Source organism: Lotus japonicus, chromosome 3 (assembly GCF_012489685.1).
Source record: "Lotus japonicus ecotype B-129 chromosome 3, LjGifu_v1.2".
Taxonomy (NCBI): Eukaryota; Viridiplantae; Streptophyta; class Magnoliopsida; order Fabales; family Fabaceae; genus Lotus; species Lotus japonicus.
This window is the reverse complement of record NC_080043.1, coordinates 88253193-88314140: the sequence shown is the minus strand read 5'-3', so window position 1 is coordinate 88314140 and position 60948 is coordinate 88253193. Positions and strand designations below refer to the sequence as shown.

The 60948-nt window shown below is 35.7% G+C and overlaps 7 protein-coding genes across 7 annotated transcripts; 6 read left to right on the top strand and 1 right to left on the bottom strand.

Annotated features, from left to right (window-relative positions):
- Positions 1-3094: 3094 nt before the first annotated feature.
- On the bottom strand, positions 3095-12967 carry LOC130747040 (L-ascorbate oxidase homolog). The gene is made up of 9 exons (XM_057599858.1): positions 12751-12967; positions 12336-12667; positions 12116-12225; positions 11308-11578; positions 11080-11182; positions 4941-5286; positions 4129-4494; positions 3892-3970; positions 3095-3538 (listed from the first exon to the last, which is right to left on the bottom strand). Exons 2-9 carry the CDS (start codon positions 12474-12476, stop codon positions 3341-3343), a joined length of 1614 nt encoding a protein of 537 aa, XP_057455841.1. The 5' UTR covers positions 12477-12667; positions 12751-12967; the 3' UTR covers positions 3095-3340.
- A 3614-nt stretch (positions 12968-16581) lies between these two features.
- LOC130744958 (multiple organellar RNA editing factor 8, chloroplastic/mitochondrial-like) lies at positions 16582-18116 on the top strand. The gene is made up of 4 exons (XM_057597115.1): positions 16582-16889; positions 17250-17347; positions 17521-17586; positions 17824-18116. The coding sequence occupies exons 1-4, from the start codon at positions 16582-16584 to the stop codon at positions 18114-18116; spliced, it is 765 nt and encodes a 254-aa protein (XP_057453098.1).
- Positions 18117-19850: 1734 nt separating this feature from the next.
- Positions 19851-21175, top strand: LOC130747039 (aquaporin SIP1-1-like). The gene is made up of 2 exons (XM_057599857.1): positions 19851-20324; positions 20433-21175. The coding sequence occupies exons 1-2, from the start codon at positions 20038-20040 to the stop codon at positions 20863-20865; spliced, it is 720 nt and encodes a 239-aa protein (XP_057455840.1). The 5' UTR covers positions 19851-20037; the 3' UTR covers positions 20866-21175.
- A 10970-nt stretch (positions 21176-32145) lies between these two features.
- Positions 32146-32580, top strand: LOC130744957 (secreted RxLR effector protein 161-like). Its single transcript, XM_057597114.1, has one exon. It carries the CDS (start codon positions 32146-32148, stop codon positions 32578-32580), a length of 435 nt encoding a protein of 144 aa, XP_057453097.1.
- A 9893-nt stretch (positions 32581-42473) lies between these two features.
- On the top strand, positions 42474-44305 carry LOC130747038 (membrane metalloprotease ARASP, chloroplastic). Its single transcript, XM_057599856.1, has one exon. It carries the CDS (start codon positions 42662-42664, stop codon positions 44021-44023), a length of 1362 nt encoding a protein of 453 aa, XP_057455839.1. The 5' UTR covers positions 42474-42661; the 3' UTR covers positions 44024-44305.
- A 2197-nt stretch (positions 44306-46502) lies between these two features.
- LOC130747037 (transcription factor MYB101) lies at positions 46503-49800 on the top strand. The gene is made up of 3 exons (XM_057599855.1): positions 46503-47243; positions 48147-48897; positions 49143-49800. Exons 1-3 carry the CDS (start codon positions 46914-46916, stop codon positions 49376-49378), a joined length of 1317 nt encoding a protein of 438 aa, XP_057455838.1. The 5' UTR covers positions 46503-46913; the 3' UTR covers positions 49379-49800.
- Positions 49801-52226: 2426 nt separating this feature from the next.
- Positions 52227-53290, top strand: LOC130744956 (F-box/kelch-repeat protein At3g06240-like). The gene has a single exon (XM_057597113.1). The coding sequence runs from the start codon at positions 52379-52381 to the stop codon at positions 53288-53290; it is 912 nt and encodes a 303-aa protein (XP_057453096.1). The 5' UTR covers positions 52227-52378.
- Positions 53291-60948: the final 7658 nt, after the last annotated feature.

Genomic DNA, 60948 nt, shown 5'->3' with positions numbered 1-60948 from the left:
GCGTGGTTTCCCTTTGACTTGTTCAACTCCACCGCACAGTGACTCAGTGACAATATCTTGATCAGCGTAGACAAGTTGAGCTAACAGGTTGACTTGTTTAATTTCGAACTCTGGCATGTTATAGTTAAGGATTGAGAAAATTACACTATCCTTTCCTAAACACTAGTTTAAATTTCTTTCTTGTCTTTATTTAAAGAATTATACCCATTCCTCTTTAGAATATGTTATGTTAAATTAGTTACTTGAAGGCAAGATAAAAGCATTTTTACAATTTGTGATTGTACTTCCTTCAAGTAGTCTGGATCTTGTGTCAAGTCAAAAGGTATTTGTTGGTTTTGTTACCTGATTATAAATTCAGTAGTAGTTGATGTATTTTCAATAGGAAATTCAACACAACTAGTGTTTTTTACCCGTGCGTTGCACGGTGATTAAATTTATTATAAAGATGAATCAGTAGAAATATGTTTTGACTTAGTTTAGGCTCTTTTAAGTAAGTAGAACAAATATGGAACCGAACATATGTTACAAACATATAGATGAATGGACCACAGCAAATCTATTAATTTAATGAGGTTGTATAGACCTCACAATGTCAACATTTGAATAGTAATAAGAACCAAGTTTTTAAGGAATGCATTACATTGAAATTGAAATGAGATAAACATAACAATGACAACAACATGAACCCTTATTAGAAGTTGTAGTCCATGATTAATGATAAAAACTTCATAACCGATCTTGTTGTCAATCAAGCATATTTGAGCTATAGAACCTACAAAGGAAAAAATTTATATAAGAGTAATAATCAGTAACCAATACAAATATAAATTGTGTATAATTTGAAAATGTTAAACAAACCTTATAGAAACTACAAAGTAACAAATAGGTCAGAGGAAAAGAAATTTAGACCGTATGTAGGGGGAAGAATGATAAATAAATAAATAAGGTAATGTGAATATATCAATATTAGGTTTCCTAATCTACGAAATTTATGTTGTTCCAACTTATTTTGATTATAGAATAAAACTCTTCACAATTATTATTTAGATTTTATTGGAATATTAATCATATTTTTACCATTAAAACGTGGATTTCCTCAAAAAAATAGGATTGGAAAAAAATGAAATTTCATAAGTTGTTGTAAAGAAAATGAAATGTAACATTGAATACTGGTTGATCAATAGTAGAGCATATCTTGCATAATTTATCTTTGAATAATTAAAAAAAGTAAATTTATGTATGGTTGATTGATTTAATTCTATAATAGATGCAACCACTTGATTACTTAAAATTAGATTTTTTTAAAAAAAAAATGATTGAATAATCCTTCTCTGATATTCATTTAAAAAATTCTTTTTTTCATAAATACGAATCAGGTTTTAAAATTTTAGTCAAACCTTAATTAATTGTTTAGATTTTATTCAAATATATTTTTCCTCATATACCAAAAAAACGTGGGTTCCTTCACAAAAATAGGATTATAAAAACTTGACTTTTTCTAATTTGTTGTAAAGAAAATTAAAGGTAACATTGTATACAGGTTGATCCCAATTAGAGCAAATCTTGCATAATTTATCTTTAAATAAAGAAAAAAAAAATGGAAGATTAATTATGGTTGATTAATTTAATCTATTTGAAAATTTGAATATTTATTTTTTTTAACAAAGCAAATTTGAATATTTATTTCAGATATATAACTTCTATAATTGGAGCGAAAAACAGTTTGAACAACATAAAAAAAAATCCGTATAACATGTTTTTTTAAATAAGAATACTAATGAATTAATGCAATATACGTATAAGAAAAGAGAATATTAAAAATCGTATAACGAAAGCCAAAATCCGTTTTTAGCATTAATGAATAGTTTTAAAAAAATATACGAAAAAGAATAATATTTTGAATGATTATTCCATAAGTGATTCGTGATGAGTGGAGATTTTTGATTCAGCATTAATGAACGGTTTAAAAAATCATTAAACAACAATTAATAAGTTATTTCAAGATTATTTGAATGCTTGACAATGATTGGACATAAAATCAAGGAGAAATTAATCTGACCATAAATTAGTTAAAATGAATTAGAGCTTGACACTTGTCAGCTAAAGGGGAGGGTGGGTGAGAGTGAACTTGGGAGTGCCAATTCATCTAAGTGGGTCTCACAAAGTTCTTCTTTTCTATAATATATAGATAGATAACAACGACAACTCAAACAGGCTAATAAGTAACGGATAATAATTTCTCGAGATGAGACATCTCACTTACCTTAACTGACCCTTCTCTACTTACTTAAGTGAGATAAGTAGAGTCTTTCTTCACATAAGAAAGAGGCCAAAACCCTAACAATTTTATCTGATTTTCAATATTGAGGTAGTCAGGTGTATTTTGGTTATCTGAGTCTAAGTTTTAGTAGTTGTATTTTCGTCACATTGCTTTGGAAAACATGAAAACTCAATTGCCTTGATTTTAAATCTTGATAGTTGCATTTTTTACATTACTTTCGGAAATGTAAAAATCAGGAATACATTACGAACTTTTTTCCAGCTCTTACATAGTGAGTTCACCTATTTTTATTTTTAAGTAAAGTAAGTCATCATACGTTTGATTAAATTGTTTTTATTGACTTTTTAAATTAGATTCGTAATAGTATGATGACTTACTTTACCCAATATGTAAAATATAAATTAAGCGTATTTTTTTCATGTAAAAGTTTTAAGGTTTTGTTATGTTCTCATTGGTTTCATCATTTTCCAACGAACCAAAATGTTCCGTCCAATAAGCATTTTGTCATGTTTAGTTCCATCTTAAAATGTAAGAAACACAATACATAACACAAATGCCCATTCCGCCACATTCATACGTGTTTACCAAACGGTACATATATGTCGCTTATGGTGATACTTGCAAATGCCCAGCAACACAGCCCCAAACCTCAATAACGAGAGTGGAACACATAACTTTTTTAAGGAAAGTGATTTGTTCTTACCAACTCAACCCACATGTGTTGGCACATCCCTATATATCAACATCTAAACTTGTTTCCAATACTCAAATCATTAAGATGATAAACACAGCAGCAACAGCAAAGCACCAATATTAATAAAAACAGCAACATGTTTATTGACGGCACATTAAAATTAGGTCCTCTGACCATATCAGAAAAAATTAATTTTAATATGAATGTCACAATCCTCCCATAAACGATCCTAATAGCTGAATGTGGATTTAACAGGAATGGGAGCAGGAGCAATCTATATATAGTTCCTATAATCCATAGCTCCATAACAATAATTTTGTATAAATGAATGACACTCTGTAAAAAAAATCCTATTAGGACAGAGTTTAGTGGCCTATTGCCTTACCACACCGCACAGCATTACTTGGAATTGGGTACTCATCTCTCCATGACTTTGCAGGAGAATACACTCTCAGATAAAATTGCTGGCCCAGGTACTGACGAACCCAATTCTCAGACCTCACATTCCACATCCCCACATTGTCCAATGGCATGTACAATGCAGTCCATGACTTGGGATATACCTGTGTAGTGTGCATCCAAAAACAGAATCAACATTATGACAAAGGAAAGCAAAAAATAATAAGGTCACGAAATTGTATCTGACAGGTTTACCCTATAACTAGAAAGCACAAATACCACAAAGCATAAACTTTTATATGTTCACGACTTCACGTTGAAATTTTGTGTCTCTCTATATATAAATATTTGTGAAGAGAGTTAGACACAACATTTCACTCGACATTATCATGTGACATCAAAAGATTCTAATCTAATGACATGACAAAACCTGATATTACTATGATTTTGAAGTTTCTATGCTTAGCAAACATGGGATTATATATCACAAATTCACAAGGAACAACAATTTAAATACCTGAACTGTGCTCCGAGAAATTGTATCTCTTAAATTGTAATTTAATCTGCTTGCAGCTGACCATTGTCCTCCATCCATTCTGCAAATTCAAATGAATAGACATTATTATTGCAATGAAAGATAAAAAAAAAAAAACTATATTTTGAAGTTCAAAGGCAAAAGGAACTTTGCAATTCAGTATAAATTTTGCAGCAGAAGCATAATTAATAGTTGAAAAGACTAAGGAATTCAACTTACCCTACAACAAAGAAGCTATGTCCATCAATGTGCCATGACTGCACGGTGTCTTCAGGATTTTCAAACACAACCTCCACATAGTCTCGGAAATCAGCAGCCATGACAGAAGTCTGGAGGTTACCGCCGCCACCGGTCGGGTTGTCTGAGATGCTTCCAAGGGAGAACACCCCTTGGATATTGAAGTGATCAGCCAGTTTAAGTGGTGTATCAGCAGGGATAAAGGACACACTGTTGACAGCATATCTCTGTTTGCCATTGATCATTGGAGCAGAATTTTGAAGCCTAATTGTCCTTGTTGTATTTATCATACCATAATGGTAAGATCCTTGTGGATTAGGCCTTGGCCCACTTGCTGTCAGATTCCTCCTGATTTAATAAATAAATCTTGCAGTCAGCATGGAAATTTGTTATAGATAGCATATATGGATCAGTTTCTCTTTCATCAGAATCAATTCAGGAACCCAGAAGCTACTCCTGAGAATTGGTTCTGACTTCAGATTTAATTATAGAAGGGTTTCAAAACATGGCAGCATAAAAGTTAGAAGTTAGTTCTTCATTGTGGAATAAGTGGATCACATCTTGAATACTAGATTCATAAAATTATGTGGTGGAGCTAATTAATGGTATGAATGAGTTCATATAATTCTGAAGGATCAGTCGAAGATTTAGAGAGCTGAATCCTAGAAGGAAAGTTGCATACAAAATAGTCCCTAAAAAGGACATAACTAGCTATTACTTAATACAGAACAAGATGAAAATGTGCATATAAATATTTACTAAACTAGCAGCAAACTTATCATTTAAATAAGTACCTAAGAGAGCGAGCCTGTTCTATGGACCAATCAATTTCAGTTGTTGGTCCTGCAGGGAAAAGGCCAGACATACTTCCGGCTGAGTTACTGTAATGAAGAATGGATGTAGCATTCAACACCTGAGAGGTGAACCTTGTTGTAGCAACAATGGAGTAGTCTTGGGGTGGTTGATCAGCCGTGACTAATACAGAGTAACTTTGCCCCAGATGAATGTCAAGTGATTCATAAGTGTTTTGGAGAGTGTGAGTTCCTTCCACCTCAACAAGCATCATCTTATGCCCTTGGATTCTGAAATTGATGGAACTGGTGAGTCCCACATTTGATATCCTGAATCTGTAAGTCTTACCTGCACAAAATTCAAGTACCTTATAATTAGTATCAGAGAGAATGATCAACTTGGTCCCTGAAAGATTGACGAAGAAAATATGTTCGAAAGTCCCTGAATGTTTAAAATGTCAGTCAAGTTAGTCCCTACGATCAGAGTTGGTCAACTAAAATGTCTGTCACACTAGTTAATGTAGGGTCTATGATAGAATTCGGCCTAGACCTCCTGTCACTAAGGTCTATAGGAGGCGTCGTGATAGAGGAGCAAGCGCTGCCTTAGCTAGCGCTGAAACAGAGGCTGTGTGCTAGCCAAACGGGCTGCAAGCCTCAGCCAAACAGGGCACAGTTCTCAGCCAAACAACCTTGGGTTTTCTATCTTTATTTATCTAGTCAGCATTATGTTTTTATTATTCAGTCAGCATTAGTTTAATATTTTATTATTATGTTTTATTAGGGTTTTTGGGTTAAGTATAAATAGAGGTGGCTGTACCTCTATTGGGCAGCTTTTGGGAAAATTAGGATTTGGTGGCTGGCTATTGGTGTCCAGTTGTAATTCTTCTCAAGAGTGTTTTCTGATAATAAACGTTTCCAGTTTTCTTTCCCTCTTGACTCACGACTGTTTTCCTAAGAGAGGGTGCGAACCAGTTTGACTACTTTGGTGTCTCTGTTCTGTTTGGTACCAGTTCTAACACTGGTATCAGAGCACCGATCCGGTGCCCTGAAGAACCACGAAAATTCTGAGGCTGCGCATGGTACAAACAAGAAGTATGACTCAAAACTCTGAAGAGTGGATTAAGAGGACAGAGGAGATGCTAACTCGAATGGAATTGAACGAGGCCAGGACCAAGAAAAACGAAGAGCTTCTTGCTGCGATCGCTGCCAAACTAGACGTGAGGCAGGGTGAAATTCCCAAGGAAGAGGCAGGTGAAGGCCCAGGGGATCATGGACGTGAACGTTGGCGTAAACTGGAAATCCCAATATTCTCCGGTGACGATGCGTTTGGTTGGACCCATAAACTGGAGCGTTATTTCAGTTTAAAGGGGGTCACAGATGAGGAACGGATGCAAGCATCCATGGTTGCTATGGAGGGAAAAGCCTTGAGTTGGTTCCAATGGTGGGAAAGGTGCAATCCCGCACCTACGTGGGAGGCTTTCAAACTTGCAGTTGTTAGGCGCTTCCAACCGTCCATGGTTCAAAATCCGTTTGAGCTTCTATTATCTCTCAAGCAAACCGGGACAGTGGAGGAATTTGTAGATGAGTTTGAGAAGTATGTGGGGGCCTTGAAGGAGATTGATCAAGATTTTGTGAAGGGGATATTCTTGAATGGGCTGAAGGAAGAAATTCAGGTGGAAGTGCGACTATATGAACTCAGTACTCTTGCTGAAGTTATTCGGAAAGCCCTAATGATAGAACAGAAAAATGTGGTGATGAATAAGAAGACGCCCAATACTTACACTAGAACTAACGGGTTCTACCGCAACAACCCTTCAAGTAAGGTTGTCACGGTTGATTCTAAAGCATTATCTGAAAAGAAACTTGAGAATTCTTTAGTAGGAACTGGCGCTGACAGCAACATAAGCAGGACAACAGGTGCTGTATCCCGCAACAGAGGCGGTGAGTTCAAGTACTTGACAGGAGCCGAGATGAGGGAGAAAAGGGAAAATAATTTATGTTTCCGCTGCGATGAACCTTTCAACCGGGAGCATCGCTGCAAAAACAAACAGTTTAGTATGATCATGCTTGTGGGGGAGGAGGACGAGGAGGAGGAGGAAGAAGAAGCTATTACGATGCCAGAAAGTTTCAAGTCCCTACAACTATCACTTTTCTCCATTGCGGGGTTCACTTCAGCTAAATCATGGAAGGTAGAGGGGGTGTTACAAACACAATCAATCATTGTTCTAATTGATTGTGGAGCATCACACAGTTTTATTTCCAAGGAGTTGGTGGAGAGGTTGCAGTTACCAGTAGCCGATACTCCTTCTTATGTGGTGGAAGTGGGGGATGGGCGCATGGTGAGTTGCCGAGGTAAATGTAAGGGGTTGCTGATACAGATGCAGAGTTTGGACATTCTGCAAGACTTCTATTTGTTCTGTTTGAGTGGGGTAGATGTGGTATTGGGGCTGGATTGGTTGGATAGCCTTGGGGAGATAAAGGCTAACTTTGGAAGGCTGGAACTCACCTTGAAGAGAGGGGATACGATGTATAAGATTATCGGGGATCCTGCTCTAACCAGAGAAGAGTTGAGTTTTAGTGCGTTTATGCAGGTCTTGAAGAAGGAACAAGAAGGGTTGCTAATTCAATGTGGAGAGGAACCAGAAGTTCATGCAACCGGAGATAAAATTCCAGTTGATGTTTCTCTGCTGTTAGGAGAATTTGAGGAGTTATTTCAAGACCCTACTGATCTTCCGCCTATTAGAAGACACGATCATGCGATCCATCTCAAGGAAGGAGCAGAAATTCCCAATCTTAGGCCTTACAAATACCCTCATTATCAAAAATCTGAAATAGAAATACTGGTGTCAGAAATGTTAGAAGCGGGGTTAATACGGCCAAGCATCAGCCCTTATTCCAGTCCCATCATTCTAGTTAAGAAGAAAGATGGAGGATGGAGGTTCTGTGTGGACTATCATGCATTGAACAAGATCACCATACCAAACAAATTTCCCATTCCGATCATCGAAGAGTTGCTGGATGAACTTGGAGGAGCTACTATCTTTACCAAACTCGATCTCAAATCCGGATACCATCAAATCAGAATGAGGGGTGAAGACATTGAGAAGACAGCGTTTAGAACTCACGAAGGACACTATGAATTCCTAGTAATGCCCTTTGGGCTCACAAATGCCCCTTCGACGTTTCAGGCTCTTATGAATGAGGTGTTGAAACCTTTTCTCAGAAGATTTGCTTTGGTGTTTTTTGATGATATTTTGGTGTACAGTGTAGATCTGGCACAACATCTGTCTCACTTACGCCAGGTTCTTGCTGTCTTGCATGCAAACTCTTTGAAAGTTAACAAGAAGAAGTGTACTTTTGGGCAAACCAGATTGGAGTACTTGGGGCACATAATATCTGATGGAGGAGTAGCAGCTGACCAACGAAAGGTGGAGGCGATGTGTACTTGGCCGAAGCCGAGGAATATAAAAAGTCTTAGGGGATTCCTTGGGTTGACCGGGTATTATAGAAGGTTTGTCAAAGATTATGGGAAGTTGGCAAAACCATTAACTAACCTTTTAAAAAGGATAATTTCAGCTGGGGTGAAGAGGCCGAAGCCGCTTTCCAAACCCTCAAAAAGGCTATGGCAGATTTACCTTCCTTGGTGGTATTAGATTTTACAAAGGAATTCGTCGTGGAAACTGATGCCTCAAGTAAAGGCTTAGGAGCGGTATTGATGCAAGATGGCAAACCAATCGCTTTTTGGAGCCAAGGGTTGTCCGAAAGAGCTCAATTGAAATCTGTGTATGAAAGGGAGTTAATGACTCTAGTGCACGCTGTTCAGAAATGGCGCCATTATTTGCTGGGTAGACATTTTGTCATCAGAACTGATCAGAAAAGCCTGAAATTCCTAACCGATCAAAGGTTGTTTACTGAAGAACAGTTTAAATGGGCTGTTAAGTTGATTGGGATGGACTTTGAAATTCAATACAAACCAGGAAAAGAGAACTCTGTAGCTGATGCGTTATCTAGAAAAGGGATGTTCTCGGTTTTATCCGTCCTCACATCTCCCGAGGTGGCACGGTGGGATAATGAGGTTCAGCAGGACCCTAAACTCCAGCTCATCATTCAGGATCTGTTGACCGATTCGTTGGCGCATACAGATTACTCTCTTATCAGGGGCAGATTATACTATAAGGGTAAGTTGGTGATACCAAAATCTTCTTCCCGAATTCCGACTATCATTGCCGAGTGTCATGATACTCCTACGGGAGGTCATTCGGGGTTTTTCCGTACGTACAAGCGTGTTGCCAGCTTCTTATTTTGGGAAGGTATGAGAGGGGACATTAAGAAGTATGTACAAGAGTGTGATATTTGTCAGCGAAACAAATATGAAACTCTTTCTCCTGGGGGATTGTTGCAACCCCTACCTATTCCTGCCCACGTTTGGAGTGACATCTCTATGGATTTCATTGGAGGGCTGCCTCGGGCTAAAGGAAAAGATACTATCTTTGTTGTGGTTGATCGCTTGACTAAGTATGCTCATTTTTGTCCATTGGGACACCCTTTTTCTGCACCGGAAGTTGCTGCTGTTTTTGTCAAGGAGATAGTTCGTTTACATGGTTTTCCTTCTTCCATTGTGTTAGATAGGGACCAAATTTTCTTGAGTCAATTCTGGAAGGAACTTTTTCGTTTAGCAGGCACACAACTGAAGCTTAGTACTGCTTACCATCCCCAGACAGATGGCCAAACAGAGGTTGTCAACCGTTGTGTTGAGACGTATCTTCGCTGTTTTTCGGGCACTAAACCGAAACACTGGCCAGATTGGCTACCTTGGGCTGAATTTTGGTTCAACACCAACTATAATATTTCAGCCAAGATGACTCCTTTTCGAGCACTGTATGGCCGAGATCCTCCTTTGTTGATTATGGCTGGAACCATTCCTACTAAAGTGGAGGCCGTGACCCAGCTCCATGAGCAGCGTGATAACATCTTACAAGATTTGAAGCAGAATTTGCTGAAAGCTCAGGATCAAATGCGAACATATGCAAATAAGCATCGCAGGTTAGTCGAATTTGTGGATGGTGATTGGGTTTACCTGAAGTTGCAGCCTTATCGCCTCCGCTCTTTAGCCAAGAGACCCAATGAAAAATTAGCTTCGCGTTTCTATGGCCCTTTCCTGGTACTCGAGAAGGTGGGTGCAGTTGCTTATAAGTTAGATTTGCCAGCACATTCCAGAATTCACCCCGTTTTCCATGTTTCTTTGCTGAAGAAAGCGCTCAAGCCGCACCAGTTACCACAAACTTTGCCACCTATGTTGAATGAAAATCAGGAGTTAGAGGTGCAACCTGAGGATATTGTGGATTGGCGTGAATCTCATGCTGGGCAGGTGGAAGTGTTGGTGCAGTGGCAGCACCTTCCCTCTTGTGACAATACGTGGGAGTTAGCTGCAGATATCCAAGATGTTTTTCCTCACTTTCCCCTTGAGGACAAGGGGGTTCTTTTAGGGGGGGGGTATTGATAGAATTCGGCCTAGACCTCCTGTCACTAAGGTCTATAGGAGGCGTCGTGATAGAGGAGCAAGCGCTGAAACAGAGGTTGTGTGCTAGCCAAACGGGCTGCAAGCCTCAGCCAAACAGGGCACAGTTCTCAGCCAAACAACCTTGGGTTTTCTATCTTTATTTATCTAGTCAGCATTATGTTTTTATTATTCAGTCAGCATTAGTTTAATATTTTATTATTATGTTTTATTAGGGTTTTTGGGTTAAGTATAAATAGAGGTGGCTGTACCTCTATTGGGCAGCTTTTGGGAAAATTAGGATTTGGTGGTTGGCTATTGGTGTCCAGTTGTAATTCTTCTCAAGAGTGTTTTCTGATAATAAACGTTTCCAGTTTTCTTTCCCTCTTGACTCACGACTGTTTTCCTAAGAGAGGGTGCGAACCAGTTTGACTACTTGGTGTCTCTGTTCTGTTTGGTACCAGTTCTAACAGTCTAACTTGACTGATTAGGTGTTCAGGGGCTTTCGAATGTATTTCTTTCTTCTAAGGACTAACTTGCCGCAAAATCTTTCAGCGACCAAGTTTATCATTTACTCTTTATATAAGCTACATCTTCTATGGCATCAACTTTCAAGTAAACCAATTGGTTAAGGTTCTTTAATACCTTGATCAACTGTGAACTTAAAGGCATTGGAACCATGACCATTGATGATAAGCCCATCGGGGAAAGGAAGGTCACTTCCCCTATCTAAAATGGCCCTCAAATCCTACAAGCACAAACACAACGTTGCTGATTATTTAGGTATGATTTGTTAAATACTGAAGACTGTTTCTTAGTTACAGCAGATGAAATGAAAGGACTAATAACATTTATCTAGAGAAAGTATCTTACAGTGTGATTTCTCTTATACCAGTCTCCAGCCAATATGGTGAAATCTCCTGCCGGAGGATCAAAAGGCACAGGAATCACGGAGCGGCTAGCAATTTGGAAACCACCATAACCTCCTGCTGCTTTGTGGAATGCAAGGGAAGGGAAATAGAAGTAGCTGCCAATCTGATCCTTCACTTGAAGAACATAAGTGAAGTTCTGCCCTGGTGGGATTGGACAATTGGTACCATAAACTCCATCCTGCCATGAGTTTCTCCTCTGTAGCACTCCATTCCTGAAAACTCACAAAGTCTAACACTGAATCTAAGGCACAAGAATAAATTAATATGCACATTGCAGTCTTAGACTTAATAGCATATCTAGATTAGCTTCTCCTCTTTTAGAATCAATTCTAACACTCAAAAGCTACTCTAAGTTTCTCCCCAAAATTGATTTTGACTTTGGAATCAATTACGGAAAAATTTCCAAACACGCACTAAGTTGTGTCCTGATATGTTCAATCAAGAAGCAATTTGGCTTGAATTAGAGCATCCTCGGATTTATTTAACCAGGTCAGCATCTAACATGGGTATGGCACAAAATCTTGGAAAGTTCCAGAATAACTGTTTCTTAAATTATCTAGATCTACCACATAATATACTCCACTATATCAAACCAATCTGTACTATCCTTGTCTAACATCATTTTTGCTATTGAACTTGGAAATGTCTCTCAAGATATCAACTACTATTATTAAAATAATAATTCCTTTTTCTAAATGCAATTGCTTCAGAAAATAAACAAGATGATTATCAAAGAGAGAGAGACTAACCAAGAGATGAGGAAAGGTTCATCCAAGCTGTTGAAAACATTGACAATCAAATTATCATTAGTCACAGACTCGATCTGTGGCCCTGGGAATTGCCCATTTATCAATATCCCCTGCCAATTCAAACAGCAAATGTTCATTTCAGTCACAATCACAACAAAAACTCTACCTATGAAAAAACAATGAAAAAAATCCAAACAACAAATAAAAAAAAAAAGAGCACCTGTTGTTTAACTCCAAGTGGATAAATGTCTCCATACGTGACATTCCAAGTGTAGAACCTGTAAGGGTCCTCTCCACTTACACATGCCAATAGCAACACAACCAACAATAAGAAAAATTGGAACCTTGTGGAGTTGATCATTTCTTGGTTTCCTCTTCCCTCTCTATCCCAAATAAGGATATAGAAAAATGACAATCAGCCAAAACTTCTTGGCGAAGAAATCAAGCCAATCAAACAAAGTTCAATTTTTTCTAATACAAACTCTCTTTTCCTTTCTGCAAAAGCAGTCACTGCCAACACTTTTCTTTTGCTTTTCCTCCTTTTGCTTTATCCTACACAGATTATATAAAAATTAGATAGATAATGTCGGTAGAGGACAGTGAATCAAACCAGAAGCAATAGATCAGGGAACTACCTCTTGTTTATGGAGTGTGAGATAGATGCATAAATGATCTGTACCATATGCAGTATCTTTAAAGAGAGTGTCAGCAACCTCAGCTTCTAAACGCGTTCTTTAGAATTAAGCGCACACACACACATCTAAGAAAAAAACATTGATGTTGAAGTATGCCAGAAAAGATACAAGAAAATTGTGTAGCTAAAATGACATGTGCTTTTGTCTGTAAAAGGAAAAAAAACATCAATCATAGAAGATCAGTTTAAACACTAATAATTTACTCAATAGTAGCTTATACCAAATCAAATGTTTACTTTTATAATGGCAATTGCTGTTTTAATATGATAGCGTGAAGAATGCCTTAACCTGATTAAACTTGTCTAATATGAAGAGGATTATCAATTATTATAGGTATGAACATGTATTTTTCTTTTTAAGTGTGAAGGGAAGAACAGTGAATTAGGTACTACATACACTACTAGTTGTGTGCATATGTTTGGAATCCAAAGACAAAGTCTTGTGCATTTATAGCGGGAAACAGATCTTGCTGACACTAATGTAAGATTTCTGTTACACGCGTTAATTCCATGGCTTACCTAACTATTTCCTCAACGCATTGTTAGGTAGAGGTAGTGACTAGTGCAGTGATTGACTCAGTAAAGTATTTGGTCATGTTAATATTGGTTAAATAGGAAAACTTGTATTGAAATTTTTATTGATTGAAAATATTAATTAGTTATGAATGACTTGTTAAAACTTTTTCAATAAACTACCTGATTAACTTATAGCTTAAAACTTATTAAATTTATTTTCATTTTTATCCTTATCATTTTAATAAAATTTGTGATTATCCTTTTTATCCTATCATATACTATATATTATTTCTGAAATAAAAAAGTGGTAACTTTGACAAGTGTCACCCCCTCATTCTTTGTTTTTCTTCATAAGTTTTCTCTCTCATACTATAATTAGTAGGTAGATGATGTCATTTTCTGATTTTTTTATAATTTAAATATTAAATAATTCTATATTTTATAAAAAATTAACTTTATTAATATTGCATTTAAAAGTTATTAATGACATTAGAATAATTAACTTTATTAACAAAAGTTAATTGTGACTTTTTTCGAAATTAACTACTGTATTAATTTGACATTTTTTTGGTTACATATGGAAGATGTATTAATTTGACATTTAATGGTTTTTAATGACATTATAATAATTGTAATAAAAATCAATTGTGACTATTCTACCATTAAAATGTATGCATAATTTAAATATTAAATAATTCTAAATTTTATAAAAAATTAACTTTATTAATATTGCATTTAAAAGTTATTAATGACATTAGAATTATTAACAAAAGTTAATTGTGACTTTTTTCGAAATTTACTACTGTATTAATTTGACATTTTTTTGGTTACATATGGAAGATGTATTAATTTGACATTTAATGGTTTTTAATGACATTATAATAATTTTAATAAAAATCAATTGTGACTATTCTACCATTAAAATGTATGCTACAAAGTCTTTTTTTAATGATTATGATTATTTTTCTTATTACAAAATAAAAAAAATTAAATGCAATATCTTACGTCAAAATGATATCAAATATGTCATAAAAAATTAATATCAAATAGTTTTAAAATATACATTTGGAAATTAACTAAAAAATATTATTTTATATTTCCGTATATACATTGGAAGAATAAAATGATTTTGGTATATTGATTCAAAGCATAACAAACTAGAAAAAAAAAATTAAAATGTAATTAGGATTAAAAAAAAACTTAAATATGTGATATTCGCATTTGAAAAAGAAAAATGAGAGAGAAAACAAATGTGCGATGTATGCCGATAAAGTACTATTATTCGATCAGTGCATGGCGCGGAATCAATACTAGTATTTATAAAAACAAGAGACCCTAATTAATTTTATTTTTAAATAATTACTATTTATTTATTAATATAAAATTTAAAAATATTTTGTTATTTTGGAAAAATATAAGCTTGCTTCATTAAATGAAAAAAATAAATAAATTTATGTTATTCTATTTAAATTAATAAAAATATGAAAAAATAAATAAATTAAAAATTAAAATTATATTTATGAGATGATAAATAATTGGAGCTAAATTAAAATATTCAAAGCGGTCAATTTTAATATTAATATTAAATAAGTATTAATGTGTAAATAAAGTAATAATAAATATAAAAAATTGTACAAGTATGCCTTATTAGGTCATTTCATCCAACGTATGCAGATTGTGGTAGTTTTTGGCTATGTTTGGCATGTCATTTCAGCTAGCTTATAGCTTATTTGACTAGCTTAAAACTTATTTGACTAGTTTAAAAACTCTTCAAAAGTGTTTGGTGAAGGAGCTTATTTTAGTAGCTTAAAGCTTTAAGCTATAAGCTATCTCAGGTAGCTTATAGCTTATTAAATTTATTCTCATTTTTATCCTTATTATTTTATTAAAATTCTACTATTACCCTTATATATTTATAAAAACACTAAACATATTTTTCCCATCACACTTACGTATGCAGTTTCCGCCACCATTCCCGCCACACCGCTGCGCACCACAAATATTATAAATATTATATTAATAAAAATTTATATTATATTTTTAAGATGATAAATAACTGGAGCTAATAAAAATATTTAAAGTGATAATAATTTTAATATTAATATCATATTTGTATTAATGTGAAAATAAAGTAATGTTAAATATAAAAATAATTATACAAGTTTGTCCTTTTATGTCATTTTACAATTTCAGCTTGTTTAACAACTAGTTTTACCAAACACTTTTGTTTCAATCACGTAGGTTTTCAGCTTTCGGCTATTAGCTTTCAGCTAGCTTATCAGCTTTCAGCTATCAGCTAGCTTTTCAGCTTTCAGCTAGCTTATCAGCTAAACATGCCAAACATAGCCTTTGTCATTCTATACTGTATTTAAAGAAAAAAACCATTTTGCTATTTGGAAATGATATTATTAACACCACATAATTTGCGTGTTTATTGGGGAATGTTGAAAACCCTAATAAACTTTTTTTTATATATAATTCTCATGTAACGACAATGAAAAAACACTGCTAAATGCATTTGTCTAACATAGGTTCAACGCCTGACATTTATGTATAAGGTCTCCTCTAGAGATCTTATACTCAAGTCGGTTAAGACTATTATATCATAAGACCCATGTTATTTTGTTTGAAACAGATATAGGCCTCATTGAATAGAAACGGTAGATGCAGAGGCTGATACATCCGTCTGGATTAAGGAGACAAGTTCTGACGAATCTTCTTCAATCTAAACAAAAATATCACAAAGGAAAAATGAAAGTTTGACCAAATCATCTGCCATATAATTATAAGTTCTAAGTAGATTAATAAAATCAGATAAATAAGAGGGTCTTCCAGATAGTCTCTTTCAAACCTCAAACAAGAGCATACATTCCGTCTCACAAAGACGCGGCGCAAACAAAGATCAAAACTTAGAAGCCGAAGAAAAAACCCAATAAAAACACATACAAGGGGAGAAAAAACTGCATGAGAGATGCTGAAGTCTGCACCATCAGAAGCTAACTGCTACATCCTATGTGATAAAAATCAAAACTAGTGGACAATGCTATTATCTAATACATATACGAAATCTCTTAAGTTTAACAAATTTGGTAATTTTTTTTAACAATTGATCCAAATCTGGTAAGTTTTTTTAACAAATTCATAAACATGATCAACTTAGAGAAAAATAGAAGAATTGTCATATTTAAAGCACTAGTTTTGTAAGAAAACCCCTAAACCCCTCCTTACTCTTTCTCTCATTCCTCAGTTCACGGAAATGGCGACCCTAGCACCCTTCTTCTCTCGCTCAGTCTCTTTCCTCCGCCGCTTCCTCCCCCTCTCCGCCGCAGTCGTCCCTTCCTACCGCCGCATCTTCCTCCCCGCCATTCCCTCTCTCCGCTCCCTCTCCGCCACCTCCTCCCTCAACGACTCCAACTGTTCCAACCGTCCCACCAAAGAAACCATCTTGCTCGATGGCTGCGACTTTGAGCACTGGCTCATCGCCATGGAGGACCCCGAAGGCAACCCCACCAGGGACGAACTCATTGATAGCTATATCAAAACTTTGGCACAGGTTTTCGGAAGGTAATCAATCGCCACCTTATTGATTGTGAATGTTCATTCACGTACTGAATCTTTGTTTTTATGTATGTTTCATCCAATTTGATGTGTTATTACATGACTATGGTTATCCCTGAAAACTGGAACTGATATCTTTGACCTTGTTTGGTTATTTGATGGAGAATAATGGGTGGAACTGGAAATTAATTAAACTCATTCATGTTGTCCCAGTGTCTTGCTTTTTGGATTTTAGCTGTGTCACAGTACCAATGTCGTGTCTGTGTCAGAGTCTGTGCCTCATAAGTTCTATTCATTATTTTGTTGTAACATATTCAATTTCACTTATTTCTATCTTTTACTGTGATTGTGATTTTTCTTCTGTAGTGAAGAAGAAGCGAGGATGAAGATATATTCTGTTTCAACTAAATACTACTATGCATTCGGGGCTCTTGTATCTGCAGAACTTTCAAACAAGATAAAAGGTATATATACAACGCATATTTGGTTTCACGTTTGACGTAAGCATCACGTTAAACCGGAGCTTCTCTCCTAACGTGCTTTGGAGTGTGTGTCCAACACACATCCAAACATGCACATCTCCAAACTTTTTCTTTATAAATTGTAAGGCTTTCAATTTTTATCTTTGAAATTGCAGAACTGCCCAAGGTTCGGTACATATTGCCTGATTCATATTTGAATATTCGTGAAAAAGATTATGGAGGTAATATCTCTTTTTCTGCCGTATGGTTTTAATTTATCTGTTCAGGATCTGAGGCATATGAATATCCATGACTGTATCTTTATCAAATGTGTGTACGTGAAATAACATGCTCAAGGCTCCCTCAAATATTATGAGATAGCTAGAGAATAATGCAAACTTGTGTTGTATATGTAATATTTATTGCTGTGGAGAAGGCCATAACTGCATGCTTTGTGAACTTTCTGTTTCCTTTACCAGGTGAGCCCTTTATAAATGGGCAAGCGGTTCCTTATGATCCCAAGTATCATGAAGATTGGCATGGATACCATTACGGAGGTCGTCGCTGTGGGTGCGGGTCCCGGTTGGGGACGAGGACGAGGAGGTTACATGGTGAACGGAGAGATATGCAGACTAAGCCTCCAAGCAATCCAGGTGGGTTCCCTCCCAATAATGCAGGTGGATTCCCTGCTAACAATTCAAGTGGATATGCTCCTCCCCCTCCTGGCAACTTGGGTGGCCCCCTTCCCAGCAATCTTATATGTTCTTCTTAACAACTAAAAACTTGATTGTTTTCAATCAGCTTGACAGAAAATGAAAAAGAAGTTTCGTTTAGAAGAAGACGAAAAGATTGAGAGAAATCGAACTTGATTGGTAACCTTTTAGTTTACCAAAAATTATGAAACGGGAAAATAGTACTTTTTGAGACTCTTTTTCTTCACAAAAAGTAGTCTATATGCTTAATGAAAAAAAAAGAATCTGGTAGGGCCTAAACAGGTGGTTACTCTCCTTCTCCTAACATGGGCAGAACTCCTCCTACTAACATGGGCAGAACTCCTCCTACTAACATGGGCAATGCCCCTCATAACAGTGGTTATGAGTTATGACCTCTCGTAAAAACTATGCTGGCTACATGAGATGTCATCCACCAAATGCATGGTGGTCAAACAATGCTTCGACCAGGGACACCCTAAACTGGGTTGTGGGAGTAGCAGTTGGTGGGGGCTAAAGTATTAGTTTTAGATCTTCCATTCTTGATAACAAAAGAAAAGAAAACTCACCAGGGCTAAGATGGTTAAACTGAACCTTGTTTGTAACTTGTAAGGATCGGCTTAACTTGCTAATTACTGTTTAGAAATTGCAAAATCTCTTGAAAGAGGCTATTAGATGCTTAAATTGAAGCTTGTAAGGATCGATATTGTATAGGGTGAACTAGCAAGTCTTTCACATGGAAACAGAGTTGATGTCCATTTGATTTAAAGCCAAATTACACTCTCATTAGGTTTGTTATTATTGCTCTGACATCCACTCCATTATTTCATCTGATACTAAACTTTATCTTCTAACGTATCAAAAACCAAATTCTAACCCCTCTTACCGACTTCATTATTTATCACATCAACTATTCTATTACATATATTTTTTATTTTTCATCCTTCCCTTCATATTTCTCCCCCCTTAATTGTAAAAGATTGTAGTATTTAGGAAAAAATTAAGGCGTGGAAGCATAATTTAGACTCTCTAAAAGTTGTCAAATAAGATAGAGCACAAGGTCCCATAGCCGGCCGTTTTTAGTGATTGGCTAGTTCGTCTGAAAACACATCAATTCCTCATCTTTCGTTGAAATCCAGAAGATATCTTTCACTCCATTGACCACAAAAATATTTTATGTTGCATTAGTCTACCACGTGGTTCAGTTTCCATCTCTGAATTTGATTCTGAATGTCTTGCATTTGCACGTACGTCTACCTTGTAAATAGTAATATAGGAAAGACGAACTTAAAAAAGCATAAATTCACACCACATTCTGAGGAAATACAAATTGGAGGACCAGATATAAAAGGTAAGAGAGAAAAAAAAATAGATGTGATATATAATATGATAAGAAAAATTGAAACAATTAAGTCGCAACAAAGTAAGAAAAAATTGACATTTTCCTCACTAATATAAATATATAATATATGATGGTTCCATTAATTAGCCAGTAAATTTTATTAAATACGATGTATGACTAATATAATTTTGTAACACCCACATGGATTTTTTTAACAATAAAGAAAAAATAATAGCCACATGTTTTTTTTTATAATAAAATATGTTCAAAGTATCAGAAAGTATCTACATAGAATATTTCAATTACACAAGCCTACCCCACAAAGGATACAAGCCATTAGCCATATAATTTAAATATCGTACTTCTTTGTTGGGAAATGAGTGTCTCTTGCCATTATTTTTATTCTATATTTACAGTAATATAAATATGAATATAGTACAAAAAATGTGAAGATGAAATATATGATATGGAAAACATAGAAAATTAAAGAGAAATGGTCTGAAAAAATGCCTCTCTTGCTTCATTAGTAGGAGTTCTTCACTTACATCCATAGAATGTTCTTCTATCCATCTTTCTCCAATTCATAGCCAAAAACACAGCAAGAGAGTGCTGTGTTGAGAGTCCAAAGGAAAAAAGAGGACATGGGGTTGATTAAATCAGCCATTGGAGATGCAATTTTGACATCAATATTTGTGTTCTGCATCTCATCTCTGAGGACTCTCACATTCAAGACATCTCTTTTCCTTGGTCTTCAATCAGTTTTCCTTGCAACCCTCTTCATCTCCACCATCATAAACACCTTCATTGTCCTCACCATTAGCCTAATTGGAAGGGCCTTAGGTGGTGCTAGCTTCAACCCTTCAACCACTGTTTCCTTCTACACTGCAGGATTCAGGCCTGATGCATCACTTTTCTCCATGGCTGTTAGGTGAGGGGTTCGAGTCATTTTTCCCATCAAATGTGGGACTTACTATTGTTGTTGTTATTTTTTTGTTCACATTTGAGTTCTCAACACACTTGTGTCCATGGCTGTTAGGTTCCCTGCTCAGGCAGCAGGTGGGGTTCTTGGTGTCATGGCCATCCTTGAATTGATGCCAGAACAGTACAAGCACATGGTGAAAGGTCCTTCTTTGAAGGTGGATTTACACACAGGGGCTATAGCAGAAGGGGTGTTGACTTTTACTCATAACTTGGTTATCCTCTTTATCATGTTGAAGGGTCCTAGAAACCCATGGGTGAAGGTGTATTTGCTTTCTGTGGCAACTTTGGTTTTGGTTCTGACAGGCTCTGGATACACTGGGCCTTCTTTGAACCCAGCCAATGCATTTGGATGGGCCTATATGAACAACAAACACAACACTTGGGAGCAATTTTATGTGTTCTGGATTTGCCCTTTGATGGGGGCTGTCTCTGCTGGTTTGGGCTACAGGTTTCTGTTCATGTCACAAACCAAGCAGAAGAAAGCTTGAGAGAAGACAATTTGTTAAGGTTCTACATGTTAATTAAATAAATGTCATAGATGTTAATTGGTTAAGCTTCAACATGTTGATTTAGAACTGTGTTCTTAATTTTTATGTGCTATTTGTTGATAGGGGAATTTCAGTGTTCAACTTAGTTGCTAACCCTTTTTGGAGTATGCAAGTCTTCATGATAATTGATGAAGTTGTTTTTGTGAGAGTGAGTAGACAAATGGATAGAATGGATGAGGCCATGAGGGGGAGAGGGGAACTAGAAATTTATATTGACTTGATTTGTTTGTGGATGAATTACTCAATTTCATGGATGTTCTACTGTTAACTGCAGAGATGTTGTTTGTTTTAGCAACTGGAAATGTTCTTCCATGTGTATAATACAGATGTAGGGGGTCTTTCATATGAATTACATTTCCAAAGTGATTGAGCCTATCTTTGGCTGAGTGCAAACAGATGTTGATGTTAGCATGAATTTCAGAATAAAAACTAAACATCATTTTTCTTATGAATTGATATTAAAATTCGTTCATGTTGCATTCAACTTATATTAAAGACCAATGATCGTTAAATTTTGTATTATCTCGGAAAGCCAACTTTAACTTTTCCAAGCTTCCAAAAGGAAGTTTTTTAGTTACTCAAACACACATTAAGTAATATGCCACCATCGTCAATATTTTTTAAAGTAATTGATCTAGTTTATCATTTTTTAAAATAATAACAAAGGGAAAGTTGTACATTGCACAAGTAAGGATGAAACGAGATGAAAGAATGGAGCATCCCTGAAGTCATTTTAATCTATATAACCCCATCTAGTTTTTGGATTTAGCATATTATGGAGCAACGAATATTCATAGGACAATGTAAATTAAGAAACAGCATATATAAAAGCCACCTGAAAGCAACAAACTAATATTGTCAAAGACAATAAGTTTCAGTATGGTGAAGAGGTGAGTTCTTCATCAAAAGATTCTCTATAATTCTACTGATCAAGATTGATAAATAAATGTTTTATGGAGCATCTGAGGACTGAGGTTTGGATTATTATTATTATCTATATTATTATTATTATTATTATTATTATTATTATTATTATTATTATTATTATTATTATTTTACTTCTATGGTAAGTTGAAACCTCTCCGTAGTTCCAACTTCCAACCTCACTCTATGAGACACTCTGTTTTTTTTTCAACAAAAGATGCTGTTTTCTTTGGACAAACAAAGATGCTCTGTTTTTTTTTTGGTCAAAACAAAGATGCTCTGTTTATCACTACATATTACAGGCATTGCATTGGGCTGTTGGCCCAATGTTTTCAACAGCCCAATGTTTTCATTACGATAGTCAAGATTATTGTAAGAAAAATTCGACCAAAAAATAGATTATTTTTTTGAGATTCGTCTACTAATTCTAAATAATATTTTTTTATTAAAGTAAATTTTCCGTTTTACTCTCCATCATATTAATAATTAGGTGCTTTTTGTGTGGTACATTAAGTCAATTTAAGGTGTGATATCCAAAATGAGTTGGTTCCGGTAGTAGAGATTCATGTGTAAGATGAGTCAAGTTGAATCAAGTTGGACGATGAAGTAGTGGTGACGAAACAATGACAATGAAACAACAGCGACGAGCCACCAAGTGTCGATGAAGCAGCGATGATGAAGCACCTCCTCTAGTGTTGTCGTATAAACAACGTCGATGTGCCCAACAATTAAAACCTACGAACCCGAATCCTAAAAACTGCAAATACTTAAATTGTACATTGCTCATTTACTGTGGTAACTATTAAATTTTTATTTTTATTAAGATCTTTTTCTGCTTTTAGCTATTTCACCGAAAAATCTCTTTGCCTTTAAAAAAAATGCGAAAACTACAACTTAAAATCACATGTCAATAATCTATTAGTTATTCAAGTATCACACTAAAAAAATATTTAGGTATAATTCGGCACAATTAAGGTTCATATCCATAGAAAAATAATGATTGTTGCCCCTTATATAAATTCACTTAACTTGAATCATATAAGTTACCTAGGTTGGGAGAGACATAGAGACAGAGGGGAGGGAATCCAATTACTAGAATCCAAAGCTGAAAAGGATACTCTTGGACCATCTACAATTAAGTAATTATCATGTACAGTCACATAAATTGTCAAACTTTGTTGAAAGAGATTGTTATTTACCTTTCCGCAGCCTGTTAATTTTCCCTTTACACAGTATACACGTCTGTCATGTCTCTCGCACCTCAAAGCAAGCTCAACACATACTCAACTTAAGAAGGAAAAAAAAAGTTATAATTTGAGGAAGTAGGTCACAAGTTAGGTAAGTTTTGAATCTTTATTCATTCACATCCAAATATTTAATCTCTTCTATCTTATTTTCTTTCATTTTTCTTCTTTATTATCACTGTTTATTTTTATCATTTATTTCTGTTCTATTCTTATATCTCTGATTATGAGTAAATTTGAGGTATCAAGCAAATTTTCTCCCTAGTTGAAGTTAACAATAATGATTGATAGACATCCTCTTATAATGAATATCATTTTAACATATAATTTTGTGAGAGTTTTTAATGGCTCAAAATATAGTGGAAGTTAAAGTTTAAAGACAGCCACAAAATGTTTGTCCATTTAATGTCTATTAAAAAATGTGTATTTACCTATCATTACTCTAATATTAATTAGATGTCACGCAAATATTTGTGAGTTCTGAGCGTGAAATTCAGAAATAGCTCAGATAAATTGAGCGTCTCCGGTCTCTACATTGTTAAATTGTCCTAAAGATACTTTTCATTTATGTTGTTTCACTATAGCTATAGAACCTACAATAGAAGAAAAATCTCGCTCAATTCCAATATTTTAAAACGTATGCACATAGTTTAAGTCTAAGATTTATTAATGTTATAAATTGATTGAAACGTAATTTTTTTTAAGTTGAGCTATATATTAAAAATAGAGAATCATTGTTTTTTTAACTTGAGAATAATAGTAATTGGTGAGAATTGTAATATGTAGGAAGTGGTAGGTGAATACATATATAATATTAAATGAGGATATAAGTATAAGAAAATGACATAAATAATCTTCAATTTCTAAAGCATTTCAAATTTAAAAAGTCTAACTCAACCCAAGAGTCAGTTGAAACGACCTTTCCACTTATATACATTAGGAAAATATGTGAAAAATTAAAATAACAAAAACTTTGAAATGGATGGAGTATGATATAGTTATGTATCTTACAGGTTTTAAGGTTTTATAGTGTATTAAAAACTAAAAATCAGTGTATATGAGCATATCACACTACGCCAGAAATTGCATTTTACAGCGCTTATTTTTTCAATTTTACAACGCTTATGAAGCGCTGTAGAACGTACCGTTGTAGTACTGTCAAGCGCTTTTTTTAGAAAGCGCTGTAGAACATGAAATATCCTACAACGCTTATTCTTATAAGTGAGGTAGTATGTGTTCATTTTATAGCGCTTTCTTTGAAGAAGCGCTTTAGCATGTGTGCATTCTACAACACTTCTCTTAAAAAAGTGCTGTAATATGTATGCATTCTACAAGGCTTTCTTAAAAAAAACGTTTTAGAATGGAACATTCTACAGCACATTCTTCAAAAAGAAGCGTTGTAGCATGTATGTGTTCTATAACCCTTTCAAAAAAAGCGCTTTAAGTGACATCTTTTAAACAAATTTGCAGGTAAACCTTTTCATGAATCAACCGCTAATTACAAAAATGGCTATTCAGATCCAAATTCAAGTATACAACATTTAGGGATTAATACTACTACGCAGAAGTATATCATTTAGAGATAAATAATACTATCAAGCACACAGTAACTTGAAGGAATAGGACTAAGGTCCTTTTTTTGTTGATAAACCAAAGTGTATTTAATCAAAAGCACAAGGGTGCTTAATACATAGATGATCAAAATACAAGAGATTAGAAAACTACAAAATGCTTAGCATCTACCTACAAGTAGCTACATGTAACTACAATGTGGTTCTGTGTTCTTAATCTCAATACCCCCATCCTTAAATAAATGATCCTTAAATAAATGATAGGATGACCTATCAGCCACTTTCTCCCAAAAAACAAGAAGAAGAAATCCAAGGCTAACTTCATCCATGATACAGCAGAACCTCCAAATAATGCCAAATAGAACCCATATACATTCTGCTACATAGAGGAACATTAGAGGAAAAATATAACAAAACACTTACAGGTTGGGTAAAAAATAGGATATATGCTATAACAAAACACACACACACACACACACACACACACACACACACATTAAAGAGCAAGTCCATGAAAGAGGGCCACTGTCCTAAGACAAGCTAAACTAACATTAGTAAGACAGAATTGCATGTCAATGGCAGAATCCTCAACAAGGAAAAAGAATTGGAAGCATACTTCTATAATAAATGAGGTACAATACACCAGACAGAAGGTAGCACAACTTCCTAACGAGGATAATTGATTATCATCTTTGTGTATTTTGCGAAAATAGGTATTTTGTCTAATCCATTTTAAGAAGACTACTAACCTCTCTGAGGAACTCTTTCAACTGATCATCATGGAAATCTGAACCGTTAAAACCTTTACAGCAACATCCTGCATTTTTAAAACAATGATAAATGCACCAAAATGGTTAAGAAAAATATAGTAATAAGCTGTATCCAAAATATGCATTCAAGCCTTCAAGGAGCTAATACAAAATGTGTCAATGATTAAATATAATCAAGTCATCTTGGCAGCTAAATGACATCAATACACTAGGCTTAAGAAAAGTAGATACTGAAAGCATTATAATGCAATAGTAATAAACTTTGCACAGAATGCAACAAATATCATCATAATAGAATACTTACTGATCCATGCCATTCAGCGCGATACAGTGTCCCAAATGATCCTGCATAGAGAAAAGAGTATCCACATTTAGAGTCACCATATCTCTTAGGTTCCTTCAAAAAGAAGAACTAGGGGAAGCAGAAAACTTACCAGCACCAATACGCTCTTTAATTCGTAAATCATCCCATGATATCTCTAGCCAGCCCATTGCAAGTGATGGTTCAATATTCAAGTGAATGACCAAGATATTCCCAACACCGTGATTTTGAAGTCTATTGTTAACTTGTTTCTGTTCTGACTCCCTGGATGAGCTCAACACAAAATCATTTTAGTTATTTTTTTACCGCAAAGTTTCCCTTTACAATGAGCTTATTATTGGAAGTTTCTTGTTCTATAACTAAATCTTTACCAAGCCTGGGATATTCATGTAGTGATGCTTCATAAGTTGGAATAAAAGCTTCAGAAACACCTTCATAAATAAGAGGAAAGATTAATAAGCCTAAAGTCACATTTGTGGTTGTTCCCTTTCAAACCAAAAAGGATTAGAGGTGATTTTGTACATCTAAAAGTTTGATCAACTGAAGCATAAATGGAACCATTGTTAACTTTGAGTGAATCACTTTCCTTAGATTGCTGATTTGCCCGTACGCCACCTGTGAGAGATTGAGAAACAACTAAGAACAACTTTAAAGTAGGAATGATCTCTGCAAATTAAGATTTACAAAAACAGAACTATTTGAGCATACGATTCCCTGTCCTCAATAGGTGTCAATCTTGAATTCGCAACCAACTACATTCCAGAAGCTCAGAGAGAAAAAGGCCAAAGAACCTTTAAATGCATGTATCATAAAACTTAGGATTCAACCGAGTGGGAAAAAGCAAAAGAAAGTTTAAATGTTTTGACTTTTGAAATAGGTGAAAATCTGAAACTTTTCAGGCAATGAAAATTGAAGCATGTGCTTGATGATGTAAAATAGCTTAATGCTACGTTTGTGCACATCTGCACGGTTTCTCAAATCAATTGGCAATTTTTTGTGAAATACCACTCATACTAATGAACCGACCTGGTAAAACTATTTATGCCATCCTACAAGTGAGAGGTTGAAGTGATATGCAACTTAATGACCAAGAATGTATCAAGGTTTATATACTTATAAAGATTCTGAACTTAAATAGAAATAGCTCTAAACAATGGAAGACCAAATTTCAAGGTATATAAAGCACAACATACCTAAATACAGAGAAGGCGCACCTCTCTGTATAAAGCACAACAAAAAACGAAGATGCAGAGAAGTGAAAAGGAAATGGAGTCAAATAGCGTACCAGAGGAGATTGTGAGAGTTGCGTTTCTGATGGAGAGGTGATTGTACATTCTCTTCTTCCTCTGAGAAAAACCTCAAGAAGCGGAAGAGGGCCAAGAAGCCATCAACACCACCGTCTGCAACCACCCGCCGCGACCACAAGTTCCGCGGCTTCAGGCAACATAGGTGGCCAGCTGAGATCCGCGACCCGAACCAAAGGTGGCGCGTCTGGCTGGGGACGTTTGACACGGCGGAGGAGGCCGCAACCGAGCACGACAAGATGGCCCATCACCAACTTTCCGAATACAGCAAAGGAGGAGGCAACGACGCCTCCTCCGGGATCTGACGGACGCATGGGATTTCAGGGTTTCTAAAGCTTTTGGGAGAAAAGTGGAAGAGTGGGGTGCGAAGTTTAGGGGTAGTGCAGACTAGTTTTTTTTAGAATAATGAAATTATAAAATATTGTAAAGCGTTTTTTTCATATCAACGCTGTATGTACATACAGGTGCGGACAACGCTTTAAGCTGAAAAACGCTTTAAAGAATGCAATGTATTTTTTTTAATTTATTTTAAAGCGTTTTCTTTTCCGAAGCGCTATAGATAAGTTGAATATTTAAAGCGTTTACCTGTAAAAGCGCTTTAAAGTAGTTCCGTGTAGTATTTTAAAGCGTTTCACCTCACAAACGCTTTTAAACAGGCGCTTTAGTATCCCAATTCTGGCGTAGTGTCACACTTGCCATACCACTACATTGTGAGAAAACTTTCGACACAACTAACAAGTACTCATCACCATTTCATATAGGTTTTAGAAACAATCCCAAAACATCCAAAGAGAACTAACATTCCGCATACATATACATTATTTTTTTTCTATATTTTTTTCTATAACATCATATCATTTATCAAATACTATATTCTTTCTCTCTTTTCTAATTCATTTCTTTTTTTTTATTATGGTATAGACACGGCTCTACAAAACAATTGAGAAGTATGTATTCCCAAGCGTTTCAAAGATTGGCTTAAGGGCCGGGACTTTCATCATGGGTGTGAATTTTTTTCCTCACTTGATAAAGATGTTATTAATTATTACTTCTTTGCCAACTTCTTTTATTCAATTCAACGAATATTTTCCTTTCTTTCCAAAAAAATAAGGAAGGTTGAAATAATTTAGATTGTTAATGAAGTTCTGTTTTCTTAAAGAAAAAACAGCTGTGCTAATTTGATATTTAATTATTTATATTTTAAAATACTATTATAGTATTATGTTATGTGACAATAAATCTTACATTTAATTTGATGCTTTATGATTTTTTATAGAAAAATGTTTGTTGTTAGTAAATTAGTTATTGGTGATTTTAGTATCATCAATGGATTTTTGTAGTAATGTGATTTATTGAAGGCCGATGCGATTATGCGTTAAGCTCGGAAACGAGTTAGGGTAGTGCGGAGTGCACGCTTGTTGAGCCAACGCATAATCGACCGCGATTAGATTGCGGGGTTCCAAGGGGCGGAGCCCCTGGCTGGCCTTCAGTTTCGAAAAGACATTCGGTTTTATTAACCGTTTTTTCCCAATTTCTGAAACAAACTCCTTATAAAAGAGTCATTTGGCCTTCAGTTTGATATACAGAAAACAAAACTGATATCTCTCTACATTCTTGATCTGTTCTTCATTTGTCTGAAGCAGATTGCTCTTCAGAATTATCCCAACAAGGATTTCGTGAACCCAGGCAAGAATAGGGTCGAAATACTTTGTTCGGAAAGTGTACGAACACGATTCTTCGAAGTTATCCAGGATTATCATACCCTATTTTCTAACAAACGAACAAAGTATCTCTGATAATCATGGCTGGAGGAAGCACTGGAGGAAGCACCGTCAAGGAGATGACTACTAATTTCGGAAAATTGGATAAGTTTCAAGGACAAGATTTCAGGCGTTGGCAGAAGAAGATGCATTTCATGTTGATAGCGTTGAAGGTGGTGTATGTTCTGTCTACACCAATTCCAGAACTTCTGGAGGATGACACGGTTGAAAATATAAGGCGCAGATCAAAGTGGGAGAACGACGACTACATATGCAGAGGGCACATTCTTAACGGTATGTCTGATCCCTTATTTGATGTTTATCAAAACGTGGAATCTGCAAAGGAATTGTGGGATTGTCTCGAATTCAAGTACATGGCAGAGGACTCATCTAGTAAAAAGTTTCTTGTAACCGATTTCAACAGTTACAAGATGGTTGAATCAAGGTCTGTCATGGAACAATTCAATGAACTCCTCCGAATCCTTGGACAGTTCACACAACACGGATTGATGATGGATGAAACAATATCTGTCTCAAGTATCATAGACAAGTTGCCTCCTTCGTGGAAGGATTTCAAACACAATTTGAAGCATGGAAAAGACGACTTGTCTTTGATTCAACTTGGAAGTCACTTGCGCATAGAAGAATCTCTAAGGGCGCAGGAGGGTGACAAGGGAAAAGGAAAAGAAGTTGCTGGACCCTCGGTTAATATGATCGAAGAGGGTGGTAAGGACGATAACAATAGAAACAAAGGAAAGAAGTGTGCTTTCAAGAAAAACAAAGGAAGTTTCGGTTCTAACAAGAAACCGAAACTAGAATGTTGGAAGTGTGGAAAAACAGGCCACTTCAAGAGGGATTGCCGTTCAGGAAAAAAGCACGACAATGTGAATGCAAGTGGTTCGGGAAAAGGGTCTAAGGGCCAATCCCAAAACCAAGGTCAGAAATCAATTTGTGATTTGAATAGTTTTATTAAACATTCGGTTTCACTAATTTCTGAAGCATTTTATGTGCAGGATGATGCTATCGCGTGGTGGATTGATTCTGGCGCCACAACACATGTTTGCAAGGATCGTTTCTGGTTCAAGACTTTTGTTCCAGTGGAAGATGGATCTGTCCTCTACATGGGAGATCATCACTTTGATCCTGTTGAAGGCAAAGGAAGCGTGGTGTTAGAATTCAGTTCTGGAAAGACTGTTACTTTGTTTAATGTTTTATATGTTCCTAAACTACGTAAGAACTTAATTTCTGGTCTTGTATTGAATAAGCTTGGATACAAGCAAGTGTATGAATCAGATAAATATGTTTTATCGAAGTCTGGTGTGTTTGTAGGATTTGGATATTATAATAATGGTATGTTCATGATGAATTTGAATGGAGTTCCTAATGATTCTGGTTCTGTATTTATGTCCAATTCGAATGTTATTAAATCATCTTTATGGCATGCTCGTCTAGGACATGTACATTATAAAAGAATGCTTGAAATGTCTAAAGATGATTTAATTCCTGTTTTTGATGGAAATGTAGAAAAGTGTAAAACTTGCATGTTAACAAAGATCACTAGGCAACCTTTTAAAAGTATAACAAGGAAATCTGTCATACTTGAATTGATACATAGTGATTTATGTGATTTGCATGCTACTCCATCATTAGGACATAAAAAGTATCTTGTCACTTTCATAGATGATGCATCCAGATTCTGCTATGTTTATTTGTTGCATGCTAAGGATGAAGCCTTAGATAAATTCGGAATTTATAAAACTGAAGTTGAATTGCAACAGAATGAGTTGATTAAAACATTACGTACGGATAGAGGTGGTGAATATTATGATCCTGTATTTTTCCAATCCGTAGGAATCATTCATGAGACTACGGCACCATATACACCTCAACAAAATGGTGTGGCTGAAAGGAAAAATAGAGTTCTTAAAGAAATGGTGAATGCCATGTTATCTTACTCTGGTTTGAGTGAAGGGTTTTGGGGAGAAGCCATGTTAACGACTTGCTATTTATTAAATAGGGTTCATAATAAAAGGAACAAGACTACCCCATATGAACTTTGGTATAAGAAACGACCCAATTTAACATTTCTACGTGTTTGGGGTTGCAGGGCCGTGGTTAGACTCCCGGACCCTAAAAGGAAAACTTTGGGTGAAAAGGGTGTAGCTTGCATCTTTGTTGGATATGTTGTGCATTCCAAGGCTTATAGATTTTATGTTATAGAACCTAATGACTCGATTTCTATTAACACGATATAGAATCGAGAGATGCCATATTTGATGAGAATTGTTTCTCTTCTATACCTAGACCAAAGCACTCTATACCAAATTCGGATGAATATCTAAAGGATGATCATTCAAATGATGTACCAAGTGAGACATTCGAACCTCGTAAAAGCAAAAGAGCTAGAAAACCTAAATCCTATGGGTCTGATTTTCAATTATATCTAGTTGAAGGATCAAAGGATCAGATTGATAATCAATACTATTATTGCTATAGTATAGAAGAGGATCCAAGAACGTATGATGAAGCTGTGAAATCTCGAGATTCTGCTTTTTGGAAAGAAGCAATTGATGAAGAGATTGGTTCTATCATGGAAAATAATACTTGGGTATTATCTGATTTACCACCAGGTTGCAAACCATTGGGTTGCAAATGGATCTTCAAAAGGAAGATGAAAGTCGATGGTACAATTGATAAGTTTAAAGCTAGGTTGGTTATCCAAGGCTTTAGACAAAATGAAGGAATTGATTACTTTGATACCTATGCTCCAGTTGCTCGTATCACCACTATTAGATTGTTGATTTCTTTAGCGGCTATTCATAATCTAGTGATTCATCAAATGGATGTCAAAACTGCATTCCTGAATTGTGATTTGGAAGAAGAAGTGTATATGAAGCAACCTGAAGGATTTGTAATGCCTGGTAATGAGCATAAGGTGTGTAAGCTAGTTAAGTCGTTGTATGGGCTGAAACAAGCTCCGAAGCAGTGACATCAAAAGTTTGATGAGGTTGTTTTGTCTAGTGGTTTCATTCTGAACCAAGCTGACAAATGTGTATATAGCAAATTTGATACATCTGGTAAAGGAGTTATCATTTGTCTATATGCTGATGACATGTTGATCTTTGGCACCGACCAAAATCAAGTTGATAAGACGAAGAATTTTTTGTCATCAAAGTTCTCCATGAAGGATATGGGAGAAGCGAACGTTATTCTTGGTATTAAGATTAAACGGGAGAATAAGGGGATTGTAATAACGCAATCTCATTACATTGAGAAAATACTCAAGAAGTTTAATCATGAAAGTTGTTCTCCGGTTAGTACTCCCATGGATCCGAGTGAAAAACTTATGCCAAATACAGGTAAACCTGTGGATCAGCTCGAATATTCAAGAGCTATAGGCTCTTTGATGTATGCTATGATTAGCACTAGACCGGATATTTCTTATGCGGTTGGAAAGTTGAGCAGATTTACTAGTAATCCTAGTAGACATCATTGGCATGCGATAACTAGGGTATTCAAGTACTTGAAGGGTACTATGAATTATGGATTGTCATATGTGAGATTTCCTTCGGTGTTAGAGGGTTATTCGGATGCTAGTTGGATAAATAATGTTGAAGATTCATCCTCTACAAGTGGATGGGTGTTTTTTCTTGGGGGAGGTGTCATCTCATGGGCTTCCAAAAAGCAAACATGTATAACTAGTTCTACAATGGAATCTGAGTTTGTAGCATTAGCTGCTGCTGGTAAAGAAGCGGAATGACTAAGAAACTTGGTATATGAGATTCCAATATGGCCTAAACCGATATCACCAATTTCTATCCGTTGTGATAGTGCTGCTACATTGGCTAAAGCATATAGTCAAATATACAATGGAAAGTCTAGACACTTGGGTGTTAGACATAGTATGATTAGGGATTTAATCATGAATGGGGTGATATCCATTGAGTTTGTTCGGTCGCAACAAAACTTAGCTGATCACTTGACGAAGGGGTTAGCTAGAGACTTAGTGAAGAAGTCGGTAATTGGGATGGGATTAAAGTCCATCTAAATCTACTAGCTATGGTATACCCAATTCCCTTCTAATACAACGTTAGAAGCAGAATTCAATGTGAAAAGATCATAGTTAGAGATTGGAGCATTTGTATTTGTCTTCCCAAGGTATGTGCTCAGACCTGCAAGTGATGGCTAGGTTGAAGTATATCTTCTTAATGGTTCTTTGAAAAATTGCAAATGCAGGTGCAAGATTAAAAGTATCACCTATGTGAGCATGAAGTTTTGCCGCTTCAAGAAGCTTGGACTTGGCTTCCTATATGCTTATTAATGGATAAGGACACATGGCTTGTAAAGTGTCAAGTATGAATAGTAGAGTTTTATAGAAACATATGTGTACGATATCTTCAGATATTCAAATGGGTTGACGGGTTCAATCGTTATGACACCCCGATTCTCGAGTATTTGGAATGTGTATTTGTACTAAGATGAAAATTCAATCGCAAGACATTTTCATTTATGCATTTGTTTGATTGTTATATCTGTGTATTATACACTTGTATATATTATTAAATATATACTGAGTAGATCAAGGATTACACTAAAATGGGGGGGGGGGATTTGTTGGTGATTTTAGTATCATCAATGGATTTTAGTAGTAATGTGATTTATTGAAGGCCGATGCGATTATGCGTTAAGCTCGGAAACGAGTTAGGGTAGTGCGGAGTGCACGCTTGTTGAGCCAACGCATAATCGACCGCGATTAGATTGCGGGGTTCCAAGGGGCGGAGCCCCTGGCTGGCCTTCAGTTTCGAAAAGACATTCGTTTTTATTAACCGTTTTTCCCAGTTTCTGAAACAAACTCCTTATAAAGGAGTCATTTGGCCTTCAGTTTGATATACAAAAAACAAAACCGATATCTCTCTACATTCTTGATCTGTTCTTCATTTGCCTGAAGCAGATTGCTCTTCAGAATTATCCCAACAAGGATTTCGTGAACCCAGGCAAGAATAGGGTCGAAATACTTTGTTCGGAAAGTGTACGAACACGATTCTTCGAAGTTATTCAGGATTATCATACCCTAATTTCTAACATTAGTCTCTCCTCAGCGTTCGAACTCTAGACCATTCACCCTTCATCTCACCCAACCCTTAAGTCTTCTACCTCTTACCACTTGAGCTCCCTCGAGGACATTTGATGTTTTATGGTAAAATACACTCACCTCTCAAGGGTTGTCAAGATGAAACTCCACCCAATTCTTTCCTAATATATATACACTTCACCTCACCCCTCCCCTTTTCACTTTTTTGTGACGGAATATCAGAATCCATCACAAAATCCAATTTATAGATACAAAAATACAAAATTAGTGATGAATTTTATAAAGGGATACTTTCTGCCGCAGAAGTCATCCGTAATTTAAATTTGTCCATTATAGTGACGATTTATATTTCTATCTCTAAAATCTATTGATAATCTAGAAATACTTGTTAAACTTTGCACGTGTTAGTGACGAATTTTGGAGATGGAAAAACATTTGTCGTTTAAAGTAGACTTATTTAAATTAGTGATGAATTTTGTGACGAAAATCATTCCTTTATAAAACTTGACACTAATTCTTTCTCTATTATTCATTATCCAAGGATTTTGTTACGGATTGTGATATTTTGTCGCAAAATTTAAAAGCGACGGCGAGTGAAGTCATTTTGACAGACCTTGAGGAGTACGGTGTAATTTACTCTATTTAATATCTTAGAATTTTAATATTTGATGCAAAAAGATAAAATTAGAATTTTTATCATGAAGATCAACAAGATTAGCATTTAAATCTGTGGTACATATATGCCATCAAATGCGAGTTGTTCTAGACTTCTAGCTTAATTAAACGGAAGTTCTCTATAAATAGTAGAGGAAACATGTGATTTAAAACAAAAACCTCACATGCCATGCCTTCATGATCATCTTTCATACTGATCAAGTGTTGCTCTTTTCAAAGTTTATGCATGAATGAACTATGAATTGCTATATGGAGTGGTCCCTTCATTGAGATTCCATGGTAACAAACCCTAGACACAATTTATAGGGTTTGGAGTTGGATGATGAGTTGGGTCCGGGACAACATGAAATCTACGGTGCAAAATTCATAAATTGATGAAAGAGGTCACAATTTATATTCTACAACTGTTAAAAGGGATTGTCCCGTTGTCACTTGTCAGTGGTCCAGAGTGGTTGGTGCAGTTCATAATAATTTCAATTAATTTCTACAACATGGACACATTTTTTATAAAAATAAAATGAAAATATTATATACTATGTATAAGCCCGACCGGGTATATGGACATCTCTAACATCTATTTCAGTTTTCAAGTTTCAACCACCACCTAATTATTTTGCCCCAGTCTAGGTTCTAGATTCCAATTACTTCTGCAATGAATAGTCATGAAGCGTTTTACTCTAATGTGGACTAGCTTATCAAATATCAAATTAAATTAAATGGCAAAAATTTACAAAATTTTACTTTATGAAATTTAACCTATTTTAATCTGTATTGTTTGACAAATTCCACAATACATATTTGGTTAAGCTTAATTTTAAAGAAATATTTATTTATTTTTTCTGATTATTATGTTTAATTAAAAAGGTTAAATAGACTAGGGCAAAACTCAAAGTATCATTAAATTTCAAGTGAAAAAACTTACCTCTTTTCAAAATTCGATATGGGAAAACATAAATTGGAATTTAGAGAAACACTTTTTTTTTCTAATTTTAAAAGTGGGAATATAATGTTGAAAATTAAAGTGTGAGTAGGAATTTCACATTGATGAAGAATGAGTGAGATGAATGTTTTATGAGAGATATGACTCGTAAACTGAATACCTAAAGATTTTTGGTAGAGAGACAAAACCATTATTCGTCCTGAATGGATAAATGACTAAATTATTGGAGTTAACGTTATGAGATTATTGAAGCAAGGACGAGATACAACAAGCAAAGCAAGCTGACATAAAGCCAACATGCACTCAGAAGCACCTTCATAAAATGTACCTCGAACTTATAATACATGTGTTGTTCATTTTACTTAACATGTTATTCATTCTAGCAAATCTTTTAGTTATTGTAAAACTCTAACATTCTCTCATTTCTCTTTCACTGACTTGAGCGTCGAAGTGTCTTCTGCAGGTACATCTACATTGTGGTCCACCAGCTCCACTGTGCACCTGAAGTCACTCTAGGTCGTGCTCCACCCCAGAGATTGATGAGAACTAATTACTCCAAGTATTACTCTAGAAAGAACAAAAAGTTAAGGATAATCATAATTGTGCTTCTATTCAATATAATTCTAATTGTCTATATAAAGAAGGATAATCATAATTGTTATCACTTAATTCTTCTAGACATGGATAAAATTCTCTCATTTGTCATCTACTGACTTTAACGTCAGAGTATCATTTACAAGTATTTTTGCTACGGTGAATTTTCACTGCACCACCAAATCATTAGTAATTCTCACCATCATGCACTACCGTTCTGAATTGGAGAATCTCTCTATTCGGATTGTGGAAGAGCACACTCATTATCCACAAATAAAAAACCTACCTATTATCTATCTATTTTAATTTGTGGAAAATCTAAAATTATGTATTATATCTTTTAAGTTTCACCAAACTTTAACTACTAAAATAAAAAGGTTTTGAAAAAAACATTAAATGCAAAGAAATAGGGGTCCCTACGTGCTGTTGTGGTTGCTTCGTGGAAGACGGAAAATGGTTAGTCAAACAGTGCATACGTACATAAGCACAAACCAGTCGGTTTTGATCAATTTATCTTCTTTTCTTTTTTCTCCTCTCTATCTTCTCCACAGGCAACAAATGATGCGGTTCAGATCTTCTCCATGCATGGAAATCATCCAAACCAAACTGAATATTCTATATAGCTTCCTCTCTTCAATTCAATTCTTTTTGTTATGTTGCTAGCTCTTTTGCAGGAAAGGGTGAAGGAGAAAAAATGCATCAAAGGTCGATATCAGAGTACTATGTGAAGAGGAGAAATCAAAGAATCAATTGAAGTGGTGGTGGGGAAGTGCTATTATGAAGAAACAAGGTATTGGCGCGCCTCAATTTGAAGACATGGTTAAAATGAAAACCAACCATGTAATCTGATTGAGCCGCGTCAATATCTCACATCACACTTCTTTCCATCTCCACCCCTCAATCTCATATATATTCTGGTATGTTTTCTTTCTTTCTTCTTTCCATTCTCACAAATTTTCTTCATATATATCTCTGTCCTTTTTCTCCTTATATCCTTGTTTTGTTTCTTAATGCATATATAGAAGAACCTTGCTTCTCCACTTGTCTTTGTCGCCCATATATATTCTCATCATAATCAGATAAATGAATTTTATGCATTTGTGCTAAAAATTACAAATTTCATGCGCATATGCATACATACATATATAAACATATATATGCACAGCCCTGAAATGTATAGGTCAATTATTATGAATTATATACATACTGTTCTTAGTCAAAATAAGGCGAATTAGCCAAAGACAATTATTTGTTGAGAAATTGGAATAAGGGGTTGTGAGATGAATGGAGTAGACACAGGATGTCGAAAATGCAATTAAGGAAGATATTCAAGAAAGACAATATCTTATGTTAGGTAGGATTTATACACATTGATCTTTCATCACAAAATCTCTTGTCTAGTTGCTTGCTACCAACCTTTTCTTCTTTACTAGATTTTGGAATCTTCTATATATCTCTATAATTATGAGAACCAAAACCATCACTATGAATATTCAAACCTTCAAATTAAAGTCATCATTGAGAATGGTAATGCTGGCATATCACATTGCTAATTAATTTGCTACATCATGAATTCATGATAAATGCAGATATATATATATATATATATATATATATATATATTATAATGCATATTAACGTCAGCAGGAGTAGGTAAAATTGGCGTATCAAGTCGGCCATCAGAGCTTGCACTAACCATTGTATTATTCTATTTCAATCTGTTATATAAACATAAAAGAAAGAATCCAAGAAACAATATATATATATATATATATATATATATATATATATATATATATCTGGGGGAAAAGGTTAGATATCTGGGAGAGAAAATAGAGGTTCACCTTTTTTTTATTTGTTTTAAAATTTATCATGATTTTGACTCATTAAAATTGAATGGTAAAATCATTTGTTGTTTATTGATCTCTTTAAAAAAAATGAAAAAAAAAATCTTTATGCCAAGAGTTTTTACACCTAGGTATCATTCTGCAGTTATGTGAACTTATATTAAGGAATATTGTGCTGGCAATAGGGCAGTTGGTTGAGAATAAATGAGATTGAAATCATTTATGTCAGCTAGTCATCTCAAATATGGATTGAAATAATCCCTCTTTTTTCTTGTCTCCTTTTTTTTATCTTTTCAAATGGAGAAAAATAATAACAGATGCATGAATAAAATGATATCTTTCCCTTTTAAGTAGAAACATTTTCTCTCTTATGAATTGTAATTATTTTTCTTCATTGAGATGTTATTTTCAATCAAGAAAAACAAAGAAAGAAACGTAGTACGAATATGGGTGAATTGATTCCATCATATATTTAATGTCCCATTAACCTCAACAACTCTGTCAATTAATAAATCCATATATTACACATAGAACTATGAATTGTAAGCTATATGAGGGAGATAGGGTTTGTACCACAATTGAGGGATACTAAGCATGAAAAGAATGATGAGAATGAGTTATGGCCTAGCTAGTTGCAGGGAGGGGACACAGGGAGAATTAATGAAGGGAATCAAATCCCTTCAATTCATTGTTGAGAGCTATACAGAAAGCTAACTAGGCAAGGTTTTAAAAGTGCAAACTGAAGTGGGACCAGTTACCCTTTAATTTTCTTTCTCTTGTGTTTGCATTAACTTTCTATATGCAACATCAGGCCTTGTGAATTGTGATGTTTCTCCTCAACTATCCTGTCCATTTGAGATTTGCATTAACTCATGCAAAAACAAAAACAAAATGAAAAATGAAAAAGAATTAGGGCTCCATGGACAGCATGGAAGGAGGAGTTAGGGTGAGAGCAGAAGCTATAATCTTTGACAATCCACAAATCAAATTCGTGTGTATTTGAAGTGGCGTTAGCAGAATTGATTTTACTAATTTTATTTATATTAATTGTAAATTAAAATGATGTGATTTATGTTATGATACTTTTATGAAAAACAACCGTTTTGGTATGGCAATATTATGAAATTCAATTGGAATATCTCAGAACTAATTATGTATAAAGAATAAGCAACTATTTATTATGGCAAGTAAAATTTATTCTTAACCATGAATTAATCAACTTTACTTGCACACTCAAACATGCATAATACTAGCCAGGGGTTGTGGTGGTCTTTTCTCGCTTGAATGGTGATGGTAAGTGGGTTTGAGCTCGTTTTTTTCCCTTGACAATGGCCAAGATCAATCGGGGTTCTCTCTTCCTTCATTCTCTATGCGGTTCTTGGTCATGGCAGTGTGTATTGCTTGGTGTTTTTTGGTGTGGTTGGGTTCTTCTTCTGGCCATTCCACAGGTGTTAATGGTTGTTTTGTAGCCCTGGTGAGACAGAACTGTCCAGTGGAGTGGATGCATCAAGTTCGCTGGATTTCGTTGGGTTTGAGACGCTTGGTGTTGCGGATTTTTATTTGGTTTTGGCGGCGCTCCTTTGCTTTAGGTCAGGTGAGGCAGGAGTTGTGGAGCCTAGTTTGGTTGTCTTCAGGGTCGGTGTCTCTTATTTGGCGTGCCTCTCGCTAGTCCTGTTTTGTCACCGCTCCCCTCAACCTGTCTCTTTTGCTTCGAGTGCTCTTTGAAACTTGGCTCTTATGTTGGGTTTTTAGCTGCTCCCTGCCACTGTGGTTCATGCTTTGAAGTTGGTTGTTAGTTCCGTTTTGATCAATCTTGTCACCGCAGTTGGAGGCCCCTCCAAGTGGTGTATTTGGTGTCTCTTTTGGGTTGTGTTGGTGCTGTTAGAGCTATTTTGTTAGGCATTAATGTTAAAACATATGTTTATGCTTAGGGTTTGCAATTCAATTGCTTAAGGTTTTTAAATGTTTGGTTGGATTTTTACCGACTTTTGTTGGCTTCGTTACTGTACCCATATTGATAGAAGTTATTTCTCAACACTTCTTATCAATATATTTTTCTTTTTTAAAAAAATATAATTTTGTAGAGTTGATTCTCCTCTCCAAACATGCAGCATGTTATGATGAACTTATTTTTCCTCACAGTTAATTTTGGTACACATAACGGCTTCAAGTTTTGTATTTGTGTTCACATTTTTTTCTTTTGCAAAATAAATGAATTTTCTTTTTGGCAGCTGAGATATTTATATGCAGATTAAATTAAAGAGGAGTTGATGACAAGAAGTACATGTGGACCTGAATCTAGATTATATAATCAATGCAGTTCTTCTTCTTCTTCTTTCTTAGGGAACTAAATTTATCTACAAGATATACTCTTAGTCTATTCATGCTAGAAGCTAAAAGACTTCACTTTTTGATATGTTTCTATCCAAACAATTAATGACTTGATTTGAATCATCTCCGTCTAACTTGCTTCAATTCCTTTTTCCATTTGTGATTTGAGTAGCAGTGTTCAGTCATAATAAATTTTAACCTCCACCCAATAAATCTTGAGGTATAAATATAGAATAGAGATGGGAAAATAAAATAAAAGAAATTAAGAAAAAGTGGGTGAAAATATATGAGATAAAAAAGAAATTCATGAATATATAAATTTTGTTGTTTAAGTAGAACTTGAGTTATTAACATAGTCAACCTCAGATATATCAATCAGGTTAGATAGAAAGGATCCAAATCCTTAATGACGTGAGAGGAGCATCATAGATTCATCATGCTTGTGTTACATGTGTTGGAAGGAAACCATGCATTTCTTAGATTTTCAATTCTGCCATCTCTAACCTTTTGTTAAGGCTCCTATCATATGCCTAGTAATATCATAATCAGGAGGTCCACTAAAGCAAATATGTCCTGATTTTGAAAAAAAATCATGGCATCTTTATTTCCTGACTTCTTCTTTGCTTTCCCATTTAAAGGCCCTTATTATTGAAAGTGAGCAATGCCTTCAATTTTTTGGTGAGAAACTGTCAATGGTTTCGTTTTAATCCTTTTAATCTGCTCTCAATCTTTACAGAAAACTGCAAATAATCTCATGTTGATTAATTAATAAGAATATTCTGTCGAGAAGTCCTAGATTAACTAAACATGGGTTAAGTTATCAAAATAGCTTTTATACATGGGAAGTAAATTACCAACTCTTGAACTTTTTTTTTGTTACCATATTTTTTTGTTACACCAACTCTTGAGCTAACTTTGGGTTAAGTTTGGTCTTTCAAATTCTAATATATTATTACCCAAAGGCGGAACTTCTTGGTAATAGGAATGAACTATGACTCCCTTAAACTTTCTAGAAAAATCATATATAATGTATTTGTGTTAAACTTTTTGTCAATCTAATATATACATTAAAAAGGTGTATAGTTAAATTTTCAAAGCTAAATTTCAGAAAGTGTTTTTTAAGGTATTTTTTCCCTTAAAACTTTGTCCATTTAACAAAAGAATAAATTATGTTTTTTTTTTAAACTAGAGTAAGGTAAATGGGCTTAGGCCCATAGAACAGGCCACACCTTTCTAAAGTCAGGATTAGGTAACAGCAGGTGGTCCATTTTGATGTGGGTGCTCACTTGAGTTCCAAGTTCAATGGGCTTGGTCCTTTAGTTCATGGGCCAACTCACATGTGAATTTAAAGAGTGAAGTGGGTTTGATTTTTAGATATCAAGTGCGTTTTGCCGGCTTGTGGCATTTATCTAATGATGCTTTGAATAAAATAGAAGTGAAGAAGATATTAGAGGTTCACTTAGAGGTTTTGACAAAAAAAAAAGGATTAGACGTTTGTTTGTCTGCAGTTTCAGTTTTCTGTTTAAAATAATTTTCAAAAATAACTTTTAAAAACAATTTTTAAAAGAAGAAAACAGTTTGAATGACATGTTTTCCAACATTTAGAAAACTGATATATAAAAATTAAAAACAGAAACTGAAAACATGTTTTATCTATTTTAGTTTTTTATTTTAAAAACTAAAAATGAGAACTGTTTTTAAAAAACTGTTTTTGGAAACAGATTATATCAAACAGGTTTTCAGTTTATAAAAACTGAAAAAAGTTTTTAAAACTGCAAACAAATATGTCATAAGATTATAAATTCACAAGGTTGTATTATTGTGTATAATATGTATTAAAAACAGGGTTAATTATGTTTTTGTACTTGAATTGTAACAAATTATTGGTATTGATTCTTGAATTAAACTTTCAATGAAATATATCATTTAACTTGTTGTATGTGAGACCTTTTGTTTGATCGCAGTTTTTAAAATTGTTTCTAAAAACTACTTTAATTAAAAATTGAAAACTAAAACTGCAATCAAGCAGATGGTCTCATATACCAAGTTAAGAGATATATTTCATTGAAAGTTTAATTCAGAAATCAATACTAATAATTCGTTATAGTTTCTGTGTATATATCATAACTCTAAAAATTCTAGGTTCAGATGATTGATGACAGACAGAACAACTTGTGGAAAATAAGAGCAAGACATGTCTCTCACTTCTCCTCCACAGGTCTAAAACAAGAAAAGAAATAAGATTAAGAGGAAAAGGAAAAGAAAACCTATCGAATTATCCATTTCCAACTTTCTATGTTGTCCTGTCCACCCTTCTAAAACCAGCACCAAAGCTTTTCATCAATTTCTCAGAACCCAAGCCATGGTCATAAACCTCTCTCCCTCTCCACCTTCACACTCCACTTCCATCATCCGTTTCGCAAACTCAAAGTCACCCATCTCTGAATCTTCCTTCAAGTTCAAAACCCACTTCTCAAAACCTCTTCTCTCTCCTTCATTTGCTTCCCCAAACGTGAAGAGCTTTGCCTGCAAGAAGCGGTTCTTACACGACAACAGCAGGTTCACACATGGAAACAGGGTGGATTTCAGGACCTGGGCTATTGCTGGATTCGATTATGGGAGCTTTGAGGGTCCTCAGTCTGTGCTTGAAGCTGCTGCAGTGTTGACAGCAATCATTGTTGTTCATGAGACCGGTCACTTTCTTGCTGCTTCTCTCCAAGGGATCCGTGTGAGTAAATTTGCTGTTGGGTTTGGTCCAATTTTAGCTAAGTTTAATGCAAACAATGTAGAGTATTCCATTAGAGCTTTTCCTCTTGGTGGGTTTGTGGGGTTTCCTGATAATGATCCAGATAGTGATATTCCTGTTGATGATGAGGATTTGCTTAAGAACAGACCAATATTGGATAGAGTCATAGTGGTTTCAGCTGGTGTTATTGCCAATATAGTTTTTGCATTAGTCATTATCTTTGTTCAAATCCTTGCTGTTGGTTTGCCTGTTCAAGAGGTCTTTCCTGGGGTGAGTGTGCCTGAAGTTCGACCCTTTTCGGCTGCTTCGCGAGATGGGTTGCTCTCCGGGGATGTGATAGTCGAAGTTAATGGAAATGAGTTTGTTAAACAAGGTCCTAGTGCTGTTTCTGAAGTTGTTGATGTGATCAAAAGGAACCCCAAGAGATATGTTTTGCTCAAGGTTAAGAGGGGGGAGCAGAACTTTGATATAGGTGTCACTCCTGATGAGAATTTTGATGGAACTGGTAAAATTGGAGTTCAGCTATCGCCGAATGTGAAGTTAGATAAGGTTAAACCGAAAAATGTGGTGGACGCTTTTAGCTTTACCGCGAAAGAATTCTGGGGTTTATCATCTAATGTTTTAGATGGCTTAAGGCAGACATTTTTAAACTTCTCACAGTCAGCTAGTAAGGTTTCAGGTCCTGTAGCCATTATTGCTGTTGGTGCAGAAGTTGCGCGGTCGAACATCGATGGTCTCTACCAGTTCGCCGCCATACTCAACATTAACCTTGCAGTTATAAACCTTCTTCCTTTGCCTGCTTTAGATGGGGGTTCGTTGGCGTTGATTCTTGTTGAGGCTGCCAGGGGAGGGAGAAAGCTACCTCTGGAAGTGGAGCAACGGATCATGTCGTCAGGAATTATGCTTGTTTTACTTCTGGGGTTATACCTTATTGTTCGTGATACCCTAAACCTCGATTTTATCAAAGAAATGTTGTAATTATTGTGAACTCAGATTAATAGTGGGGCTTAAATACATTTCACGATTCTCTCATCTGCTATGCTGTTGCACCAGTTTCGTAACTAGTGATGTATCCATAGAAGAGACAAGATCATTGTAAATTGTTGAGGTAAGTTTCTTCCGCAAGAAAGTTATGTGAGAGGCATCTCTTTGTTACTTATTCATTGATCTGATCAGGATCGTATTTGAGCTCCTGGAATATAATTTTACAAGTTACAAACTGTAGTTTTATTATGAATTTTAATATCTTCTTTCTCTGAACTTTGTTGAAATTCATATTCCTATACAGTGAGAGTATGGTTCTAATCTGCATAAATTGTTGGTTACTGTTTGATCTAAAATCTGAAGATATCATTAAGTCATTAACTTGGTTATACTGCAATAAAGCATTATGAACACTGAGTGAAATCTTATCTTAATTTCTCAATGTTCCAAAATTGATGCACACTTTCTTTTCCTTACGAATCTGAAGAAATAGTAAGCTCTGTATATGTCCAAAATTTTATTGCTTGATATAATTTCATTAACTTTGGTATTGAGTTACATGTCTTAATAATTTTTTGAACTGCTCATTTGGTATGCAATTTCCTCCATATGTGAAATGAGCTGTGGAACAAACATCAAGGTATGTTTTCTTCATCTGTTAATTAGGACAAACAGAAAGGGGATAAAATGGAAAAGAAAGGATAAAATGTGGAGAGTGGAAATTGTTTGTTAGATGTATGGTGGGAGGATAGGCTGCCAAACTGAAAAGGGGAAATGTTCCTTAGAGGTTACTTAAAGTACTTTTCCTCTTAAAAAGCAGGAAGTGAAAGTGGAATTGGCATCTGCCCACATGATCTACATTTTCTGACCCCTAAGAGACTCAATTTTCTGTCCCATTAATCAAATCTTGTCATGTCAATTAGAGTAGACTTGAGTGGGGCAGTTACAAGCATGTTAGTTTTTAATTGACATGTCAAAATTTTATTGTTGGGACAAAAAATTGAAACACCATTTAAAGACAGAAGATTTCAATCCCTGTCCATATTTTTTACTATCTTGTTGGGGACTGACATCATAAAAGGAGATTAGTGTATGATAAGCTCCAGTAAAGGATGCGAGTGTAATTTACCAAACAGATAAGAGTTTGGTATGATGAGCACTAATCTAAAAGAAGATTAGTGTAATTAGCAACAAAAATGTTCCAAAATGAATGCAAGGTTTGATGGTTATTTACATTCTAGGAAATCCCATTTTCTTGAATTTGCTTGCTCCTCTTAGTATTGTTCACAACTTCACATAAGTGTGGATATATCAGACTATATCGTGTGTGAGACTGATTGGTAAGGTAGACAGGTATATTTCATTCAAAAGTACTATGAGAGCCTTGTGAATGGATGGTTTTACACGATGAAGCCATGTTTGAAGGGGCTTTCAGTTACTTCATGCGTTATTGGGACTTAGAATAAAGATCACAGGTTCAATCTCATCCCTCCCAAACACATTGATAACTGGGTTGAGTTGCCTGTGCTCACATATTACCTATATGGCATGGTGAATGTGAATACTCCATTTTGATCAAGAGTTAAAAAAACAAGGAGAGAAGATGTTTGATAAGAGGAAAATTAAATAAAGATGCTTGGTAGAAAAAAGAGAGTTATCCTTTTATTTTAGTTTCAAAACCTTGATCATAAAGATTACTTGTATCTATGATGATAAGAGACTACTCAAAATTGGGAATGTGATTTCCGAAAGAAAGTTGGGTCTATAAAAAAAGGGTGAATCTATGAATGAAAAGGGGTAAGGATGGTAATTAGATTCATAAAAATTGGTTACTCATAATTGTAAAAAAATGAATTTGGAACTAACTTTTAACTAATTCAATTTTTAACTAATCAATCTGAATCGTCATATAATGTAAAAATTAAAGGCCAGGAAGTTGAATTTGCAGCTGGGACCTGCATACCTATAATGGGTAAGGACATTTTTTTATTGAAAGTTGAGTAGGTTGGGTTCAGGTCACTACCATGGGTGAAACATGGCTCTAGAACATTTGTTACCTAAAAATGTTCTTACAAATTATCCACCAACGCGGCTCTCACATTAACAACGTGATTGAATCGAACACACAATTTTTTGAGGGATAGTGGTCTATCTTTACCATCTGACCCAATAGTAAATTACCTTTAAAATTTTTATATGTATGGGGGTGATTTTTTTTAGATCAAAAAATAAATTACAGTCCTCCAGTGTTGATCCCTGGACCCCTCCCTTCCTAATCTATAAACTCTTACCACTTGAACTAGGACCAAATGAGGGAAACATAGTTTGAAACATAATTTTATTCATATATTTAATTTGAATAAAATTGCAAAATGCTATTCATGTACCAAAAAAATGATGCAATTCTAGAAGGTGTAGGAATTATGATTTGTACGTGAAAAATGAAGTCTACGAGGGAGAGATTGATGGTAGATGAAAAAGAAACGCGTGGCGTGGCAAAGCACTTGGCATGCAAATCGGACCGAAATGGAAGCTCTTCCTCACATTCGCTGTTCCCTCTCTCACTCCAAACACCAAAACAAAGAACCCCTCCAAATCTTTGGATCAAGAACACTTTCTCTCAAACCCAAATTTCTCTTCTTCTTTGCAGAGTTGATTTCTTCACATAAACTCCACCATTGTTCAAAACCAAAACACGGCAAAGAGAGGACAAAACAAGCTGGGATTTTCCGTTCCTTTCTATCACTCTTGTATTTTTTTCACTTTTTTATTTTGCCTCTCCTCTCTTTTCCACATTTTCTCTCATCTCGAGAGAGGAGAAATCATCTAACTCATCTCTGAAAGTTAACAACATTTTGAGTTGGTGCTAGTTATAATATTCACAATGCCAAGAATGGTTCACAAAAATCATAACAAGGATAATGGCAATGAAGGTGCATCAAAGGAAGAGGGTGGTGAGGGAATGAAGAAAGGGCCTTGGACGCAAGCCGAAGATGCCATGTTAAGAGAGTATGTGATGAAGTATGGTGAGGGGAATTGGAACTCTGTGCAAAAGAATTCAGGGTTGTCAAGGTGTGGGAAAAGTTGCAGGTTGAGATGGGCCAATCATTTAAGACCTAATCTGAAGAAGGGTGCATTTTCTAAAGAGGAAGAACAAATCATCATCCTCCTTCATGCCAAGCTAGGAAGCAAATGGGCTCAAATGGCCGCACAGGTACGCTAAGTCGTATGTCCGAAGGGTGTTTAATGAAATGTGTATGTCTATGTGTAATCATTCATATAAGATTATTACAGTTTTTTATTCATGACATTGTGGTTTGATCTGTTCATGGTTTAAGTTTGTTGAAGGACTCCTAATCATTTGGGGTTTGGATGTAAATATCAATGTGAAGTTTTAGATATTTCTTGCATATATATAAACTTTTTGCTATTTATTTTTATCAGATTTGGCTTTTGATTTAACTAGTGCTTAAGTCAGCACAGGCAACTCGTTCACAAAGCTGAATGTGTTGATAAACATGGCAGAAATTAGAAAGGGGATTGTCTAGCATTCATCATAATATTAATATATGATACACTATTAATTAATTAGGATTGGATAGAAGTCATAGAACATTAGAGATGGACATTATTTTAATCACACCTCGTCCCTTAACCATGAGGTTGAGAGTTCAATAATCATTCATGGGAATGAAACACATTTCATAGTCAGTCATTTACCACTTTGTGTGAGCACCCTATCAGCGGTCAGCGCTAAATACCTTGGGCTCACCCAAAATATGTATCCACTTTAATGTAAAATCCGTCCTCATGATGTGATATATGTATGTATCTATCATTTAGATATTAGTAAGCTTTTTTTTAGTTTTCATTTATATATGACCGTTTCTATCTTATAAAATTACCTTGTTTATTTCATTTGTATCTTATCACATCATCCTACCATCTTCAAAGCTGTTCTTTTTATGGCTGAAAAACTAGTTTAAATTATTTCTGTTGTTTCCTCTTTTCCACTTCTTCATCACATCTAGTCATTGCATGATTTTACTTCTATATTGCTTGAACTTTCTAGCTTCACACTATCGGTAATTAATGGCTTGTGTCTCTATGGTTACAGTTACCTGGGAGAACAGACAATGAAATAAAGAACTTTTGGAATACCAGAATGAAAAGGCGCCAAAGAGCTGGTTTACCTCTTTATCCTCCAGAAGTATTCCTACAAGAAGCTAAGAACACATACTATCTAGAACAACAAAAGCATAAACAGAACTTTAGATCACAACCTCACTCCCCATCATCCCTATCATTTTCTACATTTTTATCTTCCTCATATCCTCAAGAACTTAATACACTAAGCCACTCCTCCACCACAAACCCCCAACAAAACGTGCCTAATTCTTCTTCTTTAATCAATTCACACCCTCAGTTCAAGTCTCCCAATGACAAATTTGGAATGGTTCTGCCACCATCCACTGTTTCTTCACATGGCTATTCTTTCAACCAGTGTAATTCCATGGCAAGATCTCAACAACAAGACTCACTTTCTTCGAGCCAATCAGCACACGATGGCTCCACCACCCCTACATCATCCCACAATAGTGGTGTTTATGGCTTGATGGGAGCTTCAAGTGGTGTGGCTAATGGCTACTATGAAGATGCTCAAGTGGTGGAGGCTCAAAGTCTTTCTCATAATGACAAGTTAATGAGTGAGGATTCAACTGCAGCAGGGAAAAATTTATCTTGTAATAAGAGGAAAAGCATGACTCAAGAGGATGGCACAATGCTGGTGGAGACAACTATGGAAAATAGTGGTAACTTCACTAATAAGAAACAGAGGAATGATGTGAGCTCTTCTCAATTTTTAACAGGTGAGACAGGGAGAAACTAATAATTTTTCTTTTATAAGTGCATGTTTGGAAATTCTATAATTGATTTTGGAGTCAAAATCAATTCTGAGAAGAAGGTTATGTGAGTAGCTTTTAGATGTTAGAATTGATTTTAGGGAAAGAGAAGATGATCCAAACATACTATAAATAATATGATTTTGCATGCTTGTATATATTATATATATGACTATTTCACTAAAGTTGATTGAAACTGTGTATTTGCACAGGGAAGAAGCTAATTTATGAAGATTCAATGGAGGAATTGAATTCCATGGATGATGACTTATTCAGCCTTCTCAACAATTTCCCATCAGAAGTGCCTGTGCCTGGATGGTACCGCAATGGAGAAAGACAGTCATTAGGACTTGAAACTCAACAAGATGCTTCATCTTCTAGCCCCACAGGTCAAGAATTTGCTTGGACTCTAGGAAATTTCTGGAGCAATGTGCCTAACATATGCTGAATCTAGTGAAATATATGTATTAACTTTTAAAGGACAAAGAGAGAAAGTAGAGATTAATATAAGCCCATATTGTATGAAAGAATGTAAAGGGCTAGAGCTCATGTCAAAACTAGGATGCCATGAGAGTGTGTGGATTTGTGAGGTGAGATATATAGGTTTGGAGTCTAGAGGTTATTTTAGCTGGCTAAGGTTTTCAAAGCATTCAAACCATTTCCCACCCCCTCAAAAGAACAAGGTGTGGTGTCGGAGTTAGAGACTTCCATTTATAATTTTAGGATTTCTGCAGGTACGAATTATACCATATATACAAAGAGTTAAAGTGGAACTCCTTGAATATCTGTGTATAGTACATACATTTCGTGATTTTTAAACTCTCCAAAAGTACCTCTGCCTATGAGCATCTCCATCTACAATGCATGGTTGCTAGTTTAGTTGCTTAAACACTATTCTGGTAGGTCCAAACTGCAATATAAGATTTAAGCAACCCAAGCAGAATTCTCTCCAACTACGGCTCCTTCCTCTAACTGAAATAAAATAAAACGAAAGAGAAGTGAGTGCTCTAAACGCTCTGTATGACTGATATAGTCTATTTAGCCCCTGGCAATATTTTCTTTTACTTTCAAAATAATAATAATAATAATAAGGTTTAAATACTCTGGAGGTCCCTGAAATTGTCTGCCGTACGAAAATAAGTCCTTGAAATTTTTTTTCCGATTCCTAATCCCTGGATTTTTTTTTAATCAGAATAAGTCCCTACTCGTGTTTCCAGTCTATGTGGCTCAATTTTTGCTGAGTCATTTATTCCATGTGGCTTTTCTATATTTTTTTAAATACACATGGATTAAAAAATAAAATTAAACATTTAAATTTAAAATTAAAATCTTATTAACCTAATTAACCCTAAATCCCAAAAAAGATTTAAATTTAAAATTTAAATGTATAAATTTATTAAAATCTTATTAAGCTAATTAACCATAAATCCCTAAAAGATTTTAATTTTAAATTTAAATGTTTAATTTTTTTTAATCCATGTGTATTTAAAAAAAAATAGAATAACCACGTGGAATAAATGACTCAGTAAAAATTGTGTCACATAGGCTGAAAACACGAGTACGGACTTATTCTGATTAAAAAACATTTTCTAGGGATTCGGAATCAGAAAAAAAAAATTCAGGGACTTATTTTCATACGCCAGACAATTTCAGGGATCTACAGAGTATTTATGTGCGTGCGGGTATGGGGCGGGTTGGGTACTATAGTACCCATACCCGCACTCATACCACTACTTTTGCGGGTAATTACCCATAATCAACCTCATACCCATCTAGCGGGTTTTTACCCTATCCATGATGGGTATTTTTTGCGGGTACCCTATGGGTTCGAGACCCATTGTCATCCCTAGGTCACACTATACCTCATATATTTATATTATTTCAAGGTCATGAGACTATTTAAGTTAATGCATGAGAGAAAAAATATAATTTTTTAGTCAGAAAACAAAAAGAAAGAGAACCAGCAACTGTTGCTTAAATTTAAGCAATCAGACTGTCACGTGACGTTGCTCCAAAATAAACAACGTTGCTTAAGTGCTGCAAATGAATTAAGCAACTCCATTAAAGATACTAAGGATGCTTATTGGGGTGATAACTTTTTGTATGCGGGTAATGGTGGAGGTGTAAATCAATGTCGAGAGTAGTGAGATAGATCACAACATTGTATTGAGAAATCAATATTGATGGTGATAACTTATCTCTGTGTCGCATTGTTGTTTTATATTTTGCTTTTGAGGTTTTAAATAAGTTGCAGCAATGCAAACTTTGTGACAAGACAATATTTCGTTCCATCTCAATAATTAAAAAAAAGAGTTGATTACCATTAATTCTTTGAGAGTAGATTGCTTATGAACATATAAATCATGGATCTTCTCAAACAGAGTTAATAAAATAGCAACATTTTGATTAAATAAAATTATGGTTTTAATGTGTTTTGTACAAATCAATGAAGCAATGTCAGTATTTCAAATTGATTTTTTTATGAAAAGAAAAACAAAATAAATACCATTGTCATTTTTTTTAAAGACCATTGTCATTAGAACTATTCAAATGCAAGAGGAGTTAGATTTGGCATTTCAGGTACTACTAGATCTAGCACCCCAAGTTTTTTTTTTTAAAATGTCAGAATTACCCTTCGGAACTTTAAGTTCAAAAGTACTAATATGAAAGTGAAATGTTTGAGTCTCCTGTTATGTTTTTAATATTAATATGTTTTGGAACTTTAAATTCCAAAGTACTAATATGAAAGTGAAAGGTTTGAGTCTAGTGTTCTGTTTAATACTTGATATGTCGAAGTTAATCGCGCAGAGACATTTCCGTATTTCCCTACTTTAAAATGGGGTGGTAAATCTAATCTAAAATCTAATCTAATAGATTGGTTCCAAATCCAATCCCCAAATGTAAGTTAAAGAGCCAATCTATCAAAAAACCAAAAATGGAAAAGTCTTGGCAGATTTGACGTGATATTTTTGCTTAAATGTAACGCACGCTTCCAATGCTTTCCAAAACCCTATATTTGCTCGTGCTCAGAGACTCGCTTCCCTCCAACCCTGCTTCCGTCGCCGTTTGCCCTGGCCCGCCGGCAGCCGCGTCTGGCTCACATGGAGGTAAATCGAATGAATCTTGTAAACCTAAAACTTGCTTCTGAATCTTTTCATTTTCTGTATTTGCTTATTATGTATTCTGATTGAAACCCGGCCACAAGTATTTGCTTTTGATTTTGTGATTTTGCTTATTATATATTCAGATTGAAACCCAGAATTCTTTGCAAATGGGTGAAGATTTGATTACTGAAATCCTGTTGAGGTTGCCGGTGAAGTCTCTTGTACGCTTCAAGGCTGTGTGCAAGTTCTGGCGGTCTCTCATATCCAATCCCCACTTTGCAACATCACATTTTGAACGTGCTGCTCCTAGACTCTTGATCCGTTCCAATCATGGCATTCGAACCATGGACTTGGAGGAATCACTTCACCCTGATCGTATTTCTGAACTAATAGATTATGACTTTCCATATACTGTTCCCTATATTGTAGGTTCGTGTAGAGGCTTTCTGCTAATTGGCTATGATCGAGGTAGAAGTCTCTCTATATGGAATCCATCCACACATGTCCACAAACCATTACCTGTTGACGCCAATGCTTATGAATATGATCATATGTATCCATATGAATATGGATTTGGTTACGATTCATCAAAAGATGACTACCTCGTGGTTCGAGTCCCTGGTGTAAAACCAGGCTCATCTACTAATTTTGCAGATGTGCAGTTTTTCTCATTGAGAGCTAATATTTGGAAATATACTGAGAGTGTTGATTTGCCTTCTTCCTTGGCCTCTACTAAGGGTGCTGATTTACCTACCTTTACCACTGTTCCAGATCATAGTGTTGGGTTGCTCTTCAACGAGGCCATTCACTGGGTGGCTCAGAACTTCGTGGCTGGTCGTGTGACGCATTTTATCATTGCCTTTGATTTAATGGAAAAGAGACTTTTAGAGATACCCCAGCCTCAGCCTGTTGATCTATTTCCCCAGGGTTTTGGGTTTTATATTTTGTGGGTGCATGGAAGATTTTTTAGTCTAACGGCTTTCCAGGGAGATACAATTGAAATATGGGTTATGAAGAAATACAAAGTACAATCATCTTGGACCAAGACTTTTGTTCTATCTTCGAAGCCCCTTTTTCCATTATGCTCTACAAAAGGTGGTGATCTTGTTATAGAATGTGGAGAAAATCTCACAAAGTATAGTGACGAAGGACTACAAGGAGATCAACTAGAGAATTTCAACCAGTTTGGTCTTGTCGATTCATCAGTGCCCTTGTATACAGAGTCTATGCTTTCGCTCCCTGATGTTAGTGGGTGAAATCTATATATATATATATATATATATATATATATATATATATATATATATATATAGGGGAAGTAGGAACATGCTAAATATGTTAGATATAAGTTATTTCTCTGTTCTGTTCTTATATAATTAAGCACTATGGTCGGGATCTGGACTGGTAGTACACTTTGAACTAAACTAAAATGAAAGCTCTTTTGAAAACCTTCTAGGATTATTACTATTCAGACTTATGATCATCTCTGCAGCGGAGGCGTTGAAGGCAGTAAGTCCCTGTGTGGCAGTAAGTCTATATTGGCCATACTACAGACATGTTATTAAGTTCTGAATATTTTTAATGTCCTTGTTTAGTTTCTTTTTGTGGTGGCTTAAGTCTGATCCAGATCTATACTGCTCAACTATTAAGAACAACGCAGAACCCAACTTATATTTCTAATTTATTTATCTGTTTCTATAGAACCAGGTGATGGCGATGATACTTACGGGTGAGGAAGATCTATCTTTCTTGATGCTTCGCTCTTTCTCTTCTAAGCTTTCTTTCAGATCTTCCCAACCCTCTTCTTCTTCTATCGATCATCCTCATCAATCCAATCAATTATCCAAATCTGTCTTCAAAGAAGAAATTCATTTTGAAGATATCAATCAAGATCTTGACAACTGGGAAATTCCAAAAATCTCTCATGCTGAGATCTACAAACCAAACGGATCCTTTTTCAAACGATCAGATTTCATTATCAAAACCGTTGAGCAAACCTATAAGCTCAGATCTGATGATGAAGAAATCCATCTGCTTTCCGAGAAAAGCATCAAAGAACATATCAGCAAGAACTTCAACTATCTTCATATAGGTAGTGTTCAAGTTGGTCTTAAACCCCTAACCAGGAAATCTCTTGACATCGCTGTACTCCTTTGTCTTAGGGATGTTAGACATAATCAATTCCATGACTCCCTCTTAGGAACGGTTGAAACCAGCCTGAGTAATGGACCAATCTTTTTCAATTGCTTCCCAGATCTAACTGTTAGTCTGGAAGATAAAAACATCCTTGATGTCCTCTTCCTAAATATCAAGCTTCACGGCCTTGATATGAAAGAAGATTCCATTCCAATCTCTTTGATCTACAGGGTTCAATACAAGGTAATGAACTCTATCAAATCTTATTTCTTGCGAACCAATTGTGAGAAATCTGGAGAAACTACCCTCTTCCTCACAGATTATGATAAGGCCAATGTTATTGTGCCCAAAACCATCCAATGGAGTGATATCACCCTTCCAGAAAAATGGTCTTTGGAAAAGGCTACTCCAGCCCAACCTGTTGAAACTCCTGAGTTTCGTGAAATCATCCAACACCAATCTGGCCAAGTAGATCTCATCTTTGATAGGAGAAATTCCTTCTCTATCCCTAGATCTATTAGGACATCCTCAAATGATTTCCAATCCGCCATGTCTAGAAGATCTTTTTCTATGACTAGAAGGAACCAGCCTGAGTCTAGTGCTCGACCCTCCCTCTCTCATGACGGATCTACTATCCATTTAGCTGGATATGTCAATACTACTCCTGTCAAAACTACCTATGACAAGAGTAATGAAGATCATCAATCCACCTTATCTCCAACGTATTCTTCTCTAGAAACCCCTGGAGAGACTTCTGATTTCATTGGAGCAATTACTTCCGAATTTGTCATTGACAAAGAAGGTATCCGTGCAGACTTTTACTCTGACCAATGGACTCAGCAAAGAAAATGGTTCTTGGCAAAGTATCAGGGTGAAAAGAGAAAGAAGATCCAAGAAAAATTCTATGGGTTCCTTGAGAAAACCCAGCAAAACATCTTCTTTTTTGAATGGTTTCAAGATTATGCCAATAAGAATAGGAAATCTTACCCCTTCCAAGTTGGCATGATTAAATGGCAGCATAAGGATGGAAAAGAAACCCTTTCAAATCTACCTCCTAAAACTCCTTTTCTTCTTAAAGGAGCCCAATCTACACCTGTCCTAGCTTCTCCCTTCAAGACTAGGAAAGAAGAAGGTGATGTCACTGGTAAAGACATCAAAGACCTTATGGAACAATCCAACTATACCAATAAGTATCTTCAAATTCTTGGAGAATCCCAATCGCAGGATTCCTCTTCCAGGAATAAAGAAAAGGTCAAGATCGAACCTTCCTCTTCTAATCTTGATATCCCTAAAGGATGTCAACTTGAGAAACCTCTTTTCAAACCTTTTCAAATCAGTAGCCGTTCCAGACACTCGGCTCAAACTCTTCGGGCTAAAAAGGAATCTGACAATGAGCTCCTCCAAAAGGTGGTTGAGCAACTTCAGCTTCTCAAACAAGTTGTCCCGGAAACGCCAACACCAACCCCGGAACCAACTTCTGAAACTATTTCCGATCCTACTGTTTCGGCTCCTGCTCCTCCTAAAGAGACTTTAATCCGCCGAACTTCTACTCGTAATACCTCTACTTCTTTAAACAATATTGAAGATGGTAAGGTTGAGTCTGATTCTGATATTCAATCTGATGATCAAACTGTCAAAAGTGTTCCTATCAACACTGTCATTCACAATTCTAAGAATCAGTGGAGAAAAGAAACCAAGCTCTATTATCCTAAAGCTACTGCTCCTGATCTTCTTTTAGAAGAGTCTTCAAACTTCAAAAGCTTCAGTGCCAACAATGTCTATGAATGGAACATTGATGGTGAAAATGAGTATGGTATCACCAAGATCCTCCAAAATATGACTATGGTAGCCACTGCCTATGTTACCGCCAACAATTGTCCTGAATCTCTTATAGTTGAAGTTTTGGTTGCTGGTTTCTGTGGCCAGCTCAAAGGTTGGTGGGATAATTATCTCACTCAAGACGAAAAGGATCAGATCTTGACTGCTGTCAAGACTGATGAAGAAGGTAATCCTATCATGGAAGATGGCAAATTCATCTCTGATGCTGTCAACTCCTTAATCTTTACCATAGCCCAACATTTTGTTGGAGATCCTTCCCTCATCAAGGACAGATCTGGTGATCTTTTGTCCAATCTGAAGTGCAAATCTTTGGGTGATTTCAGATGGTATAAGGATACCTTCCTGACCAGGGTTTACACCCGTGAAGACAGCCAACAAGCCTTCTGGAAAGAGAAATTCCTGGCCGGTCTTCCTAAATCTTTTGGCGACAAAGTTCGTGAGAAACTTAGAAGCCAAAATCCGGGGGGAGAAATCCCATATCACACCCTTAGTTATGGACAGCTCATAGCTATCATTCAAAGAGTTGCTCTCAAAATCTGTCAGGATGACAAAATCCAACAGCAACTCACTAAGGAGAAGTCTCAGAATCGCAGGGATTTGGGTACTTTCTGCGAACAATTCGGAATTCAAGGTTGTCCCAAGAAACCTAAACCCAGAAAGCAAGATCCTCCTCCCAAACAACAATGGAGAAAGAGATCTAGCAGGAATGATCATAGGAAACCCAAGCCTAGATCAAAACCCCAATCTTCGCAAATTCCAAAGAACCCTCCTGAGACTAGACCCTCTCAAGGAAAAGATGTTACCTGCTACAACTGCGGCAAGCCGGGCCATATTAGCAGGTATTGCAGACTCAAAAGGAGAATCTCTGAGCTTCATCTTGAACCTGAGATCGAGGACAAGATCAACAATCTCCTCATTCAAACTTCTGATGAAGAAGAATCTAATCCTTCGGATTCTGAGGTCTCTGAAGACCTAAATCAAATTCAGAATGATGATTCTCAATCATCATCTTCCGTCAATACCTTGTCCATCAACACTTTGACCAATGAACAAGATCTTCTCTTCAGGGCCATTAATTCTATCCCTGATCCTGAGGAAAAGAAAATCTATTTGGAACGCCTCAGATCTACTCTTGAAGATAGGCCTCCCAAAAGTCCTATAACCACCAATAAATTCAATCTTAGAGATACTTTCAAGCGTCTTGAGAAATCTACGGTCAAACCCGTCACTATTCAAGACCTTCAATCTGAAGTCAATTCCCTCAAGACTGAGGTTAAAAGTCTCAAACAAATCCAAAATAGTCAGCAGCTTATCTTAGAAAAACTGACTAGAAATTATGAGGAAGATGATTCTTCTGTACCTGATTCCAATCCTGCTCCTAACAACAATTGCGAAGACTTTCTGGAGAATATTAACCAGGTCACCATTCAGAAATTCTTCATCCATGTCAAAATCCTCATAGGAGATTTTATTCTCGAAATCCCTGCTCTCTTTGACACAGGGGCAGATTCCAGTTGTATCTCGGAGGGACTCATTCCCACCAGATATTTTGAGAAAACTACTGAGAAGCTCAGCGCTGCTGAAGGATCTAGACTAAAGATCAAGTATAAAATCCCCTCAGCTATCATCAAAAATGGTAGTCTTGAAATCGAAACTCCATTTCTGTTAGTCAGAAATTTGAGTCAAAAAATCATTATAGGGACCCCTTTCATTAAGAAGCTCTTCCCCTATAATACTGACGAAAACGGCATCACTGTTCAGCATCTTGGACAGCCTATCTTGTTCAAATTCTCTGAACCTCCCATAGATAAGACTTTGAACGTCATATCCTACAAGGAGAAGCAGATCAACTTCTTCAGGGAAGAAATCTCTTACAGAACCATTGAGGATCAATTGCAACAACCTTCTGTTAAATCAAGGATTGAGAATATTTTGGAAAATATTCAATCCAGCATCTGTTCTGATCTACCCAACGCTTTTTGGGAAAGAAGGAGCCATATGGTGGAACTTCCTTATGAAAAAGATTTTTCAGACAAACAGATTCCAACCAAGGCTAGGCCTATTCAAATGAATGAAGAACTTCTTCATTTCTGCCAAAAGGAAATCAATGATCTCCTTGAAAAGAAACTTATTCGCAGGAGTAAGAGCCCTTGGTCCTGTGCAGCCTTCTATGTCAACAAACAAGCTGAGATAGAACGGGGAACCCCTAGGCTGGTTATTAACTACAAACCTCTCAATCAAGCCCTTTGTTGGATTAGATATCCTATCCCCAACAAGAAAGATCTCTTAGCCAGACTGCATGATGCTAAGGTCTTTTCAAAATTCGACATGAAATCTGGATTCTGGCAAATCCAATTGCAAGAGAAGGATAGGTATAAAACTGCTTTTACTGTTCCTTTTGGGCAGTATGAGTGGAATGTTATGCCTTTTGGGCTAAAGAACGCCCCATCTGAATTCTATGAACGAAATCTTCAATCCTTATTCCAAATTCACTATTGTCTACATTGACGATGTTCTAATCTTTTCCCAAACTTTAGATCAACATTTCAAACATCTCAATACGTTCATCTCTGTAATCAAAAGGAATGGCTTGGCTGTATCCAAGACAAAGGTCAGTTTGTTCCAAACCAAAATCAGATTTCTTGGTCACAACATCCACCAAGGAACCATCATTCCTATCAATAGAGCCATCGAGTTCACGGATAAATTCCCTGATCAAATCATTGACAAAACCCAACTACAAAGATTCCTGGGTTGTCTCAATTATGTTGCGGACTTCTGTCCTCAACTCAGTACCATAATCAAACCCCTTCATGATAGACTCAAGAAGGATCCTCCACCTTGGTCCGATATTCATACCAATGTGGTCAAACAAATCAAACTTCGTGTCAAGAATCTCCCTTGTCTTTATCTCCCTAATCCTCAAGCTTTCAAAATTATTGAAACTGATGCCTCTGATATTGGCTTTGGTGGTATTTTGAAATAAAAGGTTTTTGACAAGGAACAAATTATTGCTTTTACTTCAAAACATTGGAATCCTGCTCAACAGAATTATTCTACTGTCAAAAAAGAAGTTTTAGCAATCGTTTTATCTATTTCAAAATTTCAATCTGATTTGATTAATCAAAAATTCTTAGTTCGTGTAGACTGCAAATCTGCGAAAGAAATCTTACAAAAAGATGTCAAAAACTTAGCTTCAAAACATATCTTTGCCAGATGGCAAGCTATTTTAAGCGTTTTTGACTTCGATATTGAATATATAAAAGGATCTAACAATTCTCTCCCTGATTTTCTTACTCGTGAATATTTGCAGGGAAGAACCTAACATGGCCTCCAGAGGCCCCTCCTCCTCCTCCTCACGAGGAAGAGACAAAAGCAGAGAAAGGAATAAAGGTATTGTAATCTCTGATCCTTTAATCTTATCTGAGCCCACTGCTCACCAATCTGGACCCACTGTCCAAAAAATTGAGCCCACTGCTCAGACCCAATCTTCCCAACCAAAACAAACTAAAGCAGATTATGCTTTATCCATCCCAACACTCCTTGCCTTCAAACAAGCAGGCTTAGATGAAATACCTCAAGGCCTCACCAAACTTCCAAATAAATCTTGGGCCAGCATCGCCGACAAAGATGATGACCAAGAAATTCAATCCCTCCAAGCTTTTATTGATAGAACCAGAAGCTTAGCAACTTATGATGGGAAAAAACCTGTTGTTGTTGCCCAACCTAGCCCAGTTGCCCGACCTAGCCCAAATTCAGGTTACTTGGCTAAAGCAGATATGAAATTCCAAACCTTCATCGAACCAGAATGGTGGGACAATTCTGGAGGAGTTAACCTGGCCAATAAAATTGGTACCAAGCTCTTCCCAAGTCATCTTGATCCCACTCACCCAATCAAAAACCAAAGATTCTATGAGTTTATTTTGGTTGACACAAACAGTGTGGAAATCAAACATTTTAGGGATAAAAATGATAATTCCCTAATTACCCATTCTACACTACAAATCCTCCGTGTCCTTCGTCCCAAGGACTTTGGACCAAATCCAAACAGTTACAAAAAGTTCTCCCAGAATTTCGACCCAGTTGGTTTTAATTATTGGGACTATATCAGGGCTTGGGATAATATAATCCTTGGTCTGCAAAACAAAAGTTTCAAACATTCTTGGCTCATTTATTTTAAATGGACCAACAAATATTCTTTTCCAAATTGGTTTCATTCATGGTGGAGCTTCTTTGGACCTACAGCTGAAATTTTCCCCTCTGAAGTTCTTGAGGGATACAATCACTTCATTAAACACTGGAACAAAGAGTTGAACAATTATCCAGATTGTTTAAACTTTTTTACAATCTTTTCCCTCTCTTGGGTGTTCTCTTGGCGTTATGGTCTTAAGACCAAAACCCAACCAATCCTTTACAAACAGGCTCTCATCAAATGGTGGAAAATCTTTGATGCGACAAAAGCCCACAAAGAAAATGTGAGCCAATGGTTCAAAACCAATCAGAAATATCTCAAGCATGCAAGTCCGCAAACCAGCCTCTTGCTAAATCAAAAGGCCCACATCACAGCGGCCCTTGCAGGAGCTTCAACAGAAGAAGACTTGCTAAGAAATCTTCAATCTGCTCTTCAATTATTGAAGGAGCCAATTGAGCAGGCCTCATCTTCAAAGGCCCCTCAACACAAAGTCTCCGAGCCATCCTCTCTTGGGTCGTCAGATTTTGTCCAAACCACAGAATCAGATGATGGTGACTTCTGCTAAGTTTGTCGTCTTGTAATCATTTTATTCTGTAATAATTCAATTTTTGTACTGTAGCAACAGTAAAATTGACTTTTTACTGTAGCAAATAGTGCCAGTCAAATAGTACCGTCTACCGGAACTATTCAACCGGAACTATTCAAACAGTGTCCAATCTTTTCTTTAAATAGGCTCATTCTGAACCT

Excerpts from the sequence above, each read along its gene's own strand:
- LOC130747040 (XM_057599858.1), bottom strand. The coding sequence starts at position 12,476 with ATGATCAACTCCACAAGGTTCCAATTTTTCTTATTGTTGGTTGTGTTG. Across the intron at positions 5,287-11,079 it reads TAAGTTCACAGTTGATCAAG|GTAAGACTTACAGATTCAGG; the intron begins GTATTAAAGAAC and ends AATTTTGTGCAG. Across the intron at positions 4,495-4,940 it reads GAACAGGCTCGCTCTCTTAG|GAGGAATCTGACAGCAAGTG; the intron begins GTACTTATTTAA and ends TTATTAAATCAG.
- LOC130744958 (XM_057597115.1), top strand. The coding sequence starts at position 16,582 with ATGGCGACCCTAGCACCCTTCTTCTCTCGCTCAGTCTCTTTCCTCCGC. Across the intron at positions 17,348-17,520 it reads ACTTTCAAACAAGATAAAAG|AACTGCCCAAGGTTCGGTAC; the intron begins GTATATATACAA and ends TTGAAATTGCAG. Across the intron at positions 17,587-17,823 it reads TCGTGAAAAAGATTATGGAG|GTGAGCCCTTTATAAATGGG; the intron begins GTAATATCTCTT and ends TTCCTTTACCAG.
- LOC130747039 (XM_057599857.1), top strand. The coding sequence starts at position 20,038 with ATGGGGTTGATTAAATCAGCCATTGGAGATGCAATTTTGACATCAATA. Across the intron at positions 20,325-20,432 it reads CTTTTCTCCATGGCTGTTAG|GTTCCCTGCTCAGGCAGCAG; the intron begins GTGAGGGGTTCG and ends CATGGCTGTTAG.
- LOC130744957 (XM_057597114.1), top strand. The coding sequence starts at position 32,146 with ATGGATCCGAGTGAAAAACTTATGCCAAATACAGGTAAACCTGTGGAT.
- LOC130747038 (XM_057599856.1), top strand. The coding sequence starts at position 42,662 with ATGGTCATAAACCTCTCTCCCTCTCCACCTTCACACTCCACTTCCATC.
- LOC130747037 (XM_057599855.1), top strand. The coding sequence starts at position 46,914 with ATGCCAAGAATGGTTCACAAAAATCATAACAAGGATAATGGCAATGAA. Across the intron at positions 47,244-48,146 it reads GGGCTCAAATGGCCGCACAG|TTACCTGGGAGAACAGACAA; the intron begins GTACGCTAAGTC and ends CTATGGTTACAG. Across the intron at positions 48,898-49,142 it reads CTCTTCTCAATTTTTAACAG|GGAAGAAGCTAATTTATGAA; the intron begins GTGAGACAGGGA and ends GTATTTGCACAG.
- LOC130744956 (XM_057597113.1), top strand. The coding sequence starts at position 52,379 with ATGGACTTGGAGGAATCACTTCACCCTGATCGTATTTCTGAACTAATA.